General features: G+C 44.3%; 1 protein-coding gene across 1 annotated transcript; it reads right to left on the reverse strand.

Moving 5' to 3' along the window:
- Nucleotides 1-4,087: 4,087 nt before the first annotated feature.
- On the reverse strand, nt 4,088-56,673 carry setbp1 (SET binding protein 1). Its single transcript, XM_032577498.1, has 7 exons — nt 55,806-56,673; nt 42,512-43,109; nt 20,851-21,257; nt 18,260-20,173; nt 17,625-17,832; nt 16,485-17,541; nt 4,088-9,880 (listed from the first exon to the last, which is right to left on the reverse strand). Exons 2-7 carry the CDS (start codon nt 42,944-42,946, stop codon nt 9,372-9,374), a joined length of 4,530 nt encoding a protein of 1,509 aa, XP_032433389.1. The 5' UTR covers nt 42,947-43,109; nt 55,806-56,673; the 3' UTR covers nt 4,088-9,371.
- Nucleotides 56,674-72,025: the final 15,352 nt, after the last annotated feature.

Here is a 72,025-nt window from a genome sequence, read left to right on the forward strand (position 1 = left end):
CTGCTTTAACCCCGGTAAAAAGCTTTTCTTTCTTTTTTTCTCCTGTGGATGTGACATGAAGGTTTTGTTGTTTTTTTTTTTAAAGAGGGGAGCTGGATCCGCACTCTTACATTTCAGCCACCAGATGGTGTCTCCCATCACTGCGCAGAGAAGAATGAGAGAGGAGGGAGGGAGGAGGCGCTTTGGTTGCTGCCTGCTCTATCCATCTTCATAAACACAAGCAATAGTCATCCTCTGAAAACAGCAACAGAGATAAATTGAGAGGACGCTTGGTTAGGGCAGGCTTCCCGGTTAGTTGGCCAGGACTGCAGGACTATCTGTTGTAAATTTATGGCTCTGTTTGTTGTTGGTGGTCTCTGTGGCTTTGGATGTGCTTTAAACAGTCTCTGGCATTCATTGGCATTCAGTCATGCATCTTCACTCAGAAAATCATCACTGAGGGTGAAGGAGTCTGTTTAAGAAAACACACATGTGAACATGCTCTAGTCTAGCAAAAAATAAGATTTTAATCTAATCTGATCTAGCTGGCAGAGTCTCACCTAGAGGATGGTTTTATTTTGGTTTTTGGTTTTGACATGTGCTTTCTGGAGCACTTGGGAGATTTTGGATGGAAAAATACATCTAAACCAGATGGTTCAACGTTTTTAAAGAATGCATTTATTTAGAAGCAGAAAATCAAATCAAAGGAACAATGCCAATTTAATTTTATTTTGGTTAATAAGGTGCAGAAGACCTTCTCCTCAGTTTACCTTTACATAAAGATTAGAAGAAAACATTTTTTAATGGCAAATCATGTAGATTATATGAAAACCATTTATCCACAAAAAGTAAATGAACCTAATTTATGATCAAAATCAGTGGTTTACAGTGAAATATAAATATGGAAGGAAAGAGAAAAATTAAAAAATTGGAACATTTTGGGAGGGATGCAAAAGTAGACCAGACCAGCAAGTCTGCCTCTGACAACAACAAAATGACTCTTTATCAGTGGCCTAGTCAAAGTCTAAACAAAGCTGTAGCATGCTATCCTTTAACAGAATGCTTTGGATAGTTTTTTTTTTTCACTTAAATAAAATTATTAGCAGCTGTTATTTGTATTTTCTAGTATTATATTTGTCTCACGTTAACATGTTTTTGATTATTGTAAATGTTTTAATGTAACAACCAAAAGTACTGACCGAGCATGAATTTTTGTGTACCCCTGTTTTTTATTATCAAATCTACAGAAAGACGTAATCTAATTTCTTTTTAACTCCCTCTTGGTATTCTTGGAAGGACAATCGGAGGCTATAAAACAATGTGATTTGTGGAGATTTAAGAGGCCAGATTTAGGACAACACAACTCTGACATATTTCTTTTCTTTTGAGATGTATTGAGCAACAAAGCTTAAGATCCACAGATGCAGCTCTGGTCAGGCTGAAGCTCTCCTTTGTTGGGTTCTTTCCCAGAAAAAAAAAGAAGAGAAAATTACTAAATCAATAATAGAGGAAATTTGCTTTGCATCATTGTGAGAACACCTCTGATGATTAATACAGATTTGTTGAGCATTAAATTGTTTTTTTTTAAGTGTACCAAAAGAAGCACATGTAAAAAAGTGTACTGACACAACAGTGGGTACGATAAAAGCACAAAGAGAAATACACAAGAACCACAGAGCAACCAGTTCATTTAGCTATCAGTATAAAACTACTGTATATCTGCCTAATACTTTTTCCATTTACTGATTAAGTGTTTGGTGATTTCTTGTGACTGATGAAGGCCTCAGTTGAGATGCTTTATTTTACTAATAAAGTTGTTTACTTAGTATTTCAAGTAGAATTTGAGTTTCCACCTCGGCCAACACTAAATTCAACATTCCTTGGAGGGGAGGATCCACAGAGAGTTGGGAGGATGATGCTCCTAAATTTTGACCCTTTTCTTTATGGCGAGACGGGAACATTGGACCTTAAGGAGTCAGATATATGAGACAATTTATAACACCTGTCCTCCTCCCACACTATCTGAGAGCTGCATTCAAACACAACAGCTCTGAACTAATTCTGCAAATATTCACTTTCGTGCAATGCACAGATGTTGTGGGAGATGCAGGTTTCCAAACTTCAAAACGTTATCGAGCTAAAGGGGAAAATGTTGCTTACAATAGTGAAACAACAAGTTAGAACTACAGACCCAGTAAATAAATTGGAATATTATTGAAAAGCCTATTTATTTTAGGAACTTTGTCACTAGTAGAAACACATTATAATTACACACAGTTGGATGTTTCAATACTTTTATTTCTGTTGATTGTTGATTATAATGATTTTTCACTTACATGTAATGAAAACATGACATTTAAAATTATAATATCAGACTAATAAGAAACTCTTTATAAAAAGAAAAACGTCAGCTTAATGGAAAGTATGTTTAATACTTGCTTAAAGGTTATTTTCAAAAGGTACTTTTAATCTGACTAACAAGCCTCTGAATGTATATAATAATTTATTGAATATGGACGTAATTTAGCAGGTTGATGTAGCAATTTAATGTTATCTTCACATATACTCCAGCCTTTAATAAACTTTATTACTTTAATAAACTCATGCTTATGGATGATTGCAATTTTATTTCTGAGTGTTATTGATCCCTTCATGAAGAACATGGATCTGAGACACTGATCAATTTTCAAACTATTTCATGAGTTTAAAAAAGCCCTTTACCTCACTGCAGAACTGTAAGACCCTCATTAGTCATGGTAATTAATGATTTGTCAAAATAATAAATCAGAACTTGGTCAATGTTTTGTAATAAAATCTCCAAAAGGTTAAAAAACATTCTCACAAGTGCTTGAAATTTGATTCTGGAAAGGTATAGGATCCAAAATTTGAGGGAGCCCAGTCCAAAATTATTCATACATCTAACAAATTTAGTTGAAAATAATTTTCATTCATCAAAGGAGTTTGTTTCTGATAGAAAATAAAACGGTCATCTCACACATTATAAAATAATGTCAAAGGAGGTTTTCTATGAGATTTAATTCAAGACCCTGGCTGGCTCACTTCAAAACCGTTATATTACTTCTAGTCCGAAGAAACATGTTGCCAAAATAAAGTAAAAAATCTTTAAACTTAAGTCTGCAAGGAGTATTCTGTAGGTATTTCCCTCTTTTTAAAAAAAGACTTTACTCATCAAGTTTCATACTGTGGATGTTGACAGTATCCACAGTATTCTGTGGATGCATGTTTGTGTCCATAGAGGATGGAGGGTCATGGAACCAACTTTAATAGCAAAGTTGGTGGAAAAAAACAAAAATCCATGCATTGAAGCTGAGATTGATGAGCCTGTTTTTCCCCCTGGTTAAGGAGCGCATCCATCATGCAGGATACATTTAGCACGGCTGTTTCACCTTCATCCATCTCATCCTCTCTCACGTGCAGAGGAGGGTGGAGACGAGCCATGTGGGCTCGTTTGCAGCCATCAGAACAGAGTGATTTGAGTGCAGGATCGCCTCTCCTCTGACTTCTTTCCATCGGAGTGTGTTTTTTTTTTTGTTTTTTTTGCAGCACAACACCAGTGGTGCCAACAGCTCCATCAGCACCACCAGATGCACTGAGACACATTTGGGCAGCTCACTCTGCAACCATGGTAACAGGAGATTTTTACTAGTTGGCGGTAGCCAATAGCGGGGCACTTTTCGCTCACCTCCGTCCAATGACAGGACAGCCTCCAGCCCGGCCCACCTCGAGCTGACACCGAACGGGTTGTGCAAAAACGATTTCGAGATTGGCTAACGAGAACGAAGAGAGGATGTGTGTGTGTGTGTGTGTGCGTGTGTGTGAGAGGGAGAGATTCTGCAGTATAATCTGATGAGAGGATTCCCTCTCATTTACCTGCAACACTGTAGAGTAGGACTCATTCTCAGGGAGAGAATCTTAAATTCAGCAGTGCAGTAACCCCGCTGCCTGTCATCTCGCTCCATCACACCTCCTCACACACGCGCACACATGCAGGAACAGAGGCAAATCTCAGCATGTGACCAAGCAGTTTTTAGGGGAACAGAATAACAATACAATCTCTGACAGGAGGAAGAAAGCACGAACCACTGCGAGCTGTCAATAAAGTCATTTATTATTTCACACAATGGATAACATGAACAACTTCAACTGTAGTTCTTCTTAATAAGTGCTCAAGGCTGCCAGCCAACAGAAGGGTAGCAAAGAATGAGCATTTCTTTTTAAGGAAAGAGGAAATAAAATAAAAAAAAAGAACCTACAAGATCATGAAAGAGAAACATGACCAAAAGCATGCCAGCAGACATGGATATACATATATAATACAGGTATATATGTGCTTAAGACATATATCTGTATGCTGGCAAATGCAAATACAAAATATATGTGTATGCTTACACATACATACTGTGAGGAATATATGCATATGCATGTGCATCTAGTATTTACTCTATATGTCAAATATTTGCAGTTTTTAATATTCATACAATGTACAAAAATGCCTCATGAATTAAAAAATCCATTACAAAAAGAAACATATCAAACAATGTACAAGTCTTGGTTCAAATTCAATTGAAATTCAACTTGTCTAAAATATTTATGCATACAATCAAAATTGAGCATGCAAATAAAGGAGAGCCACTCTAGAAAAAGGTTCAAATACACAATGTATACAAATTAAAATATGCCCACGCTGTTAGAAGAGCTCACTTTGTGCTCTACAGAAGTACGTTTATTGGTTTTCTCAGTGCCTCGTCTGCACTCTCAGTTCGGAACAACGTTATAGCTTCGAATGGGAAACAGATGCTGGAAGGATGACAACTTTTATGACTCCATGATATGACCCCCCCTCCCTGCCCTCCCTCTCTCCAGGTGTAAGACAACCATCACTGCATGCGATCAGGGGAACAAGACCAGAACGTAGTTGCCAGTTTGTCTCGTCCTACATGATGTCCCTGTGGACTAATTGTACATTTAATGCAATATTACTATAAGCTCAAACGCTGCTTACAAGCTTGATTTCAGTGCCTTACAAAACTATACATACCCTTTCACATTTTATCCTGTTAAAACTGCGATTTTATGGAGATTTCATGCGACAGAGCTACATAAAGCAGCTCTTATTCGTGAAGCAGAAGGAAAATGATACATGGTTTTCGAAATAGTTTCCAAATAAAAACCCTGAAAGTGCAGCACGCCTCAAATTTGATACTCTTAAATAAAATCAGATGACCCCAACGGCCTTTAGAAGCAAATTGCCGAGCAAAAGGATTTCACTTATCGTCAGTGTGAAGCCAAACATTCTGTAAAGGTCTCAGATGTTTGTTAGAAAACATTGGTGAACAAACATCATGAAGACCAATTCCATTTAATTCATCATATGGAAATGGAAAGACTAAAACCTACCAAGACATGACCGTCTATCTAAACAGACAGGCTGGCCAAGGAGAGCATTAACAGGGGAGCAGCTGAGAGTCCTTTGGTAACACTTGAGGAGCTGCAGGAATACAGTTAACAAAGAAGCGTTTATCAACGGGTATCTTCATAATGGTGAGATACGGTGGTGGTAGCATCATGATGTGGGGACATTTTACTTTAGCAGAGACAGGAAACATGGTAAAGGTTCAATTCCAGCAGGACAAAGACTAAACACAGAGTGAAAGGTAGATCCAAGCATATTCTTGTAGTAGAGTGGCCTAGTCAAAGTCCAGACCTATAAACGAGCTGAGCTATATAGACCTGCAGCACAAGGTGGCTCTTCAAAATATTGACTAACAGGGGCTGAATGCAAATGAAAACCACAATGTCCAGATTTTTGTTTTTGTAAAAAAAAAAAGAAAAGAAAACCATGTATCGTTTTCCTTTTATCTCACCAACATTAGTCTACAACAACATCCACTGAAGTTTACGGTTATAAAGCAGCAAAACGTGAAAAGTTTGACCAACTGAGCCAGACGGGCTGCGAACAGGAGAGCATGAATCCCACTCACAACTTCATCCCCTCTGAAGCCTCTGTGTCGACTGAAAGCTCTGGGTTAGGACAATACTTGTCAGTGTTAAAAGGCACCGGAGCATCGGCTGGTAGAGGAAGAGACGAAACAGACAGGACAGCACAGACATTACCCGGGGTCTTTAACGCCACCATCAGAGACCACCACCCCACCGCAGCACGGAGGCGTCGGTACACAGCTAACCTCCACCACAGACCCACAGAAAGTCCTCTACCAAAGTAAGGTTAAGCATGATGGCATTAGGTTGAGAGTATTTTTGGTGTTTTCCTTTGAGAACTCCCCCAACACACAACCCTTCTTCACGCTACAGCAACGCACCTTCAAGCTGCAGGCGGAAGGAGCCAAAAGTTAGCCGAGTTCCCTATTTTTGGTCCAGTGTACTGCAGTCAGGCCTGTAAGAGCTTTCGCAAGGAAGTAAGGAAGATTATTTTAGCATTCTTTGTAAATTAATAAGCTGGAATAATGACTGTACCAAATAGGCATGGGTTGGTACGAGATTCTGATGATACTTCAGTGAAAATATCAGGTTAATAACAAAATATGTAAATTATAACACCATAGCCTAATTGCTTTAAATCGGACCAGAGAAGCAGTTAAAATAATATATTATTACATTTGAAATAACATTAATATTGGATTTTATAGCAAATAGTTACTATTTTCAATTTGATACATAGCTTAGACAAAAACAAATGGTATGAAGGGCTTATTGTAGCTAAATTTAACAATGTAGATGAGGGAAAACCTTCAGCTGCTTTTTGAAGCTGTAATTTCTTAGAAGCTCGGAAACCGACCCATGCCTGATACCAAGGTACTTTATTTGTGTGTTGGTGGAGACAGATGGCGCTCTGGGAGGTTAATGGGGGCGGTCTGTGGTTGGTATCCATGCGCGATGGACACAAAAACACTATTTACAACAAACACGTCAATACTGTAGTTTTAAGGCTATACTGCATAGAGAGGCAGTAAGTATAATTTTCTTGAAATGATAGTCACTTTCTGCACAACTTTGTCATTATTACAAATTATTACTGGTATTATTCACAATTCTCCTTACATGAACTCACTTTATTCAGCAAATAAGACCACTTGTTTCTCTTTGTCGCAAAGTGGACCCGGAGCATGAATTTCATTTAAGGTCATTGCCAGTGTAAATGGCCAGATGCATAGCAAACAATATACGCAAACGTGTTTTTTATTTTCTCCTGACAGCTGCTTCTGTTCCTCTATTTGTCAGATATTTTACTTGTTGGGAGCAAGTGATGTTCAATTTCACATCAAAGGCAGTGAGAAGAATCGATATCTCCGGTCAGAAGCAGATCTGACTCGGAGGGTTTTTTCTTCTTCTGCCACCGCTGCGCGGCGGTTTCTAGGTCAGAACATGATGCGCATTAAATACAGCGAGTCCCACCCTTCCAGCTCTGTCAGGATGAAACGATCAGAAAACGAGAAGAACGTCCAGAGACAGAGAGATGTGAGGGGACACAGGCAGCGTCAGGGTTCTGATGACGTAAGACACGAGGGTCGATATGCACAATCGTGAACATGCTTGGGTCACTCTCGGGAGGGCACTCCTTGCCACTTTCTGTTCCTTCAGTCAAATGCAATCCGTGATAGAAAGGAAACATAAGGCACAAGTTAAGCTGCTGCAACTGAGAATATCACCTGACCCAAAAAAAAAAAAAAAATCAAACAAAAAAACAAATCCATCGATCTGAAAACGTTCCCAAAGAAACACTGAACTTTTGTTTATGTCTGGGAAAATTCCAACTGCGATCCAAAGTCCCATATACTGATTAAAAAAATAAGAAAAAGGAGTGAAACAAAAGGCTCATTGACACCGAGATCCAACATGGCTACATTCTACAGTGCACATAGGAATGCTTTACATTGCTGCCAATGTGGTGGAGAGTTTGCCAAACTTTAATACTTTCAAATACTACATCCTTACGGAGTTCTGAGACTTTGGTTTCAAAGTCAAAACACTGGATTTGCTTCACTGAAATCAGCTTAAGTAGAAACATAAAAAGCGAGGATGGGGCTGTTAATTGAACTGTCCAATTGTGACTTACACTCAGGCTTCACTTGTTTTGTTTTTTGTCGTTTTTATTTTAAAATGCTTTTTGGCTGCGCGGCCTGCATATATAAATTGATTAAAAAAATAACGCATGCTCTCTGGACCGGACGCCCAACCCAGCGGATGCAAAGAACACATAAGGCTAGAACAAGCATGTAAGTGCTGCATTTTGATTGATGCAAGTGAACGGTTCTTCATAGTGCATTTAACAAACTCTAAAGGTTCAGCAAAAAACACATCCGACATTCCTCTTTTACCCAGCACTCCCTCCCCGCCCCAACCCCTGGATACAAACACAATAATGAGCATATGAATGAATATATGTGGTATTCTTCTGTCTGAAAACATACTTGTCTTGAGTCACACCCATGTCTGTTTTTGGTTATAAAACAATACACACTTTCATTATCTACAATTCTATTTATTATACTGGAAGCCAGTACACATCTATGAGCTGGTTTTTTTCCCATTGTACAAGGCAGGCAACAGTGGACTTTTAGTTCTATGTACAGTCGGGGGACAAGTTTTATCCACCGTATTGCCTTTGATTCCCTGCCCAGGAGAGGCCTAAGCGAGACGGGAGAAATGCATGACAGACAGACTGAAACAAGGAAGCTCAAGGACTGCAGATTGAAAACATCAATAGGAGCAAATCTGAGGAGAATTGGGGGTTAAACGGGGAAGATGATGAGCTGCCAGGAAGTGTGAATTTCTTCGAAAAGTGGGCGAGAAACCTTAGAAAATGATAAGGGGAAAAAAATATCCCAGACAGGTTAGGGAGGGTAAATTACTGATGTATTATCCTGCATGTCTCACAAGCTTCCACAAAAAGGCATAAAATAAGCAGAGCTGCACAGTTTTATATGAGCCACCCCCACCCACTTCCCCTTTGCTGGTAAATATATGGCTAAAGCCACATTCAGATACTGTATCGTAAAGTACCATACACGTCACTGTATCAGATACATAAAGAATCACATGAAATCCTACTCTATCATAAGTACCACACACTTTTATAGCGTCAGATTCAGTATCGTAGAGTACCGTAGAGTGCCGATGTGAGAGCAGGTCCGGAGGACGTTTGAAAAGCCCGTGTCTGGTCGGGGTTTCTGTAGTCAGAAGGAGGCTGTCGTTCCTCCGTTACCGCTCCGCCGCCTGGGCTCCTCTCCACCGGCCGGAGGAGGAGATACAAGTCAAAGTGCATCAAAGAGTTCCCGCTTTAAGGTCACTGCATCTGTTAGGCCTGAAGCAGTTCTGATTCTGTTAGCTGCTCTACCTTCAGTTCAGGGCATCTACTGACCGCCAGGGGCCCACAGTTGGTCCCTGCTGTGGCCCCTGCCTCTGCGTTTGCCCTCTTTATTCCCGGGAGGAGGGACGCATCGTGCCTGGTGCACCACCGTCTCGATAGTCGCTGCGATGGAGTCATGAGCGGGGAGCTCCTGAGACTCCAGGGCCAGGCTCGGCCTGAGGCTGTGCCGACCAGGCAGGTTGTCGCACCTCTCCAGGACGGGCATCCCCAAAGTCCTGCCGTCGCCTTTCCTGCTGGCCGGAACATCCAGACCTCGAGCGTCGGCCCAGACTTCCTCCCTCATGCTGGCCGGCTGCGACTCCTCCAGGGGCTGCTTTCGAGGCCTCCCGGGCCGCCGCTTGATGACATTATTTCCTGTTTTGGCTTGTCGCTGCAGACGCTTGGCACGCAGGATCTTCTGCACATGATCAAAGTTCAAAGAATGCATCCTCCTGACGTCCTTCTGGATCTGTTCCACCTCACTGCGTTTATACCTCCTCTTAGCGGGGACACCTGGGGAGTAAAAGGGAGCGATTTAGGTGAGTAAATAGGTTGCAAAGCAAGCAGGAGTTTTCGTGCAAGCATCGTGTAATTTAGCTCATGGAAGAAGGTCTAATTTTTTTTTGCCTCAAGAGCTTCCTGCTAATTTTGAGATATTCATGTAAGCTTTTCAAAGCCCAGCTGAGCCAGGAGAGCAGATCCTATCCTGTAATTGTCTGCTAGAGAGCAGAGAGGAGGAGATCCTATTCTGCTTGCAGGAAACCCAAAGAAATGTCTCCTTCAACCATTTAATATGTCGCCACACAGAAACAAACTGGTGCATCTGGAGAACAGGCAGCCAAAAAGTCACTCACACACAAACACACACACGCACACCCCCACACATCCAAATATCCCCCAGCATCACATAGACACAAAGAGAAAAACACATGTGCACGCATGCAGAAGGCCCCAACATGCAGGAATAATGAATTCAGCAGTTCAGAATGGCTGAGCAGAAGAAACTCGAGCCATATTGTTTCCTTCACACTGATGAACTGGGCAGTGTGCCCTTTACACGCTGTTCCATTCTTTTCCCTTCCCTCTTTCCCATCACTCTCTTTCTCCTCTCCTCTCCGCTCTTCATGGGAGGCAATATGCTGCTCTCTCATTTTCAATTAAACTGGAAACACTGCACCGTTTCATTTCCGTCTTCATTTCACAAACCGCTTCCTGATCTTGGGTCTGTTTCAGTCTCTCTTTTTGTTTTCGATCTTTGTCCCCTACACTGTAACCCCTCCTCCACACACACACACCCCCGCCCACCCACACACACACACACCTCAAAAAAAATTCCTCGTACCCTCTCCTCCCTGTCTGGGCACCATTCCCGGTGCTCAGATCTAGCAAAAGCCAAAATGGAGGGAGAAGCACAATTGGCCGCTGGTCCCCAAATGGTCATTTCTTGTTTTGGTCCACAGTCCTGCTGTTACAGCTTAGCTGTTTTTTGTTGTGATCCAGCACTTCAATAAAAGTGTGGTAGGATTATAAAATAATAAAGTTTATGCACAAGTTAAATGAGAATAGGCATGATATCATAAAACTGAGTAAAAATATAAAAAATTAATGTATCAAAGATAACATTAGGAACAACGTACAACATAATCTAATTATTTTTATTTGAAGCAGTTGGTCAATTAGCCAAAATCTTATCAACTTGTAACATTACTTTAATAAGAGCGATGCAGGGTGCTCAGTTAGTACCCACACCATGTCTATCCACGCTGTTCACAACCAAAAATATCCCCAAATGCTCAGTTTGATATTTCCTTTAAGCGGAGAAAAGGTGTAGTAGCCTTCTTTCAGCCAGCTCCCTGACAGTGTGCAGCAACAGGTGGGGGAGGTGCAGCTCTGTTTGATTCTATGCTCCGTAGAGCTGAAGAAAACTCAGGTGACTCCAGAATGTTTGTTAATGTCTTACCTAAAGGACTTTAAATGGCAGCAGCGGTATGACAGAAATATGTTAAGAGCTTTTGAGACCAGCCCATGCCTGGTCTTTACTTAGGTTATAAAAAGTGTATTAAATAATTTGTGAAAACTCTGCTCCTTTTCTGCTCATGTCTTCTTATGTCATCACAGTTTACTGTAACTGGGTGAAACATTTTGCATAAATCTACGTTCAGATCCGTGTGAGGCTAAGAGGCTCGTCAGAGAACGGTTCGCTGCGTATGCGTTTATTTTAGATTACTCCCACTTTCATAGTTTTTCCTCCCACAGTTTTCAATGGAGCTAAAGATACTCTTCAATAATGGTAGTTTAAATTTTTCTATTATTTTTGTTCTAAATTGTTTAATTATTTTCCCAATAATATCACCATTTAATATCTTCTTGGTTCCATTTCAGAACCGTAAACAATCCAATTAGTAGCTCTGTACTTAAACCCAAACCGTTTCACATGAGGTTTGTTGCCGAGTATTCCCACGAATGATGGTGTGTTAAATAGTAGAAAAATGCTTAATTGTCTTCATTATTTAATTTCATTGTTAATTTTCTCAAATCTTTGTATTACACTTTATTTCAATCTATTTTGGTCTAATTGACTCTATTTAAATGACATGAATCATTATGATTGCTGATGAGACCAAAGTCATCTTACGTGATTTTGTACAAACACTTTATTTTTACGACTTATTTGAGTAATATAACTATACTTACTTTAAGCAGTGTTTAGAAAATAACATTAAATCACTGTCAAAGCACATTAAAAAAAAATTACTGCGTGGCTGAAACATGCATCTCATATCAGACCAGCACCAGTTCGTAATTATGAGTGGAAGTGCTCCCGTTGTGACTTCACAAATAATACAAGGAGGTGCGGAGTTTTGACTAATAACATTCAAGCTGCTTATATCAGCCCTATGCTGTAAATTTTCACTTTACGGTTGCCAAAAAAGTTAGAAGGGGCAGTGAAATTAGTGACTGCAGAAAGCACTCAGTAGCAGCGGTTTATGAGCTGCACAGAAGTGAGCACACACGCACACATGCACACTACAAAGTAGCAGAAATTTATGAGCTCCATACACGGAACATAAAACCGATGACCTTCACCGGCGCGAGGGACTCTACAGCGCCGAGGACCTGTTCGTCTGAAGAGCAGAGAGGCATCCCCACAGCCCGCTTGGTATCTGACTAGCAGAATAAAGTCATCCTCCAAGCATGGACTATGATGAAAGTTATTTCAGATTCTGTCTGCGTGCAGATGTTGTAGCGTCATGTGAATCGTCCTTCCTGGCTGTTCTTGCTTCTTTCCAGATGTTTTAGATATCGATCTTCGTCCTCCGGCGTTCTGCTCTCGCTCTGTCTTATATGCGCCTGTTTTCCTTATCGTCTTCTTCCCCTCAATATTTATGTCTGTTTATGTTTTTAAAAGCTACCTCTGCTGCGGTTGCACTTTTTCCCCTCCATCAGGTTTTCATGGGAAATGTGAACTAATCTCATTTAAGGATGAGGTAAGCAGACAGTGTTCTATGCTTTACAGATATAAAGCTTCATTTTTTATACTGCACCTTGGCTCTTCTTATTACAGGAGCATTCTGTCATTTAGTAAATGAAATTGTGCATTTATGCAGTTATTCATGCAATAGATTGACCGAGTCCAGAGTAGTAAACAAAGCCAATTATATTTTCCACCGCATCATTCCTGCGGTTTAAAGTGATTTTAATGACATACCAAAAAAAAAAAAAGACAGAGAAGTGATTTTTTTCTGCACTTACTATACAACTGTTACTAGAGAAACTCCAACAATGCTGGGCACTAATTAGTAATATTAACAAAACAACCTCATCGATGCCAATGTGGAAAGCAACTTTTGACACATTTGCTACTGCAATAAAAACAATAATAAATCAACTGATTAGAATAGTTGTTCCCAAACGTACATCTGCCACTAGAGTCACAGAAACTTTCTGAATGCCTTTCCTCTGGTTTAGAACCGATTTAATGAGATTCCAGAGTAAACGCCTAAATAAACAAAAATGACTCCATCTTCAAGAGGCTTAAACGGGATCCAGCATTGCTCCAGCCCACTGTTGCTGCACACTGCTGATCAGATGACTGAATAAAGTCTACTACACCTTTTTTTTTTTTTGCATATGATTTGGACTTTTGGAAAAATTTCTGGAAGTAGAAAAACAGAAAGTGCAGAAAATACTCATTAACCTCACTGTAAGAATGTTGTTTTAAATCGGTGTAACAAAGCAAAAATAATTATTAAAGGTAATAAAAATATTTAAGTAACTATAATATTTTTAGAAACCATTCTGAAACATTTTACAGAGCAGCTCTGCTATTTTTACTGAATGTAAAAATAGATTTTCTAACTCCTGGATTTGAAATCTGCTGTGAATTTTGCAGGTTGTGGATGATGTTTTTTTTTCCCCCCATCCATTTACGTGTCTGCATGTGCAAGCGCGCGCAGCAGAACTCATATGCACACGCGCCTGTATTTTAATTGGACTAAGGCGGTGAAGTGAAGCAGTAAGTCATGCTAGAGAAGGGGCAACGGGAATGGGGAATAGGGAAGGTAATCTGGGAGGAGGGAGAGACGGGGGTGAGGAGCAGAAAGGAAGTAAGTAGGAAGGAAAGAAGCAGGGGGGAGAAGTGGATGTGAGAGCTGTGGGAGCAAGGTAGAGGAGGAGAGCAAGGGCAAGAGCCGCAGAAAAGGCAAAACTGGAAAAAAAGGGTAAGGATGTGCAGGAGTAGATGAGGTACTATAACGACAATATGGAAGAGGTGGGGGTGGGCTGAGGGGCCGCGCATATGAGTCATCCGTCCTGGATCCCCTGGGGTGAGGGGGGTGCGTTCTACCCAAGCCCCTGGCTTCTTCTCCCCACCACTGGACTGGGCCCCAGTCATTAAATCCCTGGCTCCCAGCCAGCTCTTTTAACACAGGCAAGAGCCTTTTACGGCGTGTCTGTAGAAAATAAATCACACTGTGTGAATAATATATCTCTGGCGAACGCATTGGCAGGAGAGAAGGAAGAGAGGGAGGGAGGGGGACGGAGAGATCGGTGAATTATAGTCGTCTCCCATGCATTACGTTCTCTTTATCCCCAGCCAGATGTGCTCAAAGACAGCCAAATACAGAATGTAACAAATTACACATTGCTCTGTGAGAACGCGGACCTAACCTGCACCCGAGTTTATTTATAAACAGCAGCATTTACAGGTACCGCATCTTTAGTCAAGAAAGCCCTATTAGCTCTGCCTCTATGTAGACACACAGCATAGCAGATGTCCATTATCACTGAGCTAGAGAGTGATCTCAATCTGCCGATGTTAACAGTCCAGTAACCTTGGCAGGTAAAGATCCCACACAGCTGCTTTGTAACAACACATGTGCATCCGTTCTCCCGTCGCTGGCGTCGGAGCAATTAGTGGCTATGCAGCAGATTGGGCTTTGTTGTTTACATGCAGTATTCATCAATGAGCACATGCGAGAGGGAAACTTCATTTCACTTTGAAAACTTCCTGGCTGCATGTGGGTTCAGTCAGGATCTCAGTGCGACAGTCTACGGGGCGGCACCGGCACGATCGCTGCACAGGTGCAACTCAGTGCATTAGTTCATTTATTTTTAGGAATTTGGTTCAAAATGTTGAACTGATGCACATATTTCCATATTTCTGTTGATGAATATGGCTTACAGCTAATGAAAAGCAATAATTTATTTTCCCAGGCTATTGGAAGGTCTTATGAGATCATTAATAACAGGAATATTTTAATGCTGAAATATCTGTCTACTGAAAAGTAAGTATATGAACTGAGCCTTCAGTACTTGGTGAGGGCTCCCTTTGCATGAATAACTGCATCACTGCAGCAAGAAGTTGCTTTGATAGCAGCCTTCAGCTGGTCTGCATTCCTGGATCTGGTGTCTCTCGTCTTCCTCTTGATGATGCGCCACAGATTCTCTGTTAACCCTGAACATCAGGCGACTCTCCAGCCTTCCTTCAGACTCTGAGAACTTGATTTCCAAATGAATCAATCAATCGTCAGTGGGGAAAAGGAGCAGATCGCCAATCCATTGCTGTTGATATTCAAGTTAAATGTAAAATTTTCATTCATTTGAAGACAAGACTTTTGGGTTCTGATGATTGTCTCTGGTTCAGCAGTACTTTAAGACACGGACTGTGACTCCAGCTGCACCTTGTGAGTCTTCCCCCATGGGAGGGCATTTATTGTGTTTTTTAACATTTCTTATCATGCTAAGAATGTAGATCTATTATTATGACAAATTTCACTTCTTGATGGTAAATAAAAAAACAGAACTGACAGTGTGGTCGGAAATGTTATTTTCGCTATTTTCTCCACTGTTCCACAAGAGCATCAATAAATATCAGTAAATCTGAAAACACGATTAAAAGCGGTTACTGTGTAAAAGTTAGTGATATAAATCACACTTTTTAAGTAAGTGGTGTCCTGAAGATGCCTGTTTCAAATGGGAATGGTTTCAGGAACTGTATTTGTGTTTGGGGTGCTAATGCAGCTGTGCCATGCAGTCACAGTCATACCAAAAACAGAAATAAATAGTTTTTTTCTCTATCATCGTCACAACAGCACAAAAAGTAATATATCTATATCGCTCACCCTTATTTCCCCTTCATTTCCTTTGGACTTTCAGTGTAGTTTGGTAATCTTGGTCTATTTGTGGTGTTTGATGCTGTTTTGATGTCCTATGTATTATCTTTCTTTTCCTCAGCTGTTCTGTCATCTACCACACCTTTGCTCTCTACCATTTTCCTTCCACTCAACTTTCCATTAACATGCCTGGAAACAGTAATCTAAACAGTCAGCTTCTCTTATAATTACTTTCTGTGACTCATCCTTCTTGTGTGTCAATGACAGGTAATCAAGCCTTATGACTGTGTATAATAACATTTTACATTAGTAAGAATCTATAAATATTCTAATTTTATGAGCCACTACAGTTTCACTTCTTAGACCAAAGTACTAAAATAAGTTAACCTTTTAATGTCCTGACATATTCAAATGCACCTGTAGCATGCTGCACTGTTTAAAATCAAAGAGAGTGAGTGCTTTCTCTTCGGAAACAAACAGGAAGGTCATAATGTGACGCTTACCAGTGAGAGCTGGCTCGTTCATCTGCTCCGGCTCCTGCCTGGCCGTTTGGAATGACATTAAGCCCTGATCTCCGAAGACAGCGAGCCTAGTCCTTCTGCTCCTCCCGGCACAATCATCCTCCCGTAACCCCGAGAAAAGGTCAGAGGCCGCCTCCGACCGCTGCGATTGGCTGCCGTAGCTGCTCATGAAGCCCTTCGCAGGCTGTGCAGTCTGACGGGAGTGGAACTGGCCGTCGGCGAGCGCGTGGCCGGACAGCTGGTCCGACTCGAAAATCCCCAGGCCGGATCCCAGGTTGGGGCCCCTCGCGTTACCCCTCTGCTTCTCCAGATGCTTTGAGGAACCCTGACCAGCCAAGTCCCTCCTCTCGCTCAGCATGCCGAGCCGCACGTTGGTCTTGGCGCCGCTGAAAAGTCCGCCCAACTCCTGGCGGTCCCGCGGGGAAAGGAGAGGCTCGTCCTTGTGCTTGTGCTTGTGTTTGTGCTTTCTCTTATGAAGGCGGACCCCGGCCATACCGCCTGCACTGCCGGCGCTCAGGGAGCCCAGAGCCTCCGATCTCACAGTGGGGCCCTGCAGTGGGCCACTGGCACTGCGGATCTTCGCCCCCACCTGCAGTTTGGGGTGCCCACTCGAGAGGAAGGCCTTTGGCGGTGGGACAGCGGGCCTCATGAAAGGAGATGGGGGTGCAGGGCCAAGCGAGTGATGGGGCAGGTAAAACGGTGGCGTCGGGGGGAAGTAGCCTAGATTCAGAGGAGGTGCATAAGGCATCGCATACGGCGCTGCATAGTAATTCCCCCCTCCTAGCGCATAGCCATATCCAGGGACAAACGGCAGCTTGGATGTGATCGGTTCGCCGGCTTTGGCCGGACGACCACGCCTCCGTTTGGCCTTCAGATCTGCACTCCTGCGCAGGTACGAGCCGGAGTCGCAGGCATAAGAGTCGTAGCTGAGCGGGTAGTAATGGTGAAAATTCAGCCGGAAGATAGACGGGTACGGATGCTGAGGGTAGCAGGTGTACAGCCTGTGAGAAACCCGCAGCTGCTGGAACTTTAACACAACCTGGAAGGCACAACAACACCACACTGGCTTAGTGCTCGCAGTTTATCACAGATGAAACAATGTTTCATAACGCCGTTACAAACCTCTTCCAGTTCAGAGAGAAAGTGAAGATGGTCCCGAGTCTGCATGCATTTCCTCTTCCTCCGGTGATGTTTCTGCTTCTTTTCCTGCTGTGACAGATAGCTGTCCACGGCAGTAACCTTTCGTTCACAGCGCGGTCTGCTCCCCCTGGTGGACGTGTCCAGGGCGGCAGCCTCTGGGGACTCGAACCCGCAAAGATCAAACGAGTACCTGCAAATACACGGCATGAAGTTAAGAAATTGTAAACATTAGAATGACCGTAACTTGAGCAACAGTAGTTAGCAACTTTTCCAAACTTTGTCAGGTTACAAACACAAGTTTTAATATATATTAATGGGATTTATGTGGAGAGCAAATTCAATATAGTTTCTAAAATGTTCAACAGATAAAAATATGGAAATTATCTCTTTTTAGGGTGATACCCCTAAATTAGTGGTATGCAACTTTCGAAATTGAAAGAATCATTTTGCCCTCAGTAAGGCTAAATAAAACTTGTTTAAGGTCGCAAATGTTACACAATCCTTTGAAAAGAAGGCTGAGGTTTAAATTCGTAATTGGACTTAATGTGGAAACAGTAAAGGAGAAATGCAAGGGAATAAATTTACCAATGAAGGTTTCAATAAGCAGTTTACTGTACCTGCGGCGAGAGGCAGGACCCTTTTCGGTTTGATCAGAGGTGCTGTTGTTGTCTGTCCCAATCCCGCTGTCACTGGGGATAGTCTCCTCGCTGTGGGACTCGCTGATGGGGGACAGAGTCACCTCCTTCACTGACGCCCCCTCTGACAGGTGGGAGGGTGAGTTAGCCAGGAGGCGAGGGGGAGAAAGTTTCCAGCCGCCAGAGAGAAATCCTCTTCCTGACGGTTTGGTGGGCAGGGCTGAGATAGGCTGCAAACTTGGCATGGTGGCGTCTGTGTTGCTGGCTCTCAGCGACAGAGCGCATGAGCTGGGAGACGAGTTGGTGGAAGGCACTGCAGGGCTGTCGTAAAAACTGGACATGGACAGAGACATCTGGGGCTTGTCCCTGCTAGCTTTGAGGGCGACAGAGCCTTGGGTTTCCGCTCTGGGCTTACGCCCTCGCTTCTTACCGATGTAGATGGTTCCTCTCTTGCTGACATTAATCTGCTTACCCAATCGAGCTTCGATGGTCGTCGCCATGGCGCTCATAGCTGAGGTAACCGGAGCAGAAGCCGACTTCAGAGCCAGGGAGCCGTTCTGACTGGATCCAGAGAGGATCTCGTTCAGGATGCTCTGCATTTTCCCAAGCTTGGTCTTGATCACCGCCCTGGGATGACCTCTGCCTCGCTTTACCTTCAGACTGTTGAAACCGTCGCTGGGAGATGAAGACGCTGCGTGCACCAGCGGGTTCAGGGTGTGCATCTTTCTCCTGCGGCTTATCCCCGGGTTTGACTCCTTCGCCAGCGGGCTCGGAGGTGAGGTGGACGTGCCCTCGTGAATCGTCTCGACGGTCAGGAGTGGCTGCTTCTTGGGACGTCCACGCTTCCTCTTGATGGGGGCGTGGACGGTCAGGCTGTCGGTGTTGGTGTAGAGTGGACTGGAGGGGGTGATTGGGAAGGCAGAGGGTGGATCTGACAGAGCAGAGGGGCTGCCCATGCTGTCTCTCTGAGGAGAGGTGAGACTCGTATGACTCTTAGCTTTCAGGTAGGACCACCTTTCGTTGGCCTTGGTCGGCCTGGAAGTGGCTGCAGGGCTGCCCCCAGTACTGGGACTGGGACTCAGGTCCATTCTGGGTCTGGGACTTGGACTTGGACTGATGTTAATTCTGGATTTAGGACTGGACGTCGGACTCAAGCTAACTCTAGAGCTGGGGCTAGGGAGTCTGGGGTTCATGCCAAGACTGGGTTTGTTGATCTGATTGTATGTTGCCTCTCTCAGTTTCAGGGAATCTGTGAGGCTCTTGGGTCGGCCCACCGGGTTTTTCTTCACCCTGTTGGAGCTCAGATCGGTTTCCTGGTCAGGTCCGCATGTAGCTGCCTCTCCTCTTTCTGCCCTCTCTGCTTTATCCCTCCTATCAGCTTTTTCTGCCTTTTCTACCCTCTCTGCACTGCTGTCCCTCTGACTTGAAAGTCGAGAATCGTTTTTGTGGGCCTCTATCTTGTGCGCTATTTTAGGTTCTGGGGGTCCGGCCAGGGGCTTCTCTGGAGTATCCAGAGTCTGCTGCTGGGACCGCTCCTCCATGGAAAACGACTCATCAAATGAAGGCCTCCTCCGCCTTTTTCTTCCTTTCCCGTCCTCTGCCTGCACAGGCATTCCTCTCTCTTCTTCATCGCCTCTCCTCCCAATGTTTGCTTGCTCTCGTTCATCTTTCCTTCGTTCCTCCCTTGCTTCCTGGAACTGCTCAGCCGTCCCCTCTTGCCTGTATCTTTGCCTCTCTTCAGAGTTAGCAGGGCTCTCCAACTCCCTTTCCGACTGCCTTCCCCAAGGTGCATCAGCGCTCTGGGGGTTCGCGAACATCCTCTGAGAGTCTTTCCTTCCATACTTCCTCTTGATGTTTCCAAAGAGCTGTTCACTGACCTCCTGCAAACCCTTTCCCCTACGGAGAGGGGGATGCATGAAAGAAAGATTAAGTTAAGACAAATAAAAAAAGAAGGTTCAATAATCATCTCAAACAGTGTATCTACAGCAGGGTTGTCCAAACTTTTTGTAACATGGGCCAAAATCGTTGGGTGAAAACAACTCGAGGGCTAAAAAAATGTTTTGTTTTACCTACTCAGTAGTAAACTGAGCATGCATTTATGTTAATTAAACATATAAAGTAGATTTGCTGCTGAAAAGGAATGTGTAAATTATTCTAGATCCAAAACTTAAAAAAGGGTTATGCACATTTGTCTTAATAAAAATAATTTTGCACATTTTCTACGTATCACTTGGGAAAAAAATAGAATGCAATTTAGTCAAATATGATCAATAACATTAGGCTTTAGGTCACTCTTTCTTTGAAAAGGTTTGCTGTATTAAATTTACAAAGTTAATTGAAAGCATTTTGGGGTCCAGCAAAGTTTGCTTTTGAGCAAAAGTCACTGGTTCTGGCAAGAGAATGCAAAAAGCATTGTTATTTAAAAACAAATACAATATTTTACTTTGAGATAATTTTGTCCTAATTGATAGAAAGTTTTCATCTACGTCAAATATCTGTGTTGGAGGGCCAAATTTGTATCAAGTGGCCCCCAGGCCACATATTGGACACCACAGATGTCCATCAAACCCTACCTGCTCAGTGAGGTGAGGTTGAGAATGCTGGCGTCTGTGACCACCGGTAGCTGCAGGTCCGGAGTCATGGATCTCTGGGGAGATGGGCTTGAAGTCGCAGCCCGGGAGTAAGGCTGCGTCGCGTCGAGCGATGAGCCTCTGCTCCCTCCCGCCAAGTCTCCGGATGACTCAATGCCAGCCGGTTGGCCCGGCGAGGAAAAAGCTGCCCCAGACGTGATCCAATCCGGACCGATTTGGTGCTGCTGCGTGTGACTGTGCTGGAACTTCTGAGTGAGGCCATGCTGCGTTTGCTGGGCGTTGGAGAGAAGGGCACCGCGCGGCTGGTGTTTGGGTGGAGCAGGATCACCCAGTAGCTGCAGAAGACCCCCCTCTCTCTGGTCAGGCATTCTGAACTGGCGCTCGTAAGTCTGGAGACAAGAGAAGACAAAAGAATCTCACTGTTTACTCAGAGAACCAGAAAACAACTTACAGCAAACAGCTGCAAGGGACAGACTGATAGCTGCATGAGTAAATAGAAATGACTACCATCACCATTCAGCCAGTTTAGTGTACATTTTTCATTTTGTAAGCACACTTTGAATGACTGAACCACGAGTAAATAGAAATGACTACCATCACCATTCAGCCAGTTTAGTGTACATTTTTCCTTTTGTAAGCACACTTTGAATGACTGAACCACGGAGTTCTGATATGACATTCATCTCTATTCATAGTAAAACCGAGGATTTTAATACGTCTTTTGTGCGAGCAGCAAACAATGCGCAACAAAACAAAGGCCTTGTTTACAGAGCAATTAAATTCCTGTGGCAAGAATGTTTCATGCTGTGAGCATGGAGGGTAGAGTTGGAGATGTCTGAGCTCACGCAGTATCACAGTAGCTAAACCCAGCCTCATCGCCTCACCTTTCTGACTCAGATCTGGACTTCATTTGTATCTTCTTGACTGTCAATCATGTGTCAAACAAATCAAATGTTTAACCGTGTGAAATAACTTTTCAAAGTCATTCATCATTCATCTCTTTGAACATTTCCACATTTTGTCATTGATAAGCTTCTATGCATGTTATTGGGATTTTGTATGGAGAGAAAGAAAAAAAAGTGTGTTTCTTTTACATTGTTTACTAATAAAAATATAGAATTTGTGCTTAGCATTTGTTTTCGCTCATGCTTGCTCTGGTAGCTCTAAATTCCACGTTTGACAAATTGTCAAGCGTTTCATTCTCTAGAGGTGCATAGAAAATATTTACTCAAGAAAGACTCATTACAAATGCATGCCACACGTTTAAAGTTATTAATTGCAAAATATGTTGAAAACCTATCTATGCTTTTAATTTGAAACTACTTTGAGCTGGTCAATCACATAACATTCCAATAAAGCACATTGAAGTTTGTGGGTGTTAAGTGGCAAAAGCAATTGGTTTCAATACAGTATCAAGGCATCGTACTTAATACATAAATTACATGTGTAAGATCTCAATATGCTGCATCAGACAAGACAACCGTGCCTAATGTATCACTGCTGCATAATCAGTGCACCGCTGGAAGATGAGAAATAGAGCAGCGGATGGCATTTGTGGTTTAGCCTGTTATTAACAGACTCAGTATGACGCAACAAGACACTGTTCTGCTGCACAGCAGGGAGATGTAACCTAACCACAGGTTTGCCTCTCATGGTCATGCACACACACACGTCGACGCGCCAGTGCACACAGAAAGACACCCTCACACTTTCATACAGTCAATTTAAGTTTTGAACGGTTTAAAAAAGAAAAACAAAACGAGTTCTCTATACAGAAACGCAAAATGCGTATATGCGAGCAGGTACTCTGCAAATACGTTGTGTGAATATGTGTAATGCACACACAGGGCATTTGTACACCCTCCATCGTTCACTGTGTTAACGTTTGCTCCTGCTTTCATCTGCTCAATCCCCTCAACAACACTTTTCATGCCATCTTGTCTTCTATTGGAAGTCAAATAGTGGGAGTTGTTTCCAGAGTCTGTTCACTGGCAAAGCACAGAAACACACACACACAACCGCCAAGTTGCACAGCACATGGAAAGAAAAAAAAAAAAAAAAAACACGCCCAAGCAAACAAACACTAAGCAGCGTAAATGATTAACAAAGCCAGCAAATGCATGCACTTCAGCGCACACGCATGCTGCCATTTATCTCAAAGCTCACAGACTGTGTGCATGCGCATGCACTGACACCAGAGAGGAGAGCTGGAGAGTCCAGAGAGGAGTAAGATGACAGGCACCTGATACACACTCGCTTTCTCATTTAACCTGTCCTAGAAAACCTGCTGCTCCGGGTTAAAGGAGGGCAGCCATGACAGAGACAGATACAAAGGGGGGAAGAAGGGAGGTCGGTTTAAGACAGACAGTCTCACACATATAAGCACCATACACATCCTCCCCACCAACCACAAAGCAACCACAGAGAGATAATAAAAACAAGGAAACATGGAGGCAAAAGAGGGGGAAAATAAGAAGATAAAAATACAAATGGTGCTCCACCACCACCAGTACACACACCTCCCCTTTTTCCTGGTTGAGCCTGGGTTATATTGGCACCAGTTCAGCTTTTTGTTCTTAGTTTCCTCCACCTCTCTCCCCCCGTCTCTGTGTCTCTCTGTGTGAGGCATTTTCAGGGAAAACGCACACACTGTCTGATATTCACACAGTCAGATGTAAATAGCGGTCATAAAGAGTGAGCTGCCGGTACTCACGGCTGTGTTTTAGTCAACAAAGTGGATCTCAGAGTTGTGCTGGGCTCTTTGTTTCCAGATAAGGTCAACGTCAGCCTCAACCTGACGGGCGTTCAGCTGAGAATAGGCACGGGCTGCTAGGAGATGGATGAAATACCTCAGTTTCATCAAACAGTTATCACTGTAGAGAGAATTATTATGTCTAATATCAATCCAAGACCCTCTACTACTAATTTCCAAAAGCTTCCTAGACAACCAGAACTTCAGGGAAACATCAGTGGCTTCTTATATCAGACGAGGCCGTTTAATTCCTTCCTTCAGCCACATCAGGCTCCCTCTGTCTGTCTGCAGGTTACCATGTAACCAAAGCTACTCATTCACACATCAGTGTGTGTGAATGAAAGATTCGCTACATTTTCTTTTGATGCGCTTTGCTTTCACTCTGCACTGTGTAAGATGAACCCAACCCTTTGAAGAACCTGTTCACCTCCTCACCTGTGGTGGCGCTGCACCACGAACCAGTGAAGGAAACGACATGATAACCTCTGAAGAAAGCATCAGCACAACTTCCGTCTTTATGAAATGTAAACAAAAAAGTCGCAAGTTTGTTTTGGATGAATCTCCCCAGGATTCCGTTGACTGTAGTCCACCTTCTGCTTTTGGAGCGGTCTCCGGTCTGCTTGGCGTTCATTCGAATTGCGTCTGAGTTTACTTCAACCGAACAGAGAAATACGTCTTTAGGCGGACCAGAGTTTGGTGTTTTTGGTCCGGATCAGAGTTTGATTGCGCGTTCACATCTCCCAAACCAGAGTTTGACTGAAGTGGACTGATCATGGTGTGAATGTATCCATTGGGCCCTTGTCCCTGGTAGATCCATTATCCAAAAATTAGAGATAAAAAAATAAAACATTGTTTTCTTCTCTTCTTCTGATCTTTGTTGCTACTTTCTCTAACAGCTGTGAGTTTGGCGTCATCCTTGGAATGGAAGTGTTATTGTTACGGGGCCCAAACATCACCCCTCCATGCTCCCTGTTGCCCTTTAACAACTCTGACAGTGGGCTGAAAACTGCTAAACATGGAGCTGTTGCTCCTAACCAGAATATTCACAATTTCTTTATGTGTTACTGTTAACCTGTAGGAGGGGGCAGCAGTCAGGAAATTAGGACATCAGCACAAGAGTGGACTCTGACCTTTTAACAAGCACAAGATCTGCCGTCCCCAACCTTTCCCACTGCCATCTACGGGTCTCAACCAGCAGAAAGAAGATAAGGATAAAGATCGCTGAAGCACATTCAGTCCTCAGTTCGTGTTGTGCATTTTCCTTCCTGTTGACAGTCTGCTCTGGTCCCAGATCTATGAACACCTGTAAGAAGCCGCCACTGTTCCAACATCGACTCCATGACACCTGAGCGCCCGCCGTTTCTGAGCCGCACACATTCCTCCTTCAGTGGTGATGTAACCATCAGATAAGGTCAGCACGCAGCAGCTCAGGAGGTCATAGATAATATGTGACTAAGTGCTGCAATCACCCAACTGAAAGGCACTTTGCAAATGAGTCAGCATAAATTTACGGACAGATATGTGGGCGTGTGCCTGAATGCATCACTCTCAGCCTCTCAGTGGGCTTTTATAAATTGAGATCTGATCTGAAAGTTAAATATTGCTCTCGGGGTTCCCACAAATGTTCCAGTAAAAATTTCCATTCCTTCCCAGACTTAAGCCTTCAGATTTTTATGGCAGATTTTATGGCATTATGGACATTTCAGCACAAAACATTTAACTAGTTGGGTTTTATTATCTATGTGTTCCACAAATAAAGAAACAACACAAAGCTGAAGTTGGCTTCTGATTCAGCACGGCAATTAAGGGCTATTTCTCTGCTTGTTGGGATCTGGACGGATTAAGATGAGCTCAGTTTCAAATAATACTTGGACTCGCATCTGGACAGGGACATCCGAGCTGAGCAGAGGATGTAAAGCCGCTCCAGTCAGCTGAGACTAAAACCAAGCTTTTTGGTCTGCACCCAAAATCGTGTGGTGGAAAACTAACACAGTGGTGGCAGCATCATGAAGGGGATGTTTATCTTCATGACATACTGAAACAACATCGTGAAACATCACGATGCCTAGATTTGCTTCACAATCTGTATTCTGTTAAAGGACTATTTCACAGCTTTTTAGCCTCTGGGGAAACCTAAATAATCTCTATTTCAAAATCTACAACTCTTAGTGTCAGATCTGTTCTGGGATATCAAGGCGATATAAAATAGAAACAAGAAGAAGAAAGAGTAATGACTGACAGACAGCTAAAGTCCTTTCAGATTACACCTTCAATCCATGATCCAGTTTAGTTTTTTGCAACCTGCAACCAACTGAAAAGTCCCCCAGTGGGACCTGGTGTGAAGAATGTGAAGAATATAGTTAACAGAGAAATTCTGGGATTAGCTGGTGGCAGTATCATGCAAAGTTTTTTCATGAAAATATTAGCAAGATGTTGAAGTTGGGTTTTAATTCTGCTTTGTGGTGAAGAATTATTTAACATCTTTTTTGGGATAACAGAAAATTAAAGTAATTTCTTTTTCAAAATCTTTATGTCCCACCCAACATGTGCCCTGGAAACTGAAACAAAGCTTTTTGACCTGCATGTATGCTACTATGTGTGACTAAAAACCAACACTGCACATCACCACCCCCACTGTGACGCATGGTAGTGGGAGCATCATGCTGTGGGTACGGGTTTCAGATTATTTCCTATACACCTGAACAGAGACTGAAGACTGAAAACTCAAATAAATTTTTCCATGCTCAATTTCATTTTATCTAGCCTTGGAAAATAAAATTCTGCTTTTCCAGACTTTTCGTGATCGCATATGAACCGCGTTCTCTCCTCTCCCAGTCGGATGGCGAGCTGAAGCCTCTTCCTGTCTCGCACAGGCGGACCGATCAGCCCACTGCACTGGGAAAAGAACACCCTAAACAGGCACACCCAAATCTCAACATCCCACCACACGCACACCGGCCCACGCAAACACACACAAACACAGAAATCCTCGTGCCCAGACACACACAATCGCGCTGCCCTTCAAATAGTTTTTCGCAGCCTTTTATTTGGCAGCGCGCCCAGCGGTTAGAGTGTTTCATTTTTCCTGTGTATGGAACTGGGCAGCTGTCCAGGCAAACACACAAAGAGAAAGAGGGAGCGCGGGGGGAGGGAAGGAGGCGAAGGAGGAGGAGAGGAAGAGGAGGGGGGGCTGTTAGTAAAAGAATGAGAACAGCAGAATGAGGAGAAGAGGAGGGGGGGCAGAAAAACAAGAACAGAGGTGCCTGGACTCGTTTACCGCCACTTTCCTCTGAAACCTTATGATTGATATGATCCTGTCTTTTTCCCTCGCTCTTACCTTGTTGTCTTGGTTTTAACACCATGTAGGAACCCAACATCCCCCCCACACATACACACACACACACCATGCCCCTGTGCACCCCCCCCCCCCACCCTTCCTTTCACCCCCATCTCCTCGTCCTTTTCTCTTTTCTTTCGTCTATTCTGGAGCTGACCATTCTCCTCCTGTGGGAACCGCCACCCTCCTCCCCGACATGCCCGCTTCTCTCCAGCTCCATTCAGAGCGTTGCTTCCCTGTGATCTGTGTTTCTGACAGCTCCATGAACACACACACGCACACCCCCTCCCACACACACATGCACGCACACATGCAGCTCCTCTGCAAACAAACACCATGAATACTAACAGGGCTTTGTATCCACAGCACTTAAAATCGGGGTAGGAAGAGGCGGGCGGGGCAAGAGGGGGGTAACAGAGAGGGGAAAAAGGAGGGAAAAAGCAGCAGAGTAGAAAAGAGGAGCTGTGGCACTGTGTTGATCTTGTGGCCACTCTCACAGAGACCCCCCCAACCCTCACCCATCCAACCAGCCCCATTCACCCCCCTCCACCGCCACCCTCATCCCTGTTCCTCGTTCGTTCGTTCTTCCCACCAGTTCTCCTGGGAATAAAGACTTCCATTCATGCGCCTGAGGAGACCCACAGCGGGGGAGAGAAAAGAGGGAGGAGAGAGAGAGGAGGGAGTGGGAAGAGGAGGGGTTGTCAAGGTGAACGGTTTGAGGATGGCTGGGATCAGACCCGCCGCTGCCTGAAACTGTACGTCTGTTTTTACTCAGCATGTTCCACTTCGACACGCTCTTCCCTACCTCAGATTCAAGCGGCTTCTGGGAAAGTTGGGTGGGAACATTTGGAAGTTTGGCTCCGAAGCCGAAAAGCTCACAAACTAAAAAGTCCCCTCGCTAAAGTATCTATATTTTCTTCACTTTTCAGATTTTGTCAAGCTACAACTTGAAACCTTGATGGGATTTTTTAGTGACAGATCAGCAGAATGTAGGGCTTAATTATGAAGTGGGAGGAAATGGTTTTCAACTATTTTTTCTTTAGAAATAAAAATCTGAAAAGTGTGGCATGCATATATAATACTGCATTTTACTTAAAAAGAAAAAAAAGAATCAAGAAACTGGGTTAATTTTGATCTCTATTGTCAGTGCAATAGCTTCATAATTACACATTTTGATAATACAATTCTAGATTCACTGCTGTCCGCCATGAGATGCTCAAAGCTTGAAATATTGTCTTATAGCCCTTATATAAACTTCTCCACAGCGCTCTCCCTGTTCTATCTGCGCCAGATCGGACGGATTTAATCTGAGTGCGCAGGTTAAATCCGCTGCACTAGATTTCAATTATTAGGATGTCAGACTTTTCTAATTTTCATTTGAACAAAATTTTGAATCAAGCCACATTCATTTGCGCTACACAATTAAGGCTGTTGTAATACGCAACAGAAATATAAATAAAAATGTAATCACATGATAACTGCATTGGTCTCAACAAGCCCCTTTTTGAAGAGCAATTTTGCTTACAGAAACTGCAGCATCCATTTTGTTTGTTGTGTTATGTATTTGTTTTGGCTATTTAAAATATCTTCCAGTTCCAGTGGTAAATGTTTGTTAGAAATGAAAGTTTATTAATCTTTGTGCACTTACATTATTATGTCTTCATTATTATATTACTTCAAACGGTCTCAAAACAACAATATTATCATTTATTTCCATAACTTTTGTGGCAATGTATCATCTAGTAAAATGTATTATCGTGATATGCCTATTTGCAACCACACTGAGTTTTATTTTTTTCTCTAAAAACCCTGTTCTGCAGCACCATTGATGCTACACGCCGTCATGTACGGCACATTTTGATCCTCTTAGACACGATCAAACGCGGGAGCTTCGGCGCACACGCGAGGCGCAGTGGTGGGTCTGGAGTAAAACGGTCCCTCATACACCCTCAGCAGTAATCCTTGAGACTGGAGTACTCCTAAAGATAGCAGCAAACCACCAAAGAGCCTCCTTGTCACGCTTTCTTCCGACACACTGAAAAGTTGATGACTCAATTTAAACAAGAACCTCTGATTGGCTGAGCCAGAGCATGTTATTATGAGGCAGTCTGAGGTTTCTACTCGCGCCTTAATAGCACACACATTTACATGCTACACAAAGTATGCATCTAATCCCCACTATTACCATTAATGGCGTGTTTGGGCCTTTGTATGTGCAGCCCGCCACAGAAAGGCACTAAGAGGCGCATTAGAGTCGTTTCACAGCGATCATGTACCAATCGTTCCTTTCATGGGAGTCAGTGAACTTCAGCTGAGGAACAGCACAGATGACAATCGGTACACACTCTCAACACAAAGAAGACAACACACACAGACATTTAATACTCTTTGCAAGCCTCAAGTCAAAATTCACTTCCCCAACGCAAACACTCGTGCAGCACAAAGTGTACAAACCAACAGAAGAAGTTGTTTCCATTCTCTGGGCCCCATATGATCCAATCGCACCGCTTCTCTCCAACAGGAAACAATTAACAGCCAATGAGCTGCTTTAAGGGATGACTTCCTGTGTGGAATGATTGGTAATTCAAGACAGAAGCTGTGTGCTCAGATTAAACACTTCCTCTCTGCGGTCTGCAACAGCAAAGCCCCACTCACTGATTAGTTATTCACAAATTATGCAATCTCATGTATTTTATCTGCCTGTCTTAGTGGACAACAAAGATCTGATAAGAGTAGACGGTCACCACAACCATGAACCATGACAATTAGTTCATGTGTTCATGAGAGACAGTCTGTCTTAGCTGGAGATGTGCCATGTGGAGTATTATGAAAACATGTTTTACTCATTTATCAGTGAGTATAGTGCACAAAATGCAGGCACCCAAGAAAGATCTGGGTGTTTCCAGCATATTTGGACATGTGAGTAGTTAATATACATTTTAATTATACTAAAAATAATAGAATCAAACAATAAAAACCAAAGAAAATACCTTTTAAAACTTCGCACACTACTTTAAATGAGTATGATAAGAACATTCACTACTCAGAGTTTTAAAGGTTTGTTTCATTTCAACCTTAGTTTGTTTGTTTGTTGTGCTCCTGACTAGTGAACATGGTCAGATCCAAACAGTTGTCTGAGGACTTTAGAAAAACATTGGAGCAACTTATGAGTCAGTTATTCTACGGTACCAAAGAGGAGGAGATTCAGAATCACTGCCAACATGCCCTGGTCTGACCATTCAAGCAGGTTCACCCTGAAACCAGACAGAGATACTAAAATATGTCTCCAAAAACCTACAGAAGGTTTTTACTGCTGTTGATGTGAAAGGGGATTCCTCTACAATCAGAAAGAGGACAAAAATAATCTACCTATAAGATGTGTTAAAGGAGCGAACCTTTCCTTTCTAAAAACACATGAAGGTAAGACAGAGGTCTGTCAGCAGGTGCTTCAGGAAAATATGGGACCATGAGGAAAGAATAGCAAAGCTGGTGCAGAACTGGACCATGAAACATAACACCAAACACAAAATGACACCAAACACACCAATAAATTCACAGAATTTTATGAAAGCTAAGAAATGGAAAGTCCTTTGTGTTTCCATTGCAACAAGCTCTGGCAACAACAAACTGGTTTTTTGCAGAAAACCAACAATATCGTCAGAAGCCTGTGGGTAGCTTTAGGAGACCAGCAACTTAACTTAATGTTGTGTAAAAAGCCAAATTAACAGAGTCCCTCAGTTAAAAGTGCTCAAGTGTTGAACTATGAACATAAATTAATTAATTTTAGTCTGGATGAAACGAATCTAGAACTGGATCTTGTTTGGGATAAAAAGAGCATAATGCTGTTGGTGACATTAGGGCAACTTTTTATAGAGACACTGAGGTTAATAATATAACTTGTGTCATTGAATTGCCTCCCTGGGAGGATCAAACATGAACTGGGTGAGTCATTTATAGTGATACGATGACGCGCCTATCCACGGGGTATCTGCAGGTTTCAGCGAGTCAAATTTAAGACTTTTTAAGACCTTTTTTTAATGCCACCTTGAATAAAATTTAAGACGGAAAAAACTATAAATGTAGGGGATGGTTGGGAGAGTTTTCTGCAATACAATCGGGCAAAGAAAAAACTGAAATTTCTGAGGTTTGTTTGTGGCTCTTGGCAGCAGCTTTGTGCTTCTCACACTGCATATGGTTCTCTACAGCTTTAACCCCGAAGTGCCAAGCTTTCCGCACAAAGGCAAAGACCAACGTCATCCAGTCAATAAATTTGCACTTTGACGCAAAAAAAGTTGCCAGTCACACAACGCTATGAAGATGTCTGCAGGCCACTGTGCTTGACAGAAAGAAAAACTACATTAAACAGTCATGCCTCTCTCTTTTTTTTTTTTTTTAGAATTAAATACTTTTAAAGACTTTTTATGGATGCACGGATACCCTGTCTCCAGTTGTGGAAAACTAGATCAGTTTAGATTTGGCTCCAGTACAATCCCTGGTTTAACAACCCCTAAATGTGTCTCAGATAGACTCTTCTGTCCACCTTTGAAGTTTTGCAGTTGTGAGCAGACAGTTTCTTCCTTGATCATCTTGTGTCCTTACATGATCTTCAGCTTGCCAGCAGCAGGAAGAGGGAGAGAGTCAGAGAGGCACTGTAATGACATCCTCAGTGACAGGGAGAATGGGAAAAGTGAGACACAATAGTCTTAACCAATCAGGCTGCCTGCCTCCCTTTAGGCCCCCTCTTACCAACAATAATGCCTTTGTGTGAGGCTGCACTCCACTCGTGTGTTCACAGACACGCACGCAGACCAAAGTGAAGCATCATACACTTCCCAGCAGCCACAAAGAGACGCGGGTGAAGGAGAGCTGCAGGTACAGAGCTGGGTCAGGGCTTAGCAGACTGCAGGAATTAAAGTGTGTGTACATGATTTCAGAAATGTCTGTGTATGCGTGTCTGCGTGTTTCTCTCCAGGCCCGGGCACATGACTGCAGCTGCCCCCTCGCTCCCTCATCCAAACCAACACCCCCTCCTCGCAGTGGGTGAGAGGTCACACGGAGTGGCATTCCTCTCGGTCTGAGAGCGGACGAATATTTCACTGAGCGGTTTGGTCCAAAAGAGACCGACTGAGAAGGAGACACTGAACTGGAGGGGAAAAAAAGCAGAAGGTGAAAAAAATCGCACCAGAACAGGGCAGAGAAACGCAGGAGGTGCTGCAGCCGTGGCTGTGTGTGTGTGTGCACAGGCGTGGAGATGTCTGTGTCTTGAAATGAAGCAGCAAACAGAAAACCCTCGTGGCTTCTTCTCTGCTTCATAAACACTGCTGTTTGTTTAGTCTAAGCCGTGCCCAGGGACAGACACTCAGACATAAGGACAGACAGACATGTCCTATTCATGCTGGGATCCACACTTAAGAGACAGAGCATAAATAAGCAGCCAAACTACAGTAGTAGTACTTCACAGAGCCTGGAGAGAAGACATGTGGAGCAATAATATGGTGTTAAGTGTAAGTTATGGTTATAACACAGTTACGTTTTATAAAAGAGAAAGCCAGAAAGTCCCTCTCTGTTATCAATATCTACAGACTTAAAAAGAATTTAACTCTATAATCTAAATGTTTACATGCAAATTGATAAGTAATAACTTACCAAAGAGATACGCATGGAAATTAGCTATTGATTGGAACAATTCTTGTCCTGACTTGTTGGAAACCCAAAAAGTCCATTTTCATCCAGTCAGTGAATATTAAATATTTCGCTGAAATGTTTAAAAATTAAATCGGATGACGCGCCCAACATGGCCAACGTAGCCAAAATAAAATCGATTCAAAATAAAATCAGATTTTTTTCATACTAAATACAATTTCTGATTTTAATCAGAAATTTAATCTCCCTTTGTTTTCTTAAAAATAAATTACAAATTACCTAAAATATTTTCAAAAACTTGCTTTTATTTCAATCTTCCCCTCTGGGAGTTGACCTGAATTCTAAGTCCAAATAAGTTCAAGCTGTAAAACGTGCTTGTAAAACGAGATGGAAGGTCCTGGGTGGGCCGATATCACTCAGAAGTTCAGAAACCCAACTAGTGCAATGGTGAAAAAAGTGATTTTTCATAAATTAAATCTTCAAGAACAGAAAATGTCATAAATCGATCAAATCCAGCTCTAACTCACAAGTCAGAAGCATTTTTGACAGAGATACATCGCCTGTCCATTTAAGCCGAACAGAACATAACGGATTTAGCAACATAGGTAAAGATCTACACTCTACAAGAAAAGCAGACAATGTTTATAATCAATGCTAATATAGAACAATAAATACAGTTTAAAATGTCAACCTCAAATTGTTTTTTTCTTTGTTTTGAAACAACAAAACTTGTTAATTCACACACATGGCGTGACATCTCCTCTGTTTCTGATATAACAAATATCAACTTTTTAGGACAGTGAAATATTCTGAAAGTTTTTCCTATGTGTGCAACATATCAATACATATGTATAGAGATCATAGATCTTAAAAACTTATTGCAAAGTGTATCCACGGGTCAAAGCTGCACAAACATTGGAAATTTGCCACAGATCTCTGGTTAGCCCATAGATTCATAAAAGTAACATTAAAGTCACACAAATATTAAATGTATACAAGAAATTTTTTTTATTTTGAAATAGTTTTGAGGACCAAACTAGAAGTACTAGCTTGGATCAAAAGAAAGGAAGGAAGAAGGAAAGAATAGTGCTGCAAACAGTGAAGCAAGGTGGAGGTGGTATCATGTTGTGGGCTTGCTTTGATCCCAGAGTGCAAGAATTAACTGTATAAAAATTACAAAATCTTTAGGAGAAAGTTTGGATTAATGAGTGAAAACAATGTCTGAAGCAAGGTCTTTGGTACAGATGGCTATTTCTGTCAGATATTAAGTATCCTGAAAAATATATCAATAAGTGCACACGTTTCTGGAAAAAAAAAAAGAAAGAAAGAAACCCTTGGAGAGACCTAAGATCGTTTTAGCCTTCTGCAGACTGAAAACAAGTTGAACATATTGCACCAACAGACAGCAACAACCTGCCCACTTAGGGTTTGTCTTACGAACAAAATGTCCTCAATACCACTCCTTTGTATGTTTTGCTGTAACACTTTCACTCTGACACACCATGCATCTATTTCTGGAGACAATTTGATTTCAGGACCTTGTCGTTAGATTTCGGACACTTTAACGTCTTTTCTTTCAGTGATTTAGAAACACACACACACTGAGACACACACAGGCGTGCTCCAGACAGCTGATGGTGCCATCAGATTTCACTGACAAGCGCTTGTAGTGGGACTTAGTGAAAGTCGATACTCAGCACTTGCTTCTCTTTCTCCTTTGAATCCGCAGCCGTTTCCTGCTCTCCCAGCACCAATTCCTGCTGGATCTCCACACGCTGCCCCTTTCCTCCCTCACATGCACACACACCCACTCACTGACCAACCACAGAGGCTTGATGAAGATAATGAAGTGGCCCCACAAGTTCAAGATGGTATGACTCAACGTTATCTATGACCACAGAGAATATGAAACAAGGTCGCCCTCCACATCGTCCCTCAGTGATGTGAATCAGGCTGAATCGCCAGAATCCAAAGCCAGAATCGCTCAGCATCGGTCCAGTGTGTTGTGCTCCCACACACATCCCGAAAAACGTCCCAGCACCGACCTGTCAACACAGCAGGTCTCAGAACGTCTCAGCACAACGAGCTGATTTGTCACAGAGCCATTAGCATTTCTTTAAATGCGAGCGAGCGAACGCCTCAGGTCTTTATTAAAAAAACGCACCTAAAGCCGGACCGGCTTTTATAGCAAGTCTGCATCTGCCGGAGGAGGAAGAGAGACCTACTGGGACCCGGACACAATAGAGAAAGAATAAGGCTTGACCTTTTGAGACCAAGTGAGAAGATGGTATGTGTGTGTCTGATTGAGAAATTAGCTACAGTTCCCACCAAATGGTCAGCACAACCACACACACATACACACACACGCCGACAGACAGGCATCAAATCCAGCCCTGAGGGTAAGAAAGCAAAGGCCAGACTCCAGTTGTCTCAACCCTGACCCAATCGTACAAACAACAATACAGCAGACACACACACACAAACACACAGGCTGGAGCTCAGCTATCACCTCTGCTTTTGAATGTCCAGCAGGGTCAAAGTTCACCTCTTCTTCTGCTTCCCCTCCAGCACTTCTTTGTGTGGCTGTGTGTGTATGTGTTCACCATTACTAACCATGCATTCATTCAGTCATTCATTATAAATCCAAAGCAGTTAGAGCGCTGCTGCAGACCTCATTCAGTCAACCTTGCAGCGTGAGTATGTTTGTGTGTTTGAGTTTATGATCATTACTCATATTCTAGAGTCATTAATCATCGAACGCATCGCTATGTGAGGACTTGCCACTGTTTGGGGTCATCATCATTCTCAATTAGGCGTAGGACGATACGAGATTCTCACAGTTTCACGGTATCATGGTTTTCATACAGAAATTCAAAACAAAACTATGCAACATTTTAACGTGGAACTAATGCAGGGGTGGGCACTCCTGGTCCTCGAGGGCCGGTGTCCTGCAACTTTTAGATGCATCTCTACTTCAACACACCTGAGTCAAATAATGAGGTCGTTAGCAGGACTCTGGAGAACTTGACTGCACGTAGGAGGTGATTCAGCTGTTGGATTCAGGTGTGTTGAACCAGGGAGACATCTAAGAGTTGCAGGACACCGGCCCTCGAGGACCAGGATTGCCCACCCCTGAACTAATGTCTTTGACTTTAAAACAAACAAGGGATAACCATTCAAACTCCTGCAAAAACAATATTATCAAACCTTTCTGAAATGAACAAAACCATATTGTTTTGACATTTTTAAAATTGAAAGAATGCCACTGTGATATTTAGCTGCTCAGTTAGCCAGGCTAAGAAAGAGAAATATTGATGATGTACAAAAATACTTGAAAACTACAATAGAAGAGACCACAGACATCCGCCAGTACTGAAGACCACCCATATTGTTGCTCATTGATCCCTGTAACTCTACATTTTAATAATTCAAGCACCAATTAAACTGTACTATGAATTAATGTGCTCAGTCTTAGCACTGCCATAGCAACTAATATCTAGAGTCTTTCTTATGTCAACTCTTTGAAGGCAAGGAGCACCAAAGAACATCAATGTTACGCCTGGATTGGCTGTTTGGCAAACACCACCCAATAGCATGTAAAGTAGTAAAGCACGTAGCTATTTCTACTTCCTGAGCTGAATTCACTTTCAAATATTTCAGAAAAAATATTTGCAAATGGGTGAATTTTCCAAAAATAATTTGAATCTATAAATAGGCGAATCCCTGAATACTGAACTGAGACTGGGGTCCCATGCTTTGGTTGTGCTTTCTCGGCCTAAATATGTTTCTGAAACATAACAAATACATGGTGCAGGTAACACTATCAGTACTTTCTGTTTTACATAGGTTATATATTACACCAGACATATTTCTGTATAGTTAGAATCATAATTTAGCATTAAGATATTATGAGATTCTCCTCTTGGGCCAGGTCTAGTTTTGAAAAGCAAAACCTGTGACCAAGGTTAGTGCGGATCTCCAGGAAATAGATTTTAGAGAGGAAAACCTTGTGGATGTGATTGGCGAGTGAAAGACAAGTGAACAGATTGTATTTTGACTGGACTTTCTGCAGATTTTGGAGATACCGAGAAGCAGATCAGAGGTTAGATGCAATATGCGTGTGTGTGTGTGCGTGGGGGTGTGCTGGTGTGTGTGCATGGGGGTCAGACACAGATGGACAGCTGGTGTTTCCGTGGTGCTAAATCACTCACCCCCACTACCCCCCTCCAGCTCACATGCACACAAACACATTCACATCTACCATCCCCCAATCACTAAAGGGAGACGCCCCTTAAAGCTTTCCCAGATCAGAGACTCAAAGGCTGCAAACACTGACAGCACGCATCCACACACCAAAAACATCTAAATGAACAATTTGGGGCTTTTAACCAAACGGACAGACACCAGAAACAGTCAATGGGACAGTAGGGTCAGACCACAGCAGAGGTGATCATTTTATATTTATACATATGCATAAATCAATCACGGATTGCTCTCTGTGGGCAAAGCATGATGTATCACACGCCCACACACGTACACACACACGCAAGCTGACACAGACGCTGCTGCTTTTATGAGCTCATCAAGTCCCTCAGGTCACCAACCGCCATCTCCGACAGAAATAAGAAAAACAACATCCACATCAAACGTCCAAGCATTCCCTGCGCACACACGTGCACGTATTGCGTGTACACACACTTGGCGTTGCGACTGTGACAGCATTAATTTCCCTGCATGCACTTGACTAACACATAATAATCCCAAACACTGCTGGGAGAAGACCACCAAGCAACAACACACACGCGCACACACGCAGTCAGTAGGACCACCAAGCAGAGGGGCTGTCAAGACAAGATAAGTGTGTATTTAGCGTCAAGCTTTCGGATGCATCCACTAACACACCCACACACGCACACACACCCCAACAGCAACAACACACACAGCCTGGCCCAGACTCCTGAAAAAGCTCTGGCTTATCTTTCCCCACAGATAGCAAAATGGATTAAGAGCCACATTTGGCACGTCCAGGGAACTGGACAGATAACCAGGAAAACACTCCCTCTGACTGCAATCACCGCTCAGCATGATTTGTGTGTGTGTATGTGTTTCTCTCTGAGAGCAAAAAGCAGCAAATGCTCTTTAGGTAGCTTCTGCCAAGTGATGGCATCAAACCTGCAAACTGTGTGCCTGCATGTGCGCGGCTGCACGAGCCTCCTCCATGTCCGTAGGAGTGATGCAGCGGTTGACCCGGGATCCGATCTATTAAATCACACACATTCATCTTCTGAGCGCACACGGCGTGGGCCAGACAAAGAGCTGCGTGCGAGAGGACATCCAGCATGTGTGTGATGTCAGCTGGAGACAGAGAAGGGGAGCCCATCATACTGCGTTAATGTGGGCCCCGTCTCCTGACACGGCACGCTCGCTCTATGAAGCCTCTGGTTATGGATGCCTGCTATGAAGATGATAGAAGAGTGAGATTCCCTTTTAAAAAAAGGAAATTACCCCCTTTGCACCTCCCCTTTCTGCGCTCCCTCTTTCATAATCCTCTCACTAATAGAATAGTTTATTGTAAAAAGCAAATAATGCTCAACTGTTATTACTGATAGCTGTAAAATTACGTGTATTTCTTGAGATGAAGAGATACAAAACCACATCTCTTCTACATTTAGTAAATCGCTACAGAAGAAACACTGTTTGGAAATTGGAAGCTGAAGTAAAATGGTGTGTTAGGTATACTTGATGTGAAACGTTAACATATTGGGAATAATAAGTATTAGGGATGTAACATTGCATCCAGCTAACTAGACACAACTAAGCATTAAATTGGATTCACAATCATTATTTTTTGTTTATCACAAGTAAGAAGGTTTGAAAACCCAGACTATAAGTCATGCTTTTTTTTCATAGCTTTGCTGGTCTATCAACATATACAGATGTATTTAACCAGTTAGATTCAGCATCGGTAGATCAAAAATCTATAAAAAAAAATTAGAAATTCGCTACAAAGTTCTGAGCAGGGCTCTTTTTGTTATTCTTGTCTAATTCTGAGCCCCTAACTGTGAATGACTCTGTAAACTAAGCAGGGAAACCCAAGAAGTTCTTCTTTGCTTTCTTCAGAATAAGAATCTACAGCAGTAATAAAACATGGTGCCACAGCTCTAGACTAACTTTTTGCACTGGTGGTGCTGTGTTTACTAAAGAACTTTAGTAGACAAAGTTCTTTATTCGAAGCAGAATTACTGAAAAGGTGTTTAAAGAGCTTCTATGCACTAAAATGTAACATCTGAAGCTAAATGTCTTATTACGTTCAAGTAGTTAGTCAGCCATTTTATTCTCCCAGTGTTTACAAATCCCTCATATATTGTTTGTCACAGTTTCTTCCTTTTTATACCAAGTACCTCAATTTAAAATTGGATTGGTGACATTTAATGACTGATGACAGTAGTTGAGAGTATCAAAACAACAATGCAACTCATAAACTTCCTTCGCTCTTACTTCAAACTAAGAGTCTCAAGCCGGGTGTCGAGCTTGAAGCACTCACTTTAATGTCTCGTTGCACCCTTACAGTGTTCACATTTATATTTTGAACTATAGTCCTTTTTATGACATTGGCCGCTAACAGTTAGCCAGTCGTGGCATTCTCACAGTGCTTACAACCAGTCTCATATGGCATAGTTCTATTTTTTTTTTCCTACTGAATACTATAAATGCCACATGAACGATTTAGAAGTGGTTGAAGCTTCTTTAATGTGTCGTTGGCTCGCCTGATGATGATCGTTAGCAGACTGTCAACACTCAACGAAATTCTGAAGATTTTTCCTAAGAGTTTTTGTTAGAGGTAGAACAAGGTGTGAAGCTTAAAGCACTCACCCTCAAACCCGGAGGTCATAATAGCAGCTTACACTTACTTCATCAGATGAAGTCACGTGCTGACAGAAACCGGATAGGACTTCATATGAAAGAGTTCACTCTGTCTTTACACACCTGATATTTATGTTTCCCAGTCTGCACATGCATGTTTTCTGATCTTTAATTTACTGTCAAAGGTATTAATTATATAATCCCTATTTAAATCATCTCACCTTCTTTGACTGGGTGACACCACACAAGAAAATAACTTTAAAAAAAAGGCACCATTTTCATCTCTTCCTACATGCTTAGCTTCTAATCAGGCTGGCCGTCTCTCCCGTTCTCTGTCTATTAGAGGCAAATCTCCTTCTTAATGGATTTCTATTGTATCCTCCCTCAGCCCCCTCCTGTATTCACCGCACTACCGCACGCACAAACACGCTCCCTCTGAGGGGGCCCCTTAACCAGGCTCTCCATATGCCTGACCTCCACCTCCTTTCTCCTCCTCTTTCCACAACCCCCTTCTCCTTCTCCTGCTCTGCCGCCGCTGCCCCGTGCTGCCATCTGGTAGGGGCTGAAAAGAGTGACGGAAAAAGTGGAAGATGCGAGGGAAGAAAAAAATGGCAGGGACAAGTGTGGAAAGAGAGATGGCTAAAAGAAATAAAGAGGGAGAGCGGGAAAAAGAAGTAGCTGCGGACACAATACAAGAGCGAGTGGAGAGGCTGTCCATCTGCTCCCCACCTCACTTCCCCTCCCCTTCTGACACACAGCCTCCCGTACACCACAAAGAGAGTATTTAACCTCGACACACACACACACACACATATCCAGGCATGCAGAGAGAGAGACACAGAGAGAGAGAGTCTCTTTAACCCGTTCCTCTCCAGTGAGCCTGCCTGGGGTGGCAGGTGATGGGTGGATGCAGGCAGACGACGTGAGGCGAGGGGCTGGGGGGACGAGGGGTGGGAGGGTGTTGGTAATTGGAGGACGGAGCGGGTGGGGATGAAGGGTTGAAACCGATCTGAACCAACACCAACACGTTCTCCCCTCCCCTCAACAAAGCTCAGAAGACACCGGCGTTTCAGAGCCGTCACTATGACAACAATCTGTCAATCATCGCCAGCCGGCGGGCTTCCTAATTAGGGGGCTGATGGCGCTGGATTATGAGCGGCTGCCCGGGCTTCAGAAAGCGAGGCTCAGCCCGCCGTGCTTTCTAACGGAGATAAACACTGACGTTTGTCCGTGCTACACGTATCTTGTCACGCTTTTTTATTTTCCTGCCTGAACAATCTCACAGGCAGGTCAGAAGGTTCACTGTGTGGTTAGACGACGAGTCCAAGAGAAAACCATCAGGAACTCTGGCTGTGGAGATGGATAAGCTTTCTCTGCCAGCTTCAAATCAAAAACCACATTTTGATTATTTCCAAGCAAACGTTCCAAATGTTTAAAAAAGTTAATAAACATGAACACGCTACGATGTTTCCTTCCATCTTGGCATGATTCTCCGCTTACATTAATTGCAAAGATTTACGATCAGCTAAACAAAAAAAAATGAAATAAATCTAGCAGCAGCACATAAACCAAACTAAGACAGCAGGAAGGTTTACTGGACAGCTACTGTCATGCACACTCACTTCGGGCCTTTATAGAAGAATGCCAAAAAGAAGCAAGCTTGCTACAACTAAGGGCAAGCAAGAATTACAGATAATGACCTTCATGAAACACGGTGGTAGCAGAATGATACTGTGGGGATTGCTGTTTAAGCAGGGACAGAAAAGCTGGCCCTGCTGCTCGGAGCAAATGGGTACATAAAGGTCAAAGGTCACTTTTAAACCACAAACATTAATGGGTTTTATTTAGATTTTATGAGATACACCAAGAAAAACAGCGCAAAACTGTAAACTGAAGAAAAATTAATTATAAAAAATCCGATATATAAAGAAAAAGTTTATGTATACATGCTCTGCTCTTTTTAAATTCAAATGTACTTTAAAAACTTCTTAAAAACTTGTGTTCACAGACTCTCTCCATGCAGTCTGACCCAGCTTGAGCAGAAATGTTCAGTTTCTGTATTTAAAAACCCAAAAGAAACAAATTTAGTTGTGACTGAAGCAAAAGGGGGCTCTACAACATGATATGTTAAACATTTTGAAAGCCATGTACTTCTTTCCTTTCACTTCACAATTATGCAAACATGTCTCGAAATCGTTAAAGTTTTGGGTTGCAAAAGTTTAAGGGGTGCGAGTGCTTTTGCATTTCTCAAAGTCTTGATAAACATTTCTTCCAACGTTCCTGCTGATGCGACTGTGTCGACCAATGAAGCGCCGCAAAGTGTGTGAGAGGAAGCCGGTTCAGACGCCTACCGAGGGCCTCTTTTACCTTGTGAGCCACTTGAGTTGGAGCGCAAACAACAGAGCAGAACACGACTCTGCAGCATGTTGACAACATGACACCGTTAGTCCTGCTGGGCCTGTCGCGCTCAACGCCGCAGAGATGGCTGTCAGGTTTGGACACACACACAGCACCGTGTAGGTCAACACAGCCCGCAAACACTAGATTCCCCCAAGGACTTGTACATACACAGTGTCACATACACCAGAAACCAGTATAGTGTGGGAAGGGTGATGGGAGGCGGCGGGGGAGGAGGAGGTGAAGGCTGTGACCCACAAAGGCTGATTTCATTAAAGGAGGGAATAGGAGAGGAAAGGAAACAAGTGGTGAGTGGAGGGGACTGGAGAGGTCTCCGAGTCTATGACCACAAATGGAGAGGGCAGACACCAGCTGTCACTTGCTTGTGTCAGCCCTATTCTCAGCTGCTGTGTGTGTGTGTGTTACTGTGTGATCTCAGTCAGACTGGTTTCAGTTACAGCAAACTTTGACTCTTTGTAAACGTAGCTGGAGGCGACGATCAACAAAAGCTACGGATTGAGATGTTAGGGTGGACAGAAGTGTGTTTTTCACTTAAACCCCATAAAGCGTACACAGCGTAGCCTACCTGGTGATTTATTACTGACTCTAAGTGAGTAAAGAAGAAGCAGGAAGAAAAGGGGGGGACTTACCCTTTTTCTCGGGGGACCTCGTTCTTCGTCCTTGGGGCCCCGCCCTGCTCCTGCCCCGCCTCCTGTCCGCCCTTGCCGCCCCCCTTTGCCCTCTCCAGCCGGAGGTCGGATGGTCATCCTGATCTCTGGCGGGCAAATATAGTTCTCGAGGCTCTTGGGCGGCTTCTTGGTGCGCTTGGTGGTCTGGATCTTCAACTTGAGACTTCCCTCCTGGAAACTCGCTTCCTTGATGGAGAACTCCTGCTCCTCCATAAGCCCCTCCCCTTGCTCCTCCAGCCCCTCCCCCTCACTGGCAGCGCCGTTAATCACGTCATCGCCGTGCACCGGCCCGGCGCCTCCCGCCGCCAGTTGATGCTCCTCGCTGGGCCCTGCCCTGCCTCCCCGAAGGTCCGCCTCTTTGGGTCGGGCTGAGCCAACCAGGTCCCTCGGCTCCATCCACACTCCCGCCAGAGCCAGTCAGGATGGGGGGGAGCGAAGCTCTGGCAGTTGGCCAATGGGAAGACTCAGCGCAGGGGTCTGGTGGGCTGCTTGCTGCTGTCAGTCAGCTACTGGTACTGCGTCTGTTGTCCCACAGGAACGCAGCGAAGCCAGGGACAATCTGTGAGAGAAGAGCAGGGGAAGAACACGATTAGAGGGAGAAAAGGAGCTCTGCATCTTCTGTTCGCGTACAACCTCTCAGCACAGGCTTGCACGCTGTCAACAGCCTCACTGGCAGCCTGTTGAACTCGCAGACAGACAGGATCATCACAGAGCTGCAGAGGCATGCTGCCAGACTCTGATTTGCAGTTTGAATTTCACATAAACTGATTTTTCACTTTTGTAGTGTTGTCTCAGTAGCTGCCTTCATCGTTTCCAGCAGATCTGAAGCAGAGCAGTGGTGGTGCGCATGATCAATTTCAAATAAAACATTCCTCTTCTCTGCTCTAGAGCCAGGCTCAAGTTATCCTGAGGACACAGGGCAGAAAATATGAACAAAAATGACTTTCTGCTTTAAATCCAAAGCAGGGGGGCAGAGGGACGGAGTCTTGCCGTGGAGGGGGGAGAAGCAAATGCCAGCAGAGAAAGAAGGAGAAAAGGAATCTAAATTCCTTCCCCAGATGTGGTTTACGAGCTGGTCTGGAAAAACCAGCGTCTGAACTGTTTTACACACTCACATAGCAGCATTGCTGCACGCATGCATTAAAAACCCGTTATGCACATAAATACACATCCAAATGACAGTGTTGCTGTCATGGAGCAGGCTGCACAGACACCGCTATTTAGAAGAGGAGAATTTCTCACAAGATTAAGGATTTTAGCATCGGATCATTGTATACGTGCATGCACATTGTCATCACTATCACACACGCACATACTTACACAGGCCAAATACGCCGAGGCATAAACAGAAAGCAACCAAAACAAACACTAGACTACAGTTCTTACTACAGCTCCAGGGAATCCCATCAGTCAATATGACATGAGGCAGGACTGAGTGGAAGTGGGGAATGCTGTCTCACATGCTGAGTTGAGTCTGGCACCATTTACACTGATGTGAACCCGGACTGGACCACGGTCTGCAAACATGACTCAAGTAGGAGCTTTGCTGCTCGCTGGAGACACATAAAGACCTCAGTGTTCACAGCAAGCAGCCAAAAGAAAACATCCTCAACCCCTATTCAGGGTTACACACTATGAGGGTTACTGCTGGAATACACCATCCATCCATCCCACATCAGGTAATGGGGGGGAAAACGTCCAGGATGGGAATCCCAGACATCTATCTCCCAGCGTCACTCTCCAGCTCCTTCTGACGGTTCCCAAGGCGAATCCAGGCCACAAGGGATGCACAGTCCCTGCAGTGGGCTCTGGGTCTTCCCCAGTTGCACATGGAGAGAAACTTCCAAAGAGAGAAACCCAGGAGGCGTCCTGATCAGCTGCCATAACCACCAGGAGGAGAGCTCCTCTCTCCATCTCTAAAGGTGAGTCAAGCCATCCCACAGGGGAGGCCCATTTCAGCCACTTGTTCTCATCTCACGAATAGGCCTGTCATGACAACAAATTCTGCTGGATGACAAACTGTCCCATTAATTATAGTAATAAACGATAATTTATTACCGTAAATAAATAAATACATTTATTTATTTAATAAAATAAATCCTTTTATTACTTATTTTTAAGTAATAAAAGGATAAAGGCATAACAATGCAAGTACGCGCTCTCAAAGATCAGTGAACTTTAATTTCTGACGAACATTTAATGCTGGAACTGGAAGACATTTTAAATATCAAAATAAATAAAACAATCAAAACAACGAATAAAAACAGACACTGAAGTTTCTGTAAACAAAATTGCCCTTTGAAAAACGAGCTAATTGAGACCAACAAACCGGAGTGAAGCTCTTTGTCATCCAGTTTTTGGCAAAAAGAGAGAAAGAGACACGAGAAAGATAAACAATCATACAAATGGAAATGATTGAGCTCGTTTTAATTCATCAAGTGATTAATCGATTTATTCCTTATGGCGACACGCTTACTAATGACCATCGGTGAGTCTCAATATATATATAAATCTGTAAATTCAGAGCGCTGCTTTTTGCTAACAGATTGAAGAGACCGCTATGGTTGCTATCCCACCTTCCACCCCATGATCACTTGAGAACAAGACGCCAAGATAAGGACAGCATTGACCTCAGTCCAACCTCTTTCGTTCAAGAACCAGACCAGCCCCAGACTTTGGGAGCTGACTGCTATCCTGAAACAGGTCGGGTAAAACCCTGACGTTCCCAAACCAGAAACTTTCCTCTCTACTGCTATGCCTTGAGATCCTAAGCTTAGCATTATCTGGATGAGTTTTCTCAGTGTGCTTTGTCTGAGCAAGAGTAAACGATAAATCCTCACCATCACAATACCCAAGAAACCTCCATAACACAAGCTCTTAGGAATAAATATCATAATTCAGGGATTTTATTTAAAGCAGAGATTAACTGTCTGTTCTGTTTTAAAGTTGAAAATCCTAAAAAAAAAAAAACTTTACTTCTCTAGACTGAAACCACTTATAAGCTTTCCTGATATGGTTTTGAAAATTAGAGAACAGTGGTTTTAATGTTAAGATGTACTTTAACATTAAATGTGCTTTTCCTTATTTGAGTAGTAATATACTGTGAAGCTTAAAAATAGTCCAAAGTGTTTCTACTGTGTCTATAGAACAACACCGCTTTTTTTAAGAAACACTTTAAGTTATTAAGCAACAATCATTTTTCAGTGTAAAAAGAGGGAAAAGAGACGAGCTTTCTGAAAGCATCAGTGTGCTAAAAATATTGAAATCCCCAGATATCACAAGGCAATAGTATGAAATGTTGATTTTAACGACTAATAATGGTCGCAGATTTTTAACATCACAGACTTGTTCAATTGTTTTATAACTGTGCTGCCTTGAAGCACATCTGTCTCCAGTTGTAAGTCAGGCAGTCCATCACAGAGACACAGGACAACCAGCCCAGCATGCACACACTTCAGGGCATTTTAGAGAGGCTAGCTGATTGTGTCTCAATGAGAAGTGTCGTTGTCTTGAATTCTAAGTGTGTGGGTTCAGATCCAGCCTCCTACAGTCACATGTTGGTGTGTCTCTGGGCAAAGGACTTCTAACCAAGTGGCCTGATCTGCATGCATGGGTATGAATGTGTGACACAATAGTGATTTTTGTCAATGGGGCTCTAATGTAAAGCACTTTGAGTGGTTGGTATAGCTAAAAATACCCATTTAACCTAACAGTAATGTTTTGGACTGTGGGAGAAATCCAGACAGAACCAGGCGTGCACAGAAAGAACAGAAAAAGAATTCAGACTCAGGTCCGTTTTACCACCATGCAGCTTCGAATTATTTTTTTTGTAAAATTACATTGAAAACTTTGTTTCCCAAAGTCAAAAATGATTGATTAAGACCAAAACTTACTGAATCCCTTTTCAACTAAACATTCAATAAAAAAATAATAAAGAGTAGAACTGTTTTCATTAACCAGCATAACAACCTCATACACAACCAAATCTGAACCTGAAGAGAGCTTTAAAAGGGAAAGGTGGCAGAAACTATCAGCAAACAAGCGTGAAAAGCTTCTAGGAAGCTACAATAAGCACAGAGTAGACATTTCTACCAAAGCCTTTCTATAAGAGTCACTTATAAAAACAGGAAAAGTCCTGAAGAATTGGTTTTATTTCGCACAGCCTGAGAGCAAAATGATCTATAACTTTTCTGTAAAGGATCAAGGGGAGTCATCTTACATTGGTCATGGTGTTTGTGTTTTCTCCTCGAAGTCAATGTCTTAATTTATAGATCCACTCTAATTTGTAAACCCTGCTTAAAAAAGCAGAGTGTTATAAAGTTAAGCTGAAAGTTGATTTAGAAAAGCTACTTTAAGCAGGATATATCAAGTGAAAGAGTTCTCATCAACAGAGTTGCCTAACCTTTAAAGATTCATTCAAAAGTGAAACTACGACTGTCACCCTATGCAAAACCATTCAGTGCATAAATGTTGATATTTCAATAAACACTAGGAGTAGCGATGCAGAGAGAAACTGCCTAGCAACAAGAATTGATCAACTGTCAGCTGTGGCTGGCCAAGAACTCAAAATGCTGATCTCTATCAATAAATGAAAGTTAAACAATAAGTGCAACCAGATGACGCTAAAACAGCTCTTTTATGTGGATTCTGCTACTGTGTGAGGAAGATTCAAAGCTAACAATTTTCAGGTGTTTAAAAATGCACTTTAGTAAAGCCATTTTAAAATGTATTTTCTAAAATGTCGTGAGGAGTCTGTGGTTCATTCAAGCGGTGACCGAGGGAAAAAATACAACAGGGAGGTCGAACAGAGTACAGATCATTTGCTCTGTTTCATCTTTTGGAGCTTTCAGCCCCTGTCTGTTAATGAACATCCAAGATTTAGAAAAAGTGGCAGGATTTTGGAGTTAAATCAAGGAAATTCTCTCAGCTAAACACAGAGAGCAGATCTGGCAATGCTAACTGCGCTAAACACTGATATCACAATCTAAAGATAATGTGAATTCTAATCATTCTCCTTTTGTTTCAATATAACAATAAAAACCTGGATTGATAATTGCCTACTTCCAGCAAACTTTGGGGAAGAGGAGGATTACACCCTGGACAGGTCACCTGTCCATTACAGGCCTCTGCTCTCAACAGAAGCTATACACAATGATAACATTTTAATTGGTGACTGGACTCTTTAACTTCACCCCCAGTTCCAGATGAAGGCAGGTCTTCTGACCTGAAGATTTGCTGCCGTCAAGCATGACATATCAACATATAAACACTGACATTGATGGAGTCAATGTTTTTATGCAGCTCAAACAGAAAGAAAGTGCTAAACTACCACCACCTCCAGTTTAGCTCTGAAACTGATACTGTAAAAAAAAACAAAAAGCAAGAGGAAGCCGTAATCAAAAGGCTCTGCACCACAATAAGAATTATGGATGCTCACAGCAGGGAGAAGAAAAACCATTTCAGAGAAGGTTTCTTCTTTTAATGAATAAATAAATCAAATGCTTAATTGCTTGAGGCATAAGTTTCACTCTTCAGATTCAAGGCTACAGATTACTCAGAACTTTTATTTCCTTTTAAGAAAACTTCGGTTTTTAACAGCAGATTTCTTTTTTAAGTTGCAGAAAGTATCCATCAGTCTTTCTGTGGCGAACATTATTTTCCTCTGTGGTAGATCTCCACATCTTAAATGCAAAGCCTTTTTGGCAGCCTGAAGTCTCGGATGTCACAGCCTCCATGATTTAAGTCTTCCCCTAAACAGTTCTCCAAACAAATCCAGCTCACTGTACGACCGCACATTGGGAAGGGTTACATCAGTCTGTAACAATGATACATAAATAAAGCAGCCAAGATGATCAGCTTGATGGATTACCCATCTCAGGGATGTCTTTCATACCCCTCTAGAAAGAATGAAAGCCGCTCGCTTCCAGGAAGAAATCGCTGCAAAAAAAGAACAAAAAAAAAAAAAGCTCTAAACCACCGCTGTGGTCGCTTCGATGGCTTCTGGGTTTGACAGAAATAACAGCAGATATTAGGTCCAGCCTGATCTCTCAGAGTGCCCACATGACCCACTTTGGTCCTCATGCCAGCCGAGTGACTCGCCCCCTGTGGTATGTATGAAAGCCACCCTGGCCATCATGTGACTGCGAACAATGAAAGGAAGAAAGACACCGATGCCAACCACAATGAGACACACACACAAACACACCCCCACAGATCAAAAACACATACTTTGAAGATTTGCGGCCTTTTACCACAATGACCCTATATGACAGCAGAGTGGTATTAAGCATTAGTCCAGGCTATTACTACGTAAACTACTTAGCTAGGTCATGGCTCCTTCTCCTCCCTCCCTGCTCAGCTGCCCTAAGAAGTGTTTAGTACAGTTACTGGCAGGCCCGGAGAGTTTATGTAAGCCTGACCCTTCCTCGGGCCTCCCTCACTTACTTAGCCCGAGCCTCCCTGTCTCCTCTTTCCTACACACACACACACACACACCCCGGCATACACATACACACCTCAGCTAGCCTCAAACAGCAGGCTGATTGTGAGAGGCCAGACTCGCTGCATAAATAGCTTTATTATGCTCTCAGAACTGCCAGAGCTAACCAGCTTCGCTCTCAAACAGCATAAGGTCGAGCGAGGAGGGCCACGCAACGTTTTGTCTAATGATGAAACACCGATAATGGAACACAGATGGACAGAGGAGAGAGACGGTGCATGATGCAAACGTACAGACAAAACTGAGGAAGAAAAGAGTGTTAGCAAAAAAAAACGGAGAGAGTGAGGCAGAAGGAGGGAAGGAGGGGGGGGGATGGCAGCAGAAACACAACCTTTTAAGGCTGCATACCCAGCAGCTCAGTGCCTGAGGTGGACTCGCAAATAGCTCATACACACATGGAGACAAATGCATGCACACACACATTTAAAGATTCAGATGCACACCAAATGGCTGTTGTTTTTTTTCTTATTTGCACAAGCCGGTGATTTTTTTTTTTCCCCCCATCTTTCTTTTTCATGTGAGAGAACCAGCACAGTCTGTGGCTGCAGATGAGTATCTTAATGAGATGCAGAACACTGTCTTTTCATTCATCTGCTCTACTCTTTTAATACAGGGCTGAAATGTTTCCAACAGGATGCAATCTTAGCTTGGAGGAAAATCCTAAGAGGTGGGCCCAGTCTTCTTCTGGTGTTCACAAGCAGAGCCTGCCTGATACATAAGCAAACTAAGCAGCTGTCACAGAAGTCAGGTGTACAAATGTAAATATTTACTGTTATGCAGTAACTACAGTTCTCATCTCTATCTTTAAAAGGTTGTATGTAAAATCTATTTAGTGTATGTAAAATCTATTTACTTTTTCTGAGTAAAATATTTTGGTTTTGAAGCAACTCAGCACTTTCACCATCTTACTTTTCAACTTGGTATAACCACCTTAACTACAGAAACACAGAGAACCTGCTGAAGGCACGCTGATGAGAACTAAATTTCTGATCCCAAAATCTGATTTCTCTTTGAGAACTATAATATACATAAGGATATAGGAACAGGTAGGAAAAAACAACATTCAGAATATTTTTTATATCCTTCCTACCGATACTGTCCCTCCAGTACTTTAAAAGCAGAGATGATGTCAGGCTAAAAAACATGTTTTCCTCATATTTCAAAGTTAAAAGATTAGAGAGTTAATCTATCTTTTGTAAAGCCTTGGAACCCATATTTGCAATTAGCAGAGTTAGCTCAGCTAGCATTAACATTAGGGTGGCCTCCATGTGTATTTCCTGGAGCAGTGGCTCCAAAGGTTGAGATGGAGATCCCAGTAGGTGAAAAGAATTAACAAATAGGCTCTAAAAATTTACATCAGAAAAAAATTGATTGGGGAAGGAAAAAAGCTGCCTTGTGATAAAGTGCTTACCCCTTAAATAAATCAAGAATTAACGGTAAATAACTTGTGTATTTTTTGTTGTCTTTTTTGAAAAACTGGGTTCAATTCACAAGGCCCAGTTACTGCTAGATCTGTGCAATCAAGAAGTCATTAAAACATAGGAGAAATCTAAAAGATCTAAACAGTAGCACATTATGGCCCAATTCTGGAAAAAATGAAAGAAAAGATGAGAAAGTAACTGACATATACTAGTCTGGAAAAGGGTTAAAAAGTCATTTCTAAGTTTTTGGGACTCCAGAGAACCACGGTGAGTCATTATCCACACATGGAGAAAGCATGAAACAGTGGGGAACCTTCCCAGGAGTGGCTGGAAAGAACACCAAGACTCGTCTCACATTTGCTAAAAGCATCTTGATAAGTGTACACGGTGCATATTGCATTGCATGTTAGTACACTGATGAGACAAAGGAAAAACCTCTGGATGGTGTGTGTTCTGTTCATCTGGCATAAAACTAACGCAGCATTTCAGAAAAAGAACATCTTAATGAGAGCGAAGCATGGAGGCGGAGGTATTATTGTCAGGGGCCGCCTTGAAGCAGCCATTGAAGAAACTCTGAATCCTCATCTCTACATGAAAATCCTGAAGAGGAATTTCTGGCCATTAGTTTGAGACCTTGCCCTAGTCAAAGTCCAGACTTCCATCTGAATGAGATGGTAAAAAACCTTCCAATGTGGCTGAATTAAAATCAGTGAAGTGGATCAAAACTCGTCCAGAGTGATGTAAAATAACTCTCAAATAAAACCTGAGCAGATATGAGCTGCGAGGTATAGAGATGCAGTTACTTTCTCACATAAGGCCATGTTGGTTTCTATAGCTTTGTTCCCTCACAAAACAAAAACCTGCTTCTTGCATTTACTATGCCTCTTTTTTGTTTGACGTCAACATTTGTTTAGTGATCTGAAACATTTAAGCTACAACAAAAAAGCCAAACAAGCTAACTCTGTAAGGGGGCAAATACTTTTCACAGGACTGCACTGCTACTAGAGGTATAGTGCATTAATGTTTGAACATGGATGATATAAAGGGGATATTAGGCGGGCTCTGATGATTTATGGTTGTTTGAAGGGGCCCCAAATCAAATTCAGCTTAAGGTCCCGGACAGCCTTGGACAGGCTCGGATCACAAATCACACAAGCGGAGAAGCGAGTTTCTAAGTTAGATGACCGGCAAGGTGAAAGAAGCCATCAAACGGATTATTCTAAAAATCATGACTCCTAGAACAAACGCTCCCATCTCCGCCTGCTCAACATGGATGGCACATGCATGAGCTCGACTATAAGGTGGCAGGAAGGACGACCATAAAACTCCACATGTGGGGCAGCCATAATTGAAAATGATGGTCCTTGGAGTTGGCTCATGAAGAGATGCACACACACACACATGCTGAGACACACACACCCCCACACACAGATCCCCAGGACAAACCATATGCCAGGTAGCAAGAAACCCATCCTCACCTAACTACACCCTCCACAAGCAGATGAATGTTAAACCATTTTAACTGCAGCAGAAGCCACAAAATGGCTGTCAGCAAAAAAAAAACACCTCCCCTACTCTCCCACTGTCTTCCTCCTTCCCCTCACCTCACCCCCCACTCCCCACCTCCGTTCTCTCCCTGTCTTCTCCCTCTGCTACGACTTTCCTTCGCCCTCCACCTCGCTCCCTCTCCCACCCCCCACTTCACTCCCTCTTTCTCTCAGAGCGCTCTGCCAAAAGGTGCTCCAGTGCCGATATTCTGTTCACAGAGACTGCCAACAGTTAGATTTGTCCTTGGATCCCGTTCACATTCCCTCCCTCCCCTCTCCTCTCCCTGTGATCCTATTTCGACCTGAGGTCCTCAGCCCAGAAGGGGATACACCTAATCGATTTCTCATGCTTTAATTTAAAGGTGGCACAGGCATCTTGTTACCTAATAGGGAGTAACAACAGCTAGCTTGGTACTTTTTATGCCGGGGAGAAAAAAAAAAAAAAGGGAAAAAAAGATGAAATTGCTGCCTTGTTTTGAGTGGGAGAGGGGAGCTGAAAGTGCTAACGAGACAGGATCGATAAAATTACCTCTATTATCCATCCTTCAACATGGTCATGCACTGCTTGCCCTTTATCACCCACATGAGCTCACTTCCACAACTTCACTCCCACATGTTCAGGAGAGCTGACCGAACGTCGGCTCTGCTCCCTCCACCCTCCAGCTGCGCTCGTCTTCAGGTGGACCTGGACCGGACTGGAGTTTTAAAAAGGCTGACATTCTCCTTCATCAACGGCACAACACTAGTACGTGTATTCACTCGTTTCTATTCTATTTTCTCGTACCCAGAAAATAGAAAACCCGACCAGGTATTGATCCAGGGAGCACAAACTGGAAGAAACGTGCATGTTCTAGCATTTCTGCACCGAGGTGTAATGCATTTATGCTATGATGTATCTATTATGCACTCATCTTTAGGCTCAATTCACAGGTTTTCAATGAGTTAGCACTGCAGACTGAGATGGCCACTGAAGACGGCTGATTTTGTGTCTGGCTAAAAGTGACAGTGATGACTCAGTCATGCTTTTTCAGATCACTGTCCTGTTAAGATACCAAATGAACAGAACCCAGCAGCTTTTTAACTTTAAACGATTTGGTATATCAAAGAATTTATAATGTATTTCACTTTAACAAGGCCCCACACTGTTTGGAAGAAAACAGTCCCGCAGCATCACAGAACCCCCACCATGCTGTACAATGGATACGAGATGCTTTTCATTCTTTGTTTCAGCCCTGACTCATTCCTGGTGTTTCTTGCCAAAACACTCAGTCTATGGCCGACTCCCATTTTGCTACTTATCCTTCATCGTTAGCCTTCAACCCTACTTTTCTCTGGGAGTCCAGATAGTTTCTGGACTCCCAGTAGGGAGGAGGCGAAGGGGCCAAAGCGCCAACAAAGTGATGTTTTAATAGTGGAAACTACAGAACAAATCAGATTTATTACAAGAATACATGAGGGTTTAGATTCTGGGACTTTTGGACTCGTTTATGCAACTCCAACAGAACAAATAGTAAATTCAGCAACCAGAAGGAACTTAATGTTATTTTACAGCCTGAAAAAGTCAGAAACATCTGTGGGGGTTTTTATGCTCCACATAATGTGATGCTGTGCGATGAACTGTCAATGATAAATGAAGATGAAGGAAGTAGAAGAAGCATCTGATTAAAGCGCAGTGTTTGATTAGTGAGGTGGACATTTCCTTGGACCAAAGATGCCAAGCAGAACCTTGAATCCCATTTCCTAGTGTCACCTCTGACCCTTCACACTGAACTCAGGTAAAGACAGACATATTCTAATGAAATGTCAGGAGCTCCTCGTGTTAAGAAGCTAAAAATGAACCGACTTCAATGTAATTGAAATAGTCGAGATTGTTTCTATGATCCATTATCAATAAAACACACTATAAGGTTCATGAATTAAATAGGAGAAATTAAGCACAGTATTTTTAAATGTCCTTCAAAAAGAACTGAGGTTTACTGATCTGACCGCAAGTATTGTGAAGCATGTCAAACTTTAAAATATTGAATTTAGTACTTTTTTACACAAGGGTGAAAGCTGAAATTACATATAAGTAGACCTAACCAGGTTTGAAACTTGTTATTGTGACTGAAATAAGTAGAAACTAAATACATTGACATGAATCAAGCTACATCCTAGCAGTGGTTTGTGTATCTGTATTTATACTTTTGTTATTTCTCAACAAGCAAGAAAACGACATCCAATGCAGGATTCATAACAGTTTGCATGTCACATAAAGCCATACGTTCAAGTACATGTAATCAGCAAGAGCTGATGCTGCATCATCTGATCACTATCCTGCTTAAAGATCAAGAGGCAACAGAGGCCACCACATTTCTCTTTATCGGTACTTTAAAGAGTCCAAGGCCACTGGAACAGAAAGTGGCCCACAAAACCTCCACTCTGTACTCAAGAGTAGGCATGAGGTGATATATTCATCCTTTGTTTCATGCACCTGGATTGGGTGTTTGTTGGGGAAAATTTTGATCTTTGGTTGACTCTGGTTTCATTTCATTCCCCTTAATGTTACTGTTAGCCTCCGGTCGTGTGTTTCTCAGCAGTAAGTCATCCTAATCGTTTCTGCAGTGTAATTAAAGGGAGCTGTGTTTTGGCTCTAGCAGGTCATGGCTGTCCACCTGAACTGACCAAACTAAAGATAATTTATCAGAGAACCACCTAGACAAGAGAGTCATGTTAACCCCAGAGGAGCAGCAGGTGTGGACGACTCAGGAGAGAGAATATGTTGATATTTAGTTTAGAGTGGCACAAAAGAAACTCATAAGAAGTGACAAGCTTAAACTTTCTAAACTTTCAACATGCAAAATACCATGTGGGGTTGAAAACTAACGCTGAACCTCCCCCCAAACACATCCTCCTTGTGGTGAAACATGGCGGAGGTAGAGTCATGCTGCGGGGATGCTTTTCTTTGGTTGCATTGGATGGAGTTAAAAACAGAGCCATCCAGGAAAAAGAAAACCTGACGAGGCTACAAGATACTCCAGACTAAGGACAAACTTCAACAACAAGGCTGACCAAACAGCAGTTCAGATCAAAGCATGTGATAGGGTGGCCTAGTCAAAGTCCAAACCTAAGTTCAACCAATATTCTGCAGAGTAAAAACAAATGAGAATTCGGAACCATCTTTGCGAACTAAAAGCGTCGCAAAGATGTGAAAAGACGGCTTCAAGCGTTTGGATTTCTGGAATCTTTCACAAAAAAAAATAATAAAAAAAATCTCAAAAACGCAACGCCACAACAACACATCAAAACCCATAGAGCCCAAATCAGTTCAGTACAACTAAACACCCTAAAAAAGTAACAAACACCCCGTGTTTGTTACATTGATCGGATTATCAATGTCAAATGAAGACGCAGGAGGCAGAGCCCAGCAGGAAAATATCTGATCTAGCAGCGGTTTTTGATGAGTGAGGTGAACCTTTCCTCCTGTGTTGGTAGAGAAGACCCAATCAAAGCCGCACAAGCGCCAAGGTGCTACCCAGCGATAACAAATGCTGCCTCCCTGGTGATACAGCCTTGTTTGGGTTGGCTACGTGCGTGAATCTGCCCGCTTATTTTGTGGGCATGTGCCTGCAAGCATTGTCAGCGCGCTCCCTGCGAGGAGCCGTACCTGCAGGCGCGCACGGCTCTCGCTTCAGATCTGCATGCAAAACAAGAAACACTTTCAACAGCAGCGCAGGCACGCCGACATGGACAGAAGAAGAGGTGCGTTCAGGTGCGGGGAATGTGCTCAGTCAAGCGGGGCTACTTACCCATGTCTAATGTTGTCACACTGTCGGCTCTAACGTGTGAATATTTCATCAAGATCATTTACAATCCATTTAGCCAAGACACGTCTTTTACACAAGCGACGGATGGGATGACAGCCTCCCGGGGAGCTGTCAAACGGTGCCGGGGAGTAAATGTGGATGGATTTTTCTCTGACAGAAAACCCCGGGGAAAATGGCGTCAACAGCGCTTTGGAAAGAGAGGAGCGAGGGGGGAAATAGGACTTGCGGGCGATCCGATGAGAATCGAGGTTGCAAAAAAATAAAAACAAAAAATAGAGATTAAGGGGGGGGAAGAAAGAAGAAGAAGAAGAATCCAGCAGGAAACTTGGCGGTCGTGTCCAGGTTCTGCCAGAAAGGAGAACCGATCGGGGTCTCCTGCAGGCGGGAGCAGCCGGAGAGCCGCAGCGGTGCAGAGAGCGTGTCCCGGTGCCTTGCGGGATCGCTGGTGAGTCGGCGCTGAGATCCCTCGCAAATCCGCTACTCGGCTGGAAGGAGGGGAGGAGGAGGAGGAGAGGAAGAAGAAGAAGGAGGGGGAGCAGCTCTGTTACTGCAGTCAAAACAAGCAGCCCGCATCCGACTACAAGCCAAAAATCCAAACGAGGGGGGAAAAGATTTTCTGCGACAACAGAGCGCGCTTTGAGCCGTGTCCGTGCAGCGGAGGACCGGGGAGCTGAGGCTGCACACCGCGGGTTAGCTCGCTTTAGGTCGCCGGCTGCACTGGATCAAGGCTTTCTCTCGCTCTCTGAGCCTGTGTGCCTCTCTCTCGCTTTGCTTTTCCAATCGGTGAATGTCAGGTCCCGGAGCCTGGTGTCTGGTAATGATCTCACCCAGCAGACTGGAAGCTCTGGCCAAGCTGAGCCGACCAGAGCAGAGGAGGAGGAGGAGGAGAAAGAGGAAGAGGAGGAGCGAGATCGCCTCCTTCTGGCTGCGAACAGCCTCTGCACGTCCCTCGTTTCTGTGTCCACCTGCTTTTCACCAGTTTTCTCCAAGGGGGACAGCTTATAGAGACATTCTGATAGTTTAATGTAATGGAAATGAGAGGTGGGGCTCAAGCTTTTCTCTGCAGAAGCACAACATGCATCTATAGAAAGGCTCTGAGTAATAGAAAAAATATTACTTCAGCTGGTTAATGTATATGCATGAAAACTGCAGAGTAAGGAAGTAAAAAAACGTACATGTCTAAAGGAGTGATTATGAAAAAATATTCTGGCTTTGAATTTCATAAATTGACCAAAAATAGCTCAGATAGAAGTGAAACAATTTGATTGTGCCAAATAAGTTAATTTTTCTAACATTCACAAAAAAAAAACCACAGTCAGTAATTTAGTAAATTTATTAAACTCTTTTAAACTTTTCAGCATTTTCTCTCACTACAACCATAAATCTAAATGTATGTTATATGAATATTTTGAACTTTGGAGGAGATAGGGGCCCATAGCATCACAGAACCTCCACTATACTTAATGGGCATTTGTTTGTTGCTGAAAAGCAAAATCAACGATTGAACTAAATCCTGTTTTACTTCTTACCCCTGATCCTCATCCAGCAACCCAATCTTTCTAAAGTGTACAGCTTTATAGCTGATAAAAACATATTTTAAGGAGTTAATGGACAGATGCTGAAAATATGGTGCAAAGTTGAATTCCAAAAATGTCAAAGACATTCTCATTCAGCCTTCTGGATCTCATCTTTTCCAGGGACTTGTTGATTAAAATGCTAAATCATATTTTGCTGACAGGAGAACAGCATATCCTGGACAGAAGAGAGTCCAGAAACCATCCTGCAGTTCAGAGCAGATTAAACATCACAAAGCAAAATAGACCACCAGCCTACTGGTCTACAGTTGTCTTATAAAGTGATTAGAGACTCATATCTTTGGAGAAAATTCTTTCACCTCCAAACAAATTTAAACAGGATTACTAAATGGTTCAACTTTACTCCCTTCAAGGAGACGACGAAACAGACCTTTGATGAGTGATAACAAATCTTACTATCTATGTGTGCGTACCCTAAGGGGGCGTTTTGACTTTTAACACCTCCTGCAAACGGATGAGTTAACCTAAAAATAAAATGAACACCTTTGACTTAACAGGAAATAGTTTGCACTCCTGGGATGACGTGCAGAGATGAGATCTGACAGCATCAGGACACTTCCTTCCAATTTATCTTGTGTGCCCAGTAAGACAGAAGCTGCAACATCTCACATCGCCCACACGTTTTATTCAGAGTAAAACAAGGTGGGCGTTCGCGTGGGGCCGAGCTGGTGAATGGAGGGAGACTTAAGAGGCTCTGTTGATGCGTGGGTGTTGTGTGCATGCATGTGAGTGCTGGTGATTTCCCCTTAATATGTCAGAATAAAAAAGGAGGATGGAAAACTCAACATCAAACCACTGTGAACGAGCTGCAGTTGTTCCATCGCTATCAGAGCTTCGGTTTGCATCACGGACCCATGCAAAACCTGACCTTCCATGCATTGGAAACCTACTTTAGCACTGACAAGCCATGCAAATGACCTCACACGACCTTTTTCCCTTGGTGAGCCACAGTTACAAGCAGTTCCTCAGCCCAGCCCTGTGCATGTATGCGTGTGTTTGTGCAGAACGCCCACAGAGAGATGTTTCATTAGGGTGGAGGCTCTTTGAAGTCAGTAGTAGGTAAACACTCAACTCCAAGCTTGTAGTTAAAAATCTGCAGTGCCATCAGCAGCCCGTGTGCTGATACTTTTCACTTCCCCTGCTGAGATACACCAGATTCACAAACCTCGTGTGTTTGTGTGCTTAGATGGATGCAGTCTCTGATTCAAAGGAAGTGTTTTCACAGCTTTTTACAAACATCACTAAATGTTCTATTTATAAATACGTGACCGGTTTTGAATCCCTTTAGATACTTATTTCACTTCCTTTTTAACGAATTATGCTTGTTATGTATGTTAGATATATACCATTAAATGGCATATATCTAACATTTTTCCACATTTCTATATTGCATTAGAGCCTCTGGAGTTTTGTAATGGTTTCAATTATAGTGTATGAAATAAATACTTATCATACTCTAATCACAAAAACAACCACAAGGATATACACCGGAAGTTTTGCCAATTTTTGTTTGAAATTATTCTGTTTAGTGGGTTCCCTGTGTTTCCCTTTTGTGTTTACCAGACATTCATTTTCAGTTTTCCATCAGTTCTCTGTATATCCCTGTTTTTCCCCAAACCTGCAACTTTCAGTCAGTTAGACCCACCTGAGCGCCGTTCCAGTAATCTCCCCGTGCTGTGTTTGTCCTTCGATTTGCTTTCAGGTTTTGTCATGTTTGTTCTTCCATTTTATACTCCTTCCATGGTGCTTGACATAATAACTTTATTAAACATTATCCTTTCACTATGATTCCTCCTCCTGACCGCATTCAGGTGCTCTTTCACTGTGATAAATACCGACTCACCCTGAAACAGTGAAACGGTAGTGAAAGCCTCGTGATGTGGAGATGCTTTTCTTCAGCAGGGAAAGAGAAGCTGGTGAATGGAGCTCAATATTGGGCAATGCTGCAAGAAGAGCAACAAACCTAAATGTGCAGGCAGAGCAACAATGGAGTGGTTCAGATTAAAGCACATCCTTGAATTAGAAGTGACCCAGTAAAGGTCCACTCCTAGTCAATTGGGAATCTATGGCATGACATGAAAACTGTACTGACCTAACTTATCCATTCTGTCTGAGTTGAGGCTATTCTACAAAGAAGAAAGGCAACATTTTCCTTCCTGTGGAAATACAAAACTGGTAGAAATATACCCCAAAAGACATGTGTAATAATTGTAACTAAATGTACTTCTACAAAGATGACTCTGGGCACCAAATACAGCCTTTTCAAAGTTTCACATGTAATAAATGTGTCCTTTGTATTCCAGTTCACAATTGTGTACTACTTATGTGTTTTCTATCACATATAATCCAAGTGAAGTATATTGAAATTTGTGGTCCCAACGTAACCAGGGTATCATTACGTTTGCAAATCACTGCATTGTGCATTGTGTTATGATCAATATGTATATTTGTGAATTTTACTACTTCTTTCACAAGAGCCTGATGTCTAAAAATAACTCTGATGATCATTTTTAAATGGCAGCATTTAAAATTGCTCCTAAGTTCTGGAGCCTTAGGGGTTCTGAAACTATTTTAATTATGTCAAATAAATTAAGTCATTTGTTCCAATATGGTCATAAAACCATAAAGCCACGGGGATTTAACTTCAAATTAATGCCACATTAAAATTTAGGTTGATTTTGGTCATTTTGAAAACGACTCTGAAATACTGCTAGAATAGCAAATCAGGTGTGTGCGGTCATGTGTGTGTGTATCATCACATGCATTGATCTGGGATGTGTGTGAAAGCACAAAGAGACCCCAGAGATTGAGGGGTCAACAGCTGCTCCCTAACAACCAATCAATGGCAGTGTATCAGCAGAGATTACCCTCTCAGAAGCACACACACAGACACACGTAGAAGGCCCTCTGCTCTCCAATCTGCTGCCATGGATACCGGATCCAGGAGGGCCGAGAGGGAGCCGTTTTCAGCCTAAACTGTAAATATTGAATTATGAGGAAGGCAAGGAATGGAGCAGCGTGCAGGACAGCCTTCCTGCCCGAGCGATCCAAATATCTGGAGAATCTTTTCATCTCTATTCACCGCTACAGGAAATCTGGTGCATCATTCATCGCTCGTGAGGTTCAGCATAAAAAAATAAAAATAAAAAGATTCAGTCATTCATCTAAGTGGCCTTACTCCCTCGTCTCTCTTCCCGCCTTTATTCAACAAGAGGGATGCATGTATGCAACAACAACAAAAAAACTAGTTTCCTTCATTTCATGTGCAACTCATAAAACGGAATTCAAGCATTCAAAGCACCTTATGAAAGGCTGAAGTTTTTATTTTACAACAAAGTATCAGCAGAGGGAAGGAGATGGGAAGATGAGGATGAATTGAGGGGGAAATTACCTAACAATTAATAAATGCTCTAAGTGGGGCCAGTGGAGAAAAGTGCTGGAAGGAAACACGAGTGAATGTCAATAGTAGGTTTGTGAAAAACAAGAACAGCAGAGACAGCAGGAGATGAAAGAACTCTGGTATTAATGACAAAGTAGCAACTCCTGACAGGACTGAAGGGGAAGGAGAGTGGACGTGCCAACCTTGAGCTGACATTGTGAGCGGGAGAGACTCGCGTTCGTTCAATCAATGAGGGGGATTTTCTCAGGGAGTCCACTAATCTCACAGGACAGCTGAGGGTTCATCAGAGCCAGAGGGACCCCTGGGACCCGCGGAGGTAATGGGGTTAGCCAACACAGGGGCAGAGGAGCGTGCTGATCTGAGAGTGCAGAAGGACGGGCTCTTTGGAAACGCAGACCGCGCGGTTGTGTGTTGCAAAACAAAATGAGATGCACGCATGACTGTGTGGGTGTCAGGAGGAGCGAGGGCCATCCTGATAGAAGGAGAAGTTAATGGGACGTGTGACGAGGCTGATTGCGGAGCCCTTGCTGATCTGGAGGGGTTAATGAAGTAAATGGCTTCTTGGGTCGCACGCCATTGAAGGCCGTCTCTGGCTGCAGACACACACAGAAACACACAAAGGGACTCTTCTCCTTCATTTACCTTCCAAAGATAACGACGTCTACAGCCAACAGCTGCAGCAAACATGTTGAGTGCTCTCATCATTTTAGACCCATCTTGAAGCAGAGTGAAGGAAAATCCAGTATTGCTCAAGTAACATAAGTAGAAATCCGGACCAATAAATCTACATATTTTGTTATGATTATTTGGTTGCTTAACACAGAAAATCGGTGTTAAATAAGCTTACTAAAATGCATTGAATCCTTTTAGGAGAGAAAACTTGCAGAGATCTTCTTTATGGAGAAGCTAGTGACTTGGATAACTCGAGTATAATACTCACCATCTCCATTTGTGTTTTTTAAACAAACTCTAATCTGAATTCAAAATATTGTAGCAGCCTTATTTTTTTTCTCTGAAATCATCTGAGAGTCTCGTTGCTACTGTGTTTGGGCTCAATGTTGTCAGGATCTGTGTTTTCTGTGTTCATTTAGTTTTTTGTGTCCTTGCGTCTCTTCGTTGTCCTGTCCTCCCCTTGATTGTTCCCAGGTGTGTCTCGTTTTGTGATTACCCTCCCGTGTATTTAACTCCACCTGTGTTCCTTGTTCCTCGTCGGGTCCTCGTCATTGTCGTCGTCAATGTTAGCTTCTGTGTCGTCAACGTCACGTCAATGTCCAGTCTAGTCGTCCTCAGTGTTTCCTTGTGCCTGCTGTTCGTTGTTGGACTTATTGATCATTAAAAACATCATATTCATCATACCTGGGTCCGCTGCATCTGCCTCACCACTCCACCACACCACTTCATGACAGTAGGACCCGACCAGACTGAACGGTGAGGCTGCTAAAAGAAATGGACCCAGCTGGAGCGAGGTTCCCTCCAAAAAGGCAGAGCGGAGGGCGGCGGAGATCTGGCAGGGAGGAGAGGGAGCTAGCTGAAGCCCTCGCCGACCTGCAGCGGGAGCTATTCCGGGGGACAAGACTGGTGTTGGCACCCCCCGGATACGGCCCCCGTCGATACCTCCGTCCGGGAAGCCAGCGACCTGAGCCGCCGGTGGAGCCGGCCCCTCGTCGCCTTCCGGAGCCACTTCCTCCGCTGTCTGCCCGGAGACAGCGACGTGAGCCGCCGGCAGACCCGGCCCCTCGTCGCTTTCCGGAGCCGCCACCTCCACGGTCAGCCCGGAGACAGCGACGTGAGCCGCCGGCAGACCCGGCCCCTCGTCGCTTTCCGGAGCCGCCACCTCCACGGTCAGCCCGGAGACAGCGACGTGAGCCGCCGGCAGACCCGGCCCCTCGTCGCTTTCCGGAGCCGCCACCTCCACGGTCAGCCCGGAGACAGCGACGTGAGCCGCCGGCAGACCCGGCCCCTCGTCGCTTTCCGGAGCCGCCACCTCCACGGTCAGCCCGGAGACAGCGACGTGAGCCGCCGGTGGACCCGGCCCCTCGTCGCCTTCCGGAGCTGTCACCCCCGCGGCCGGTTCCAAGGCTTCGCTGCGGCTCGCCCCCGCGGCCGGTTCCAAGGCTTCGCTGCGGCTCGCCCCCGCGGCCGGTTCCAAGGCTTCGCTGCGGCTCGCCCCCGCGGCCGGTTCCAAGGCTTCGCTGCGGCTCGCCTCCGCGGCCGGTTCCAAGGCTTCGCTGCGGCTCGCCCCCGCGGCCGGTTCCAAGGCTTCGCTGCGGCTCGCCCCCGCGGCCGGTTCCAAGGCTTCGCTGCGGCTCGCCTACGCGGCCGGTTCCAAGGCTTCGCTGCGGCTCGCCCACGCGGCCGGTTCCAAGGCTTCGCTCCGGCGCACCCGAGGCCGAGTCAGCCGGCGTTCCAGCCGGCGCACCCGAGGCCGAATCAGCCGGCGTTCCAGCCGGCGTTCCTTCCGAGACTCCCAGTGTTCCTTCCGAGACCCAGACCCCCAGCGCTCCGACTCAGACTCCCTGTGTTCCTCCAGAGACTCCCTGTGTTCCTACCGAGACCCAGACCCTCTACGTTCCCTCCGAGACCCCGACTCCCGAGACCCTCTGCGTTCCTCCTGAGACCCTGACCTTCTGCGTTCCTCCTGAGACCCTGACCTCCTGCGTTCCTCCTGAGACCCTGACCTCCTGCGTTCCTCCTGAGACCCTGACCTCCTGCGTTCCTCCTGAGACCCTGACCTCCAGCGTTCAACCCGAGACCGAGACTCCCTGCGTTCCACCCGAGACCGAGACTCCCTGCGTTCCACCCGAGACCGAGACTCCCTGCGTTCCACCCGAGACTGAGACCCCTTGTGCTCCACCAGAGACCCTGCCTCGGGGGGCTCGTCGTCGCCGTCTGTGGGCGGCCCCCGGGACTCATCGCCACCTCCAGCGCCGCGGACGGCCGCCGGACGGCCTCCGTGGTTCCCGCCTCCAGCGCCGCGGACGGCCGCCGGACCGCCTCCGTGGTTCCCGCCTCCAGCGCCGCGGACGGCCGCCGGACCGCCTCCGTGGTTCCCGCCTCCAGCGCCGCGGACGGCCGCCGGACCGCCTCCGTGGTTCCCGCCGCCGCGGACGACCGCCGGACCACCTCCGTGGTTCCTGCCTCCTTTGCCTCCGCCCACCCTGGGGGTAGTTTTTTGTTTGTTTTATGGACTCTTGGCCCTTCTTGTGTTTCCGCCCACGATGGTGGGTAGTTTTTTGTTTTTCTGGACTCTGGCCCCCCGTCCAGCGCCCCTCCGCCCACCCTTGTTGTGTTTTTGTTTTTTCTGGACTCTGGCCCCCCATCCGGCGCCCCTCCGCCCACCCTTGTTGTGGTTTTTTTTTTTGGGCGTCTGGTAGCCGCCCTTGAGGGGGGGGGTACTGTCAGGATCTGTGTTTTCTGTGTTCATTTAGAGTTTTTTGTGTCCTTGCGTCTCTTCGTTGTCCTGTCCTCCCCTTGATTGTTCCCAGGTGTGTCTCGTTTTGTGATTACCCTCCCGTGTATTTAACTCCACCTGTGTTCCTTGTTCCTCGTCGGGTCCTCGTCATTGTCGTCGTCAATGTTAGCTTCTGTGTCGTCAACGTCACGTCAATGTCCAGTCTAGTCGTCCTCAGTGTTTCCTTGTGCCTGCTGTTCGTTGTTGGACTTATTTATCATTAAAAACATCATATTCATCATACCTGGGTCCGCTGCATCTGCCTCACCACTCCACCACACCACCTCATGACAAATGTCTTGCTGAAAAGTCCAACCTTAGTTCATTGTAAGAATATAATCAAGTATGTCTCACGGTTTGCAATGCTATCTCCATCCATCCATCCATCTTCTTCCGCTTATCCGAGGTCGGGTCGCGGGGGTAGCAGCTTCAGAAGGGAGGCCCAGACTTCCCTCTCCCCAGCCACTTCTTCTAGCTCCTCCGGGGGAATCCCGAGGCGTTCCCAGGCCAGCCGAGAGACATAGTCCCTCCAGCGTGTCCTGGGTCTTCCCCGGGGCCTCCTCCCGGTGGGACGTGCCCGGAACACCTCACCAGGGAGGCGTCTAGGAGGCATCCTGACCAGATGCCCGAGCCACCTCAACTGGCTCCTCTCGATGTGAAGGAGCAGCGGCTCTACTCTGAGTCCCTCCCGGATGACTGAGCTTCTCACCCTATCTCTAAGGGAGAGCCCAGCCACCCTACGGAGAAAACCCATTTCGGCCGCTTGTATCCGCGATCTCGTTCTTTCGGTCATGACCCAAAGCTCATGACCATAGATGAGGGTGGGAACGTAGATCGACCGGTAAATCGAGAGCTTCGCTTTTTGGCTCAGCTCTCTCTTCACCACGACGGACCGGTACAGCGCCCGCTTGACAGCAGACGCTGCGCCAATCCGCCTGTCGATCTCCCGCTCCCTTCTTCCCCCATTCGTGAACAAGATCCCGAGATACTTAAACTCCTCCACTTGGGGCAGGACACCCCCCCTGACCCGGAGAAGGCACTCTACCCTTTTCCGGCTCAAGACCATGGCCTCGGATTTGGAGGCACTGATCCTCATCCCGGCCGCGTCACACTCGGCTGCGAACCGCTCCAGCGAGAGCTGCAGATCACGATCTGATGAAGCCAAAAGGACCACATCGTCTGCAAAAAGCAGAGATGAGATCCTAAGGCCACCAAATCGGATCCCCTCAACACCTTGGCTGCGCCTAGAAATTCTGTCCATGAAAGTGATGAACAGAATCGGTGACAAAGGGCAGCCCTGGCGGAGTCCAACTCTCACCGGAAACGAGCCCGACTTACTGCCGGCAATGCGGACCAGACTCTGACACCGGTCATACAGGGACCTGACAGCCCGTATCAAAGGGCCCGGTACCCCATACTCCCGGAGAACCCCCCACAGGGCTCCCCGAGGGACACGGTCGAACGCCTTCTCCAGGTCCACAAAACACATGTAGACTGGTTGGGCGAACTCCCATGCACCCTCCAGGACCCTGCCGAGGGTGTAGAGCTGGTCCAGCGTTCCACGACCAGGACGAAAACCACACTGCTCTTCCTGAATCCGAGGTTCGACTATCCGACGGACCCTCCTCTCCAGGACCCCTGAATAGACCTTGCCAGGGAGGCTTAAGAGTGCGACCCCTCTATAATTGGAGCACACCCTCCGGTCCCCCTTTTTGAACAGGGGGACCACCACCCCAGTCTGCCAATCCAGGGGAACTGCCCCCGATGTCCATGCGACATTGCAGAGTCGCGTCAACCAACACAACCCTACAACATCCAGAGCCTTAAGAAACTCCGGGCGGATCTCATCCACCCCCGGGGCCCTGCCACCGAGGAGCTTTTTAACCACCTCGGCGACCTCGTCCCCAGAGATTGGAGAGCCTAACCCAGAGTCCCCAGGCTCCGCTTCCTCAGTGGAAGGCATGTTGGTGGGATTGAGGAGGTCTTCGAAGTACTCTGCCCACCGGCCCACAACGTCCCGAGTAGAGGTCAGCAGCACACCATCCCCACTATAAACAGTGTTGGTGCTGCACCGCTTCCCCCCCCTGAGACGCCGGATGGTGGACCAGAATCGCCTCGAAGCCGTACGGAAGTCTTTCTCCATGGCCTCTCCAAACTCCTCCCACGCCCGGGTTTTTGCCTCAGCAACCGCCCGAGCCGCATGCCGCTTCGCCCGCCGGTACCCATCAGCTGCTTCCGGAGTCCCACAGGCCAAAAAGGCCCGATAGGACTCCTTCTTCAGCCTGACGGCATCCCTCACCGAAGGTGTCCACCAGCGGGTTCGAGGGTTGCCGCCGCGACAGGCACCGACAACCTTGCGGCCACAGCTCCGATCGGCCGCCTCGACAATGGAGGCACGGAACACGGTCCACTCAGACTCCATGTCCCCCACCTCCCCCGGGACGTGTTCGAAGTTTTGCCGGAGATGGGAGTTAAAGCTCCGTCTCACAGGGGATTCCGCCAGACGTTCCCAGCAGACCCTCACAACACGTTTGGGCCTGCCAGGTCTGACCGGCTTTCGCCCCCACCACCGGAGCCAACTCACCACCAGGTAGTGGTCAGTGGACAGCTCCGCACCTCTCTTCACCCGAGTGTCCAAGACATACGGCCGCAGATCCGATGAAACGATGACAAAGTCGATCATCGAACTGCGGCCTAGGGTGTCCTGGTGCCAAGTGCACATATGGACACCCTTATGCTTGAACATGGTGTTCGTTATGGACAATCCATGGCGAGCACAGAAGTCCAGCAACAGAACACCGCTCGAGTTCAGGTCGGGCGGGCCGTTCCTCCCAACCACGCCCCTCCAGGTCTCACTGTCATTGCCCACGTGAGCGTTGAAGTCCCCCAGCAGAACAAGGGAGTCCCCAGGAGGAGCACTCTCCAGTACCCCCTCTAAGGACTCCAAAAAGGGTGGGTAATCTGAACTGTCGTTCGGCCCGTAAGCACAAACGACAGTCAGAACCCGTCCCCCCACCCGTAGGCGGAGGGATGCTACCCTCTCGTTCACCGGGGTAAACCCCAACGTACAGGCGCCGAGATGGGGAGCAACAAGTATGCCCACTCCTGCCCGACGCCTCTCACCTTGGGCAACTCCAGAGTGGAAGTATGTCCAGCCCCTCTCAAGGAGACTGGTTCCAGAACCAGAGCCGTGCGTCGAGGTGAGACCGACTATTTCTAGCCGGAACCTCTCGACCTCACGCACTAGCTCCGGCTCCAATGCTATCTAAAAAGTGTAATTTAAGTCTCACCTGATATTCTTCCAGTATTTAACGGACTTCTCCATCTGTTCTACAGCAAAAAGCTTTTTCTTCTTCAGTGGAGTGTTGTGCTGTGAGTGAGCATAGAGGCCATAGTTGTTGAATGCATTAATAATCGTTTTTAATAGAGAAACTAATCCTACTAATTCAAAGTGCTTCTGAAGCTCTCCACAGCTGATCTTTGACTCTTGGAAAAATCTAAATATTCTACAACAATGCAGACATAAAGTTCCCAGGAGAGAGCCCTTTACTTTCACCCAGCATGAAATGTTTCTCATAAAATACTTTGAAAATGAAAAACCTTTGTAGAGGCAATCATTTAAGACTAAACCAGCAGGTTTCAGCAGCTTTTTGTGTGCTTTTTTGGTTTTTGTACCTTCTCGACCATCCTTTTCGTCCTGTTTGTATAATTCTTTATGTCAATCCAGGTTATTGGACATTTCCTCTCATTTGTATATGTGTGTTGTTACCAACATGTGGTGTGAAGGGCACGTAAAAAGCCCCATTAGAAATATATTTGCTGAGAAAACCTTGATGTTTTCCGTTGTTATTTGTCCCACTGTGTTCTCCTGTCATTTCTCTTTGCTTCTGCAATGACAACAAAAAAGACGACTAAGCCTCCATGACTTATTGGACAAACCGCAAGCTATTCAGAGCAGTTGATTAAAAAAGCGCAGCTCTGCAAGCAGTGTGTTGGCCTTTCTGGAGCTCTCAATTGGACACATGTGCTTTGCATATGCAGCCAGACTTGAGGATAGAGGCACACAGACAAAGGGGCAGAAAAACAATATGGCAAGACTTTGTTCTTCATTCAGGAGCTCAGAAAGAGATCATTTTAATGAGAGCGATAATGAAGTCTGAGAGAAGGATGCGGCACGGAACAGAAAAAAACAATATTGACGAGGGAGCTCAGACAGCAACAAAGCCCTAAATGCAGTTGACTGTGGAGTCCCTGCTGGCTCTGTCTTTGTGAGGAGATGACACTGCACCCATCCCCCTGCTACTTATAGGGACATTATCATAATGTTGGCTCTATTTGAGATGAGCTATGAGAAGTGGACTCATCTTGAAGTCCTCCACATGCCTGGTGCATGCTGAGGGAGGACATTGCTGAACGGGGGTTGATGCCCTAATGGAAATTCAGCCTGACAGTTCTTGCATGTAACAAAGCAACACAGGACTGACAGCGCTGATTTGATGGATCTGAACATCGCTTGTAAACACACCGCAGCAAGGAAGATACAGACCGTCCTTCTGCTGTCCCTCTGTTTCCTCATTGTCTTGTCACCGCAGACATCTGAGAGGAATGAAGAGGACAAAGTGAGCGACAGTGCAGAACACGGTTGAGTGTCATGCAGTCGAGTTTCATAAATGTGGGTTTAAATCCCGGCTTACATGCTGTCACTCTGTATGCAGACCCAAAAAGAGCAATGGATTCAATGTGTTGGCGTCTATTAGACCACTGAAAAAGGAATAATACGTTCTGAGAATCAGATGATGTTTGTCATAGCTTGTGTGAACCTTCACACCTCGCACATCCACCCTGCAACATCCTGTTGTGTTAGAGCCCTGCCTGTGGTCAAATACAGCTGCATGTCTCTCTCTGTCTCTCTTACTGTGTGTGTGTGTGTGTGTGGGTGTGTGCGTGCGTGTGTGTGTGTGTGTGTGTGTGTGTGTGTGTGCGCGTGCGTGCATGTGTGAAAGAGTCAGAAAGAGAAACGAGGAAAACTCCCCAGATGAGAGAACACTGCCACTTCCCCCTGTGAGTGAAACAAAGACAGAAGCATGCAGCAGGTGTATGAAACACAATGCTGAATCATTCATAGCTTACATGTCCAACAACGGGGTCAAAGTTTTGTTTAAAACTTTTATAACTGCATATGTCTCTTAAAAACATTTTTAAAAAATATGATAAATATGATAGAAAAAGCATTAAAAGTATGTAAAAACAAAGTCTGCTTTGCAAAGGAACAATTTGAAGCTATGGTTGCAAACACTTTTTTGTGCATGTCAGTGTGATGTACTTAGTTTAAGGATTGCAGGGGCTAAAAACAAGTCTATGTTAGGCTGTAATAAAGAGAAACTGCAAGAAATGTGAAATAAAACGTTATAATATCTGTCATGGTACGCACTCGAACAACTTCCTCTTTGAATAATCAGAGCTGTAAGGTACAATGTCGGAAGCACCCACACACCACACACTCACCCGTGCACGCACACTATGAAAAAAAAGACATCTGGCCTGCATTTGTTGTTTACTGTACATTGTGTGAACACTGTCCCATCTAAAGCAGCTCCCCAGCGGCAGGATGTGGTGGTGCGACACGTCCTCGCTCAACAACAACCACTTCCTATGAGTTTGATAAACAGCGTTGTGGTTTCACTCTCCTCCTGCCCTTTCGTACATGGGGGAGTACACATAGCACACCTCAGCTCGACAGCGCCACCATCTGCTCATAAGACCAGAAGAAGTGAGACTGACAAGTGTCCTGAAGTATTAGGTACTTTGGAACAGTTCAAATGCCCTTTGAACTTTATCAGATTTGGTCACACATTTGTAAGTATTTCTGTGGGATTTTACATGACCAACACTGAGCAGGGTGGGATTGTGGACTGAAAAACGAGAACAGAGCCTGCAAAAAGAAAAAAAAAAAAGAGATGTGTTAATTGGTCACAAGTAATTGAATAAAGGTTGTCAAAATTAACTGGTTTACTTTTGTTTCACTTAACAGCTTAATAAACCTATTACATTAATTTGTATAAACTTAATTTGATTACTTGTAACCAACTACTGCAATGTTTTTAAGTTTGATCATGGTTTTCACAATTCCTGTTCATTTGTGCATTTGCTATCCAGCCCTCAGGGGTATCTGAGTAAAGAGAGATGAACACAAATACATGCCACACTTCTCAGATTATTAGACAACAACAGCCTCATGTCAATTAACAATCAGAGGAAATCAATGTGTCACATTTACCTTAAATCTAAAAGGATCTGAGTTACAGCCACCGCAGAACAGCAACATTACACTTTAGTTCAGTCTCTGTGTTTCTGAAGGTTGATGATTTGGTGGCAGAAAAGACTGTAGCGCTGCTTCTCTGCCTTTTTTTATTTCTTCCTGTCTTCTCTCCTCTTCTCGGTTGCATGGGCACATACTGTCAGTCACATCTGTGAGCTGTCAGACCCAGAACATGCATACATCTGAAGCGGGGTGGAGGGAAGAGGGGTGCATTAGGCATGCTGATCCTTCACACTCCCCTTGTCAAACTTAACATTGAAATGAAAGTCAGTGGTGAGTGTTTAGAAAGTGTGAGCGTGCAGGGGGTGTTTGTGTGAGTGTGTGAGGCAGGAGACAAGTAGGGTCAAAGGAGAGGAGGCATGCCTAATCCTGTGGGATGTGGTGGTATTTTACTGTGAATGGGGATGGGATGTAGAGATGTGCTCAGTAGTGCATGGATCACAAAAACTTCCTAACTGACAGAACGGAGTCCTGGGGGACCATTGTCAAAACTGGTGAAAGGAAAGAAATGACAGGAAAAAGGCAAACTATCAGCAACACGATTCCATTATACTAGTAAAATGATTGAGAACTGAACAGAAAAACATTTTAATTGACATTTAAATTGTTTTGTATGAACAGACCTAAAGCTTCAAGTTTCATGAAATTTCTTTATATGTTTCACAAACATCGATTTGCCATGTCATTCATCGTCACATTTTCTAATCCTGTCTCATGTAAGGTCAAAGGAGGCTGGGTGCCTAAGTGCAGGAGGCAGAGGCGTTGCAAAAGGAGCAAATCTCAGAGCTTTGGTTTATGCTGGACCTACAAAAAGATCTAAAGACTCATATCAGAGTCTAAGACCACCATATGCACATTAAACATGAACTATACCATTGCCTGGCATTATGCACTGGTCAAGCATAGCTCTGCGACATTCTTGAGGTTTTTGAAAAGAAAACTCCTTCAACTCTAGAAAAGAGAAAATAATTAAGCTTTTACTTCTAAGAAAGGCACACATTAACACAGTGAAACCCCTTGGTGGTCATGAAGAACTGGATCTGTCATGTTTCCTCTAATATGTTGTAGGCAACTATTTTTCTAATTTATTTAATATGATTGTACTGATTAATGTTTGTTATTTTATCTTTCATGTATGTTCTTATGTTAACAGGGTGTTAAATTATGTCCTTTAGGTATTGTAGAACATTTGTTTGGCAAACAACAGTAAGTAAATCACATTGGTGAGCTCTGCCCTTATTCTGTTTGACCAATGGGTTTGTAACATTACTTTGCTCTGCTTTTAGTGACTTTTGTACACAAGTTGTCTGCAATTACTTGTCTTGTTCACTTATGACTCTGAGTGTGAAGACACAAAAGGTGTCAAAATGTTGGTCTCCATCAAGTTTGTGCAATAAAAATAAAAACTGACCCATGGCCTTCAAACGTTTCTGGTTT

Source organism: Xiphophorus hellerii, chromosome 12 (genome assembly GCF_003331165.1).
Source record: "Xiphophorus hellerii strain 12219 chromosome 12, Xiphophorus_hellerii-4.1, whole genome shotgun sequence".
In the NCBI taxonomy this organism is placed as follows: Eukaryota; Metazoa; Chordata; class Actinopteri; order Cyprinodontiformes; family Poeciliidae; genus Xiphophorus; species Xiphophorus hellerii.

Coding starts and splice junctions, on each gene's coding strand:
- setbp1 (XM_032577498.1), bottom strand. CDS start 42,946: ATGGAGCCGAGGGACCTGGTTGGCTCAGCCCGACCCAAAGAGGCGGAC. Junction 21,258..42,511: donor GAGGTCCCCCGAGAAAAAGG/GTAAGTCCCCCC, acceptor TCTTGTCTCCAG/ACTTACGAGCGCCAGTTCAG. Junction 9,881..16,484: donor GAACGAGCCAGCTCTCACTG/GTAAGCGTCACA, acceptor TTTACTCCCCAG/GTGTCCCCGCTAAGAGGAGG.